This window comes from Pogona vitticeps, chromosome 1, assembly GCF_051106095.1.
Source record: "Pogona vitticeps strain Pit_001003342236 chromosome 1, PviZW2.1, whole genome shotgun sequence".
In the NCBI taxonomy this organism is placed as follows: Eukaryota; Metazoa; Chordata; class Lepidosauria; order Squamata; family Agamidae; genus Pogona; species Pogona vitticeps.
The window spans coordinates 161,175,982-161,248,070 of record NC_135783.1 but is presented as its reverse complement, the minus strand read 5'-3'; the positions used below and the strand labels follow the sequence as shown (position 1 = coordinate 161,248,070).

At 41.6% G+C, this 72,089-nt stretch overlaps 2 long non-coding RNA genes across 2 annotated transcripts in view; one reads left to right on the top strand and one right to left on the bottom strand.

Moving 5' to 3' along the window:
* Positions 1 to 13,741, top strand: part of LOC140708463 (uncharacterized) — a 26,279-nt gene extending 12,538 nt beyond the window's left edge. The window contains exons 1-2 of the long non-coding RNA XR_012088675.2: positions 1 to 10,335; positions 13,574 to 13,741. The exon at positions 1 to 10,335 is cut by the window's left edge and continues 12,538 nt beyond it. This is a non-coding gene — a long non-coding RNA (uncharacterized LOC140708463). The remainder of the gene's footprint in view (positions 10,336 to 13,573) is intronic.
* A 17,977-nt stretch (positions 13,742 to 31,718) lies between these two features.
* On the bottom strand, positions 31,719 to 39,298 carry LOC110077482 (uncharacterized). The gene is made up of 3 exons (XR_013537494.1): positions 39,192 to 39,298; positions 38,820 to 38,976; positions 31,719 to 36,537 (listed from the first exon to the last, which is right to left on the bottom strand). It is a non-coding gene; the product is annotated as an uncharacterized LOC110077482 (long non-coding RNA).
* Between the last annotated feature and the right edge of the window lie 32,791 nt (positions 39,299 to 72,089).

Genomic DNA, 72,089 nt, shown 5'->3' with positions numbered 1-72,089 from the left:
TCCCCTTCCTTGTCTAAAAGCACTGGGGTGTGTGCTTAGGAAGAGTTCTCTGACCCGGGCTGCAGCTGTGAGTCGGAGCGGGCGCAGGGACTGTAACCTCCTTTTTCTTTCTCATATCCTGTTGTCTACTTTTGGAGTAGCTTGATTCTTTGTTACCTTGCTGCTGCTTTTTTGTTGTTGTTGTTTTAGCCGCCTAGAGTGGTCTTAACTGACCAGATAGGCAGGATATAAATAAAATAAATAAATAAACCTTAGGGCTTTGGAAGTGCCGGTAAACATGAATGGAGAAACAGAAAACGAATGGCCCCAAGAAGTTTTTCTTTTCATGTGAAATGGCAGGACCGGTGCATGAAAAATACAGAAATGAAAGAGCATCCTCTCAAAGAACCTGAAATGAAAGAAGAGAATACCATGCACATTCTAAGTTGTTTTGGGTTTTTTAAATGTTGTTTTGAAGCTGTGTGTGAGGTGCAGAGGAACATTGTGAAAGATATGACTGCACCTAAGCTCCCTCACTGCATTTATAGGCTTGGTTTCTTTCATATCACATATGGCCCTACCATTCAGATGAGATCATATTCACTGTTTCAGTGTACAGTAAATGCCAAATAAAACAACCACAGATAACAGAGCTTTAAAAACATGTAGTGTATATTTTAAGGATTTATAGGGTCTTTTGTGGGGGGTTGTGGGGGTGGGGATGTTGGAAACATATTTATATTTTAATCACCCCAGCCCGTCTTTTTAGAACAAATAGGAAATATGAAATTAAAATCCAAGGAAGTTGTTTCTAAATAATAAATGTGTTCACATTTGGGGATAGTTCCAGGTTTATTATAGAACTCCACAAAACACTAAAAGTAAAACCAAAAGTTGGAATTACCTAGTTATAATTAGCCCCCCATAGCTTTTAACACAAACTTCCTGCTCCAGGGGGGTCAGCAAGAGAGAAGTGAACAGGGAGTATGAGGGGAAAATAGCTGAAAGATTTTATTTTATTTTATTTTTTCAAAGCAAGCTGGTTTATTAAAAAGCTTAGCAGGATTTGCTGAACTGCAGAGCTGGATGGTTAGCTTACTGTTTCCACTATGCAATCTCTGAACTATACTCCAGTGAGGAAACATGACATTCCTTTTGATTTATAGTAGCTCCAATAAAATGAAATGAAATAAAGAATAAAATACCATTCTTTAAAACACAGGGCATTGGATTGTTTTGTTTTGTGTATTAAAATAAATAAAATTATTTAATTTTTATTCATGCCCTTTTTTTTGTTCTTCACACTCATTTTTATTTTATGATATTTTGTGGAAAGCAAAATGATGCTCTGGAGAATGAAATGAAATGAAACTCATAGACTCCTGAACAGCTTCTATGAGCCACACCAAGTGCACACCTGGAAGTCTACATACCCAAGCCTCATTGGATATTGAGAGAGACTTCTGAGATGCTGATGTGTGTTTTTAAACTGTCCCATCGTTACCTCAGATAATGTCTTAAAGGGAATTTGATGCTTCAGCATACACACAAGAACATCCTTGGGAGATTCTAAGACTCATTGGTCAATGACTGAATTTCTCTGATGTAGTGGGAGTTCTTTAAATAGAGAAGACCTGGGACATGCTTCAGTACACCTCTGCAGCTTTCAGAGTAGAGAATGGGTGCCTTTTTAATTTAATTTTCCTTGTCCTCAGCAAAAAGCGTACAAGATGGAAGGCTACCGCAGCTCAGATATTTTCTGAGGTTTCATTTGACATCACTTTTCATGACCCAAGGCCAAGACAAGAAGAGAGAGGCCTATAAACTGAGCCCACTCTACAGATGATTCTGCTTGTACAAGTTCCAGACTAAATTCCAGCAGGGTGAGGCTTATTCCCCATATTTAATTTTGACAAGCTCTGTTCATGCAACCAAGGAGATGTCTCCAAATGTACTTCTAGCTTTATCCAAAGAACATCCCATAATAACAAAGAGCTCTGCAAGACCCTCTCTCTTTATCTTTTATAATCAAAATCCTGGAGATTGCCTCAGAGTTTGGAATGCATGTTTTAAAAGGCACTACAGTAATTCTGTCATTCATTACTTCTTATCAGACAGCCTGTAATTATTTAATCTGACTGCATATGTAATTCATTTGAGTAATGAATTGAGTGTACTACTCATTGCACTGTGGCTAATTGATGATATGTCAGGTTACATCTTGGTTGCACAAACACGCATGTGACATTATGCAACCAAGACATGCAGCAAATTCTCATAAATTAGCTGCAATTAGCCACAGCAATTTATGTAATCCTTACTTTGAGTGCTGTCATCCCCACCCAGGACAGGGGTGTCCAGGTGGGTCTCATCCATAGACTCCATAAACTCCAGACTCTCATTGCAGCTGGAACTTATCTTTGCCTGGCCAACTCAAATAAGGAGACAAGACACAGGTGATGGGTTAACTAGGGCCACACTTTATTAGCAGGTTAACAGTAACCTCCTTTCCCCTGCAGAGAGACCCACTGTACTGTGGATTCCTGGGGCAGGCATAGAAGTACTTGCCTACCTCTCTCCTATTTCCCCCTCAGGTGAGTCCCAGTTCCATTCTGTCCAATCAGCAGCCTGTTCCTGGTCAGGTAACAGCACCAGCTGCTCACGGCCAGATTGCTACCTGTGTATCCCACATCCTGGTAATGGAATCTCAGGATCCATGGTGCAGAGATGTTGACTGCAGTATTATCCCGGAATGATCCTTGGGAACTAATTGCTGATCTCCCCATCTACATTATTTGCCAGTGTGACCTATTTAAGCACAACACCTCCTTTGGTCTGCCTGTATCTCCCTCCCCACCCAGAGAAATCAGTGTGGGATAGGTGAAAATTATGTTTTGTTCAGTATGTCTATCAGGTGATGTGGGTCTAACATTTTTATCTGGCCCTGAAGTGACCAAATGCACTTGCACTGGACTCATAGGGCAGGCAGGTGGGTTGCTTTGTGCCAGAAAAGAGGCCTGTTGGAGGGCTGGTTTGCCCTTTTCATAGGCTGTCCAGTCCGCCCTCTTCAGGTGAGCTCCAGGCAGCCTCTTGATGCCCCAACAGTCTGTCCCCCCATTTGGAGGGATGGCGGGCCAAGATCTCCTGCTCACACAGGTGTTAGGTATGCATACGGAGTGGTGCCTTCTTACGTTCAATTGAGCATCTTGTACTTCCAACCCACTAGTCCACTGAGGGATGGAGCATAGTTATCTTCTGTTGCTCCCAGTCCTCAGCTGGGCCAGAGTTCCATTCACTGGGCCACCAGGATCTCCAGAGACTGGGATCAAGTTCACAATATGGACCCTTTTGTGGTTATTTTGTGTCTCTTTTTTGAGTCAGGTTGGGCCTGCCTGTGCCAGTGTTAAGGGGCCCCAGTGGGATGACCACTGGCACACTTCCCCCACCCCTTTACCCAGGGTGAAGTGGAGCCATTCACATGCCCATGGGACCTGAAGCAGTATGGACCAATCTTTGCCAAGGGAGCAGCAGATGATCTGTTGACTGACTTAAATACATTGCTCTAACTGTCCACAGACTGTCTGATTAAAAAGAGCAGGAAAAAAAAAACTTGAGGAGAGAGGAGAGACTTTCTTCAAAATTCAGAGGAAAAGAAGAAACAATTGATTGATAGCAAGCCCCGTCAAGAAAGATCCCTCCCAGACAAAACCTCTTAAAGGCATCATATGTAGGTTGTAATACTGCCAACAAATATAATATCACACCAAATAACTTTCCTTGACATCTTTGTTTCCTTTCTCACTATGCATACTGGGGAAAATCATCTTCATTTTATCTTGTTTCCCCCCCCCCAAAAAAAAAAAACACCTGGCACGAGTTTTTTTTTCCCTTCTGGACACAAAGAAATCTGGGAGGGGGTGGAATCAGTTGAACTTACCTCATGTTGTCTCTTTCAACCTCCCTCATAGCCACAGGTCTAACTGTGTGAATCATGACAATACACTGGCAATTACAAAAAAAAAAAAAACCTTCATCATCCCACTGAAAATCTTAAGTGACAGACAAGCATTTGGATGTTACTCATAACCACTTTCTGTCAGATGGCAGGGTGTTAAAACCCTTCCCATCCCCTGCCCCTGCCCACACCCTTTATTTGTTAGTATTACTTTCCTTCAGCACCATATATTATATTATTGCCTTATGACTTCAGGGAACCCATGCTCTGCAAAATGCCTTTCCCTGTGGCTTAACGTAAAGATTTTTAAAATAAATAAACACAGTTTAGTTTGGACATCCACCATTTGAAGGGCTAATGATTATTGACTACCCTCCAGGAGACATCAGGGAGCTTAGCCTGAGGCCCTTCCAACTCTCCCCCAAACATGCCGAATGTTAACACATGTTTCCAGATCCTGGTCGGGATTGGACGCAAAACCAGGCAGTCAGAATGGACCATTTAGTGTACAAGTCAAGATGACAGATCTCTGCTTAATATAAGGAAGACAAAATTTTTGTGTCTTATTGAAAAAGGCAGAAGAGCCCCGGGTGCTTTTGCTTTCTGATTCTGCAGCAAAAAGGGGCTGGTGTCAATATAAGTCTATGTCACCAGTTCACAGCTGCCACACTGAATTGACCTGTGTAGCTGCAGACAGAAACGCCTTCCATCTCCAAAACACTCTCTCCAGCTCATTTGAGAGGCAAGGCATGTGATAGGAATCAAGGACTCAGGAATGGGGAGTGGGTGGGTTGGATGGAAAATATAAGAAAATGGCCTTCACGTATTTGCATTTATCCACAACATTATGCCAGGCAAAAGGGCTTTTTCACTGTCTGAACTTACCAGAGCGGTTGCTTTCTACAGATCTGCTACAGTGCCTTCTTGTAATGCCATTGTAACATCTCCAGATCTGTCTAAGAGAGAGAGAGAGCTTCATGGCATTAAATATTCTCTCAGTTCTCACAAAAGTTAATTACTAGAAGCTGAACCATCTGAAAAAAAAATCACCCTCTATACTCTTCTTTTCTTTGGGGATACCCAGGAAAAAGAGGTGCAGGGAAAAGCTAAGATCATCTTCAGTAACTTTAGAACAAGACGAAATCCTCAACAGAGAGAAAGATAAACAATTCCAAGGCAAAGTGGGGGGGGGAATTTGTGGATGCATGGATTTCATTTTGTTTCTGATTAGCTTAGCACCAGTCTTCTAATGATACCCAGGCTGGGGTAGGTCAGAGTCTAGTATGCTGTTGTTTCCTTGGTTTCCATCCTGAGTCTTTGTGGACAGCTTCTCCACATTTAGCTTGCCTGGAGACCAGAAGGAACAATCCCATATACTTCAATATAAACTGTCTTGCCATTACTTCCACACATACTACAGTTATTATGGGTAGCTGTGCAGAGTAGGGTGTGGGACATTGCACAGAGCCACCTTACTTCAGGGAGTTTGTACAGGCTAAGCTTTGGTAGGGGTTAATTGAATCTCCTCACCTTCCTCCAGAGACTATATTTGGATTAGTGCATGCATGTACAACTCTCAAATCATTGTGATGATCCCAAAAGCTTAGCCAGGTAACCACCCGTTAAGTAAGAATTATCATGTCATAAAAGGGCAGGACATAAAAGGGGAGTCGTTGGGAAAATTCTTGGGTACAGGATAAAATGTGAATATAGTGAGGCAAAACTCTCCATTGTCATTCAAGAATTTCTTTAGAAAACTTCTATTTCCCAGGACTTTCTATCACTGATCTCAAAGCAGCTATTGTAGAAAAAAGGATTTCAGAGTGTCAAATATGTTGATTTCATACTCGCCTGTGAAGGATTGCTTGAATCAGGTGGAAAATCAAATCCCTTCAATGTTGTGAAGACAAAATTGCCCATTAAATTGATAATTTTTAAAAAATATATTTATTTATTTTTTTACTATTAATTGAGATGATAGCAGAAAGGTTACATCTTTCAGTTTTCAGTGCAGTCAATGTATCTTAAAATCTTAAATCTTAAAATTTCTACTCTTTGCCTATGTTGGATAAAACCAGAGCGATCTGGATGAAACAATGTTAGAGATTTTTGTTCCTAGATTTTTTAAAATCAAAGTTACTTAATGGCAGGGTCCTTCCCAACTTCTCTTGCTGAATCCCTTATTTCTGTCATTCTTAAACCACGTAAATAACATAGTAAGCATACATACTAAAAGATATTGGCATTGCATATTTCATGAGAGTATTAGCCATTATGATATCAATAAAGATCTCCAAATATTTTTGTACCATTTAGCAAGAAAGCAGGATGGGCACAGAGCCTCACCCTGGGATTTTTCCATCCCACCTCCCAGTTTCAATAGTTAGCACAACCTTTCATGAGAACAGAACTGAGCTGGACAGGGGACAGATTGGATTTGTCTTCAGTGTGGAAGAGATTGCCACTCTCGAATTGGCCTCTTCAGCCACACTAGATGCTGTTCCAAGTCCTCCATACAAAGCACAACACCATAGTCTTTCGAGACTGAAGGATGCCTAACTAACTGTACCACTTCAAAGCTAAAAGCCAAATTTTATCTGTTAGTCTATAGATGTTTAGCCTTAGCTTATTACTCTATTACCAGAATATTTGTGTAATTAACAGTTATGAAGCATCACTGATTAACAGCTGAGAAGTATGTGCTAATTTACATATCAAGGGAAATGCCTTTAAATGCCAGCACATTATTAATAGATACCAAGCCCCTATTATTAGCAATAAATTCTTAACAGAGCCCTAACTGTGGTATTCTTCTATGATTTGGAGTTCTGGCATTGCAACTCATTCCAGAAACATTCTTTCAGAGTGATCAGATAAAAAGTATCGTAGCAGACATTCCTTTTGTTGTTGTTGTTGTTGTTGTTGTTGTTGTTGTTTAGTCGTTAAGTCATGTCCAACTCTTCATGACCCCACGGACAAGAGCACATCAGGCCCTCCTGTTTGGCAGACTTTCCTACATAGGTATATATTCTGAACTAGATGTGGAGCTGTATGAGAAACTGCCTAATTAATTCACACATCACCTCATAAGGATAATATCCAGTGGAGACATTTGTAGTCGTTTTAGAAGCTAGACACCAGATTACTACATACCAAAACATCATGTAGATTCACCAACATGATGTGAATCACCAGGAAGAAGAATAGCATGGAGAAGCTGTAGAACCTACTAAGAAATCCACTGTAACTTTCAACCAAAGGCACAGTGAAATGGCTAACATGTACAGGATATGCATCCTTGTTGGCTTACCTGGGGCTTTGCAGAAAAGATCAGTCAGATGTTTCATGAGTCTTCTCCAAAATAATTTTAGCAATTGATTCATCACTGACATCACCTGCTGCTATTCCCCCACCTCAAATTGCTTGGCACTCATGGGGTATAAAACAGAAGTGGTACATTTATCTTGGGAAAATTCCAGGGTCTTTGCCACCAGACCAGTGGAGGAGGTGGGTGAGTTGCACAGATCATACCAGATCAGGACTGCTATTCATGAAGACTGCAGTATGAAACCGGAGAAAGTTATTATGGGACAGACCAGGCCTGTGCTTGTCAGGTCTTACCTGGAGTACAGTGACCCTTCTGAATAGTATATTTCAAGACAGACATTTGAATTGGATTGTGTCCAGAAAAAGGTAACTATTGTTAGTTATTTTGCATGCAAAGAGTGGAGTGGGGAGTCTATAAATCAAGTGTTATGAGAAACTTGTAATAGGATAATGGGAAAATATTTAAGTGTGACTGTCTTCAAGTATCTGTAGAACTGTTACAGAGAAGACAGGGTTAATTTGTCCCCTGCTGCTGCTTCAGATAAGAGGTCTGGATGGCAATTTGTCAAGGAAAATTACAGGCCTGAGCAGAATGGAGTGTATTAATGAGAATCCATAATGATCAGGTGTGTTAAAACTGAGTCAGGATGACTCAGCAGTGCTGATGCAACTCAGGGATGATGCAATGTGTGATCTGATTGGTTCTGTATATGTATATATGTGTTAGTTGTACACTCAATTGTATCTTCCTGCTTGAAGATCACTTCTACACGTTATGCTGCCAGACTGCTGTAAATACTGCTGTAAATACACGTTGCTGAAGGAAATGCTGCTAGACTGTGTGTGAGTTATTTCTGGACTGCCTGGACTGCGAACCACTCTGCTAAAACCGCGATTTGCACTAAGAAACGCTGACACAATTGCAAAAAAACTCATTTTGACCACATATCCAGAGAAACTTTGTAATTGCTTTTTTGATGCTTTGATGAGAAGTTTTTCCTTAGAAGGCAGTAGACTCTGTTTGTTGTAAGCATTTCAGCAGCTGCCAAATAGCCATTTGCTCGGGAATACTATAGTTGCATCCAGGGCTGCAGAAGCAGCACTGGTAAGGAGTGGGTTGGTGGTGTCTAACTTTCTTTGCAACTCACCATGTTGCTATTTCCCTCTGAGAAGATCTTGCCCACCTGAACTTCTTACTGGTCATCCCAAATATACCTAAACAATGATAACACCATTCTAACAAAAGACCTGCAGCTCAAGAAAAAGTAAAGGTCAGACTCTGCTTTGACATCCAGCACTTATTATGTGTCTTTTCGTTTAACATAAATCTACAGAAAGCGAGAAGGAATTACAGAAGCTCTTAAGGAGAGTAAAAGAGGAGAGCGCCAAAAATGGTGAACATTAAAAAAAAAAAAAAAAAAAAACAAGATCATGGCCACTGATCTCATCACCTCCTGGCAAATAGAAGGGGAAGATATGGAGTCAGTGACAGATTTTACTTTCTTGGGCTCCATGATCACTGCAGATGGAGACAGCAGCCACAAAATTAAAAGATGCCTGCTTCTTGGGAGGAAACCGATCACAAAACTAGACAACATCTTAAAAAGCAGAGACATCACCTTGCCGACAAAGGTCCACATAGTCAAAGCTATGGTTTTTCCAGTAGTGATGTATGGAAATGAGAGCTGGACCATAAAGAAGGCTGACCGCTGAAGAATTGATGCTTTTGAATTGTGGTGCTGGAAGTGACTCTTGAGAGTGCCCTGGACTGCAAGAAGAACAAACCTATCAATTCTAAAGGAAATCAAACCTGAATGCTCACTGGAAGGACAGATATTGAAGCTGAGGCTCCAATACTTTGGCCATCTCATGAGAAGACAAGACTCCCTGGAAAATTGTTGGGATAGTGTGAGGGCAAGAGGAGAAGGGGATGACAGAGGACGAGATGGTTGGACAGTGTCATCAAAGCTACCAACATGAATTTGACCCAATTTTGGTAGGCAGTGGAAGACAGGAGGGCCTGGCGTGCTCTGGTCCATGGGGTCACGAAGAGTCAGACACGACTTAATGACTAAACAACATCAACTACTACTAGGATGTCATCAAACCACATTTAGACATTTTTATTTCAATATTCACTGCCAACTTCATTATTGCACTCCAGGAATTTAAACTATTCTTGGTTATTTTGCATACAAAATTTTTAGAATTGTTTGTTATTTTGTTACTTATGTACAAGTGAAATCACCCTGTCTGCCCTTGTGAATTTGTGACAAATTTAACATGGATGCCACCATTCAGAAATAGAATTCCTGTGACAATCTCAAAAGCCAAAGTTAATTTTAAGGAAGTTGACTCAAAATATGCTATTTTGAATAATCAAAAGAAATAAACATTCCAGCTAGAGGCACAACAGTGCAGAGTGCAGTGCCTCACTGCTTAGATTTTAATTACAACAAATTATGTGGTTGAAGAATATTGCTCCTACTATTGATTAGAAAAGAAGAAAACTAAATGGATGCTGCATTTGGAGACTATTGGTTTCGCAATGGCTAAATGGTTTCATTTCTGCTGTGACTGCTGCTTTGAATAAACATAATATAAATATAGTATATGTCCCTTGGTTGACAGCATGTCCCATTGTAGAAATAAATTAGCTTCTGCTATGTGCAGTGGCTCGAACACAAAACCATTGGACTCCATCTTCTTGTTAATGTCTTTTCGGAGATGTAAATGGGTTTCTATACTGACTCCTTAAGTTAAAGCCAATGAGGTGTAGAAAAATATTGGTGCGGTCAAAATGAATCTAATATGAATAAAAAGTCATCTCAAGCTTTTCTATATTCTAAATGGTTTTAGAGCAATACCATTCATGAAACTGGGTTGCTTATGGTTTAATTTTATTTTAAATGTAGAACATAATGTCCCAAGTGAATATTATTCATATTATTCTTATTATTTGTAGTACTTTAGTGGTTTCTTCAATAAGATGCCGTGGCCTGAGGGATTGGGGTGGAGCTGCAGTGGGACCAGAGAAGGCCAGGCCGCCACTCTCACCACAATACAGGCCCCAGGTAAGTCTAGGTCATTCTATCTCATTGTTTTCTAGATATGTCTACAGTTCAATGCTGTATCAGGGATATATACCCCACACTTCTCAGAAGCCTAACAGCAGGATAATGTTGTTAACACTCAAGCAGTGTAAGATTTGCCATGACTTTCCAAGAATCCCTGTGTGCCACCAGCCTTTCAAAAATTCCACTTTCCTCTGGGCCTGTAGAAGAGTGTGTATTTGTGTGTTTGGCAGTTGTGGGGATGACAAAACCCCTCTCTTTGCATGTATTTTAGCAGCACTTGACACATACCTCCATAGTGCAATGTGAGGAAGCATGCCCATTCTCCTGTAGGCTTTGGAAAAGGATGGGGATTTTTACTGACCTCAAAATGAATTGTGGAGACATTCAGAAAGGAGTATCCCTTGTTTTCTTCCATGCGCCTTCAAAGAAATTGCAAAAACAGGCAGGCCATCTGCATTCAAGTTCTAGAGAACAGAGAAATTGAGTCACACTGTCATTAGGTTACAAGGCACTGTTGTGTAGATCCATGTTAAGGAAGAACAGAAATTGAGAGAGTAAAGACTTGTTTAGAGACATCTCACAAGCTCAAGACTGAGGTGAACAAGGGATTTCTAAGCTCAGAGTTCAAATTCTTGGCCACTATCTTGCCCTGGCTCTCAAGACCATTTTCATTTGTGGCATTTAGTGGGCTAGTTGTGGTTGTTGCTGTTTCTTGTTAAATAATGTCTCCCTTCCTATTTTTGTGTACAGTCGAGTCAAACAGGCTCAGAGGGAAAATGCAAATTGTCCAAACAAGACAGTGGTGATGATCCAGAGCAGATAGGGAGGCAGATGGCCAAGAAGCCAGAAAATCCAAAACTGATCCATAGTCTGTGACGAGTAGAGGGTGAAGTCTCTTTTGTGTTTGACCCTTGAACTCCTGTGTGGCCTAAACTGTAACATGTTCCTATGGGAGCCATGAACAAGAACACTTTTGTTGCAGCCTCCATTTGTCTCCAGAAAGAGTCACCATATCTTCGAATCAGTGTGATGGCATGTAATTACTATTACAAAAGAGGGACTTCCGGCTTGACGTCGCGACAAGACAGCAGCAGGAGGACAGAGCTCTGTCCCCTGGGCTGAATTCTGACCCATTTTGGGACACTGTAGGGTGTTGGAACCACCCTGGAGGGGTGGTGAACTGGGGGGGAAAGCCTGTTGATCACTGGGGGGCGGCGGCCACCCCAGTTCGATCCAGGAAACTCCCTAATCAGCCAATGGGCAGAAATAAGCAGCTTCGGCTAGCTTCCAAGTCACTGGCAGCCGTCTGAGAGAAGCAAGGAACAGCACCTGGCATCGCTGTTTTTCCATCGGGTGAGAATTCTTTTGCAACTAATTGCCTACGTACCCCTACATATGGAAAAAAAATTGCTATCTTATCTCAGTAACTTTCTAAAGTGGCAGAAAATCTGGTGAGAGGGATAGCTGAAGAAAGTAACTTTTTTAAACTATACTTTAAGAATATTTACAACCTGGCGTTATAAGCTTAAGAGACCTTCCTGCAAATTAAGTGTGGACATTGTTTTGTCTATCTAAAGTGTTTGGAATGATTCCCAGAAGAGGTGGCCTTGGACATTCTGTTGTTGCTTAAGGCTGAAAAACTGTTTATCTCCTCGTGAGCTTCTCTTTGCATTTGGCCGGAATTAACCCTAAAGTGGACTTTTCAAAAACTGTTCCTTGGGTCAAATTTGGTTTAACTCTACATAGCCAAAGCGGAACTCCTGAAATGATTCTGGAAATTTGGAATATCTGTTTATAAGCATCTAGGCAGCAGAAACAGAATGGCACAACAAGGACAATTTTTGAATGAAGTAAAATTTATGCTTCAACAAATATTAACGACCGTGACATCTCATTATGAAGAGGCAAAATTATCCAATCAACATCAGAAGGACTATAGTCCACAAGCAACTGAAAACAACAAGGAAGGAAATGGGAGTATCACAGATGATGTATGCCAAACCAAGCAGCAGCTTGAGAAAGTTAATCTAAGAGAAACATCAGTCTTGGACCAGAGGAGAGTACCAAGGGAAGACAAAGGGAAAAAAACAGCAAAATTAACCAAAAAAAGCCTGGAAGACTCATTGAAGATAGACCAAGTACAAAAAATGGACATACTGTAAATCAGATCTACAAAATGGTTTTAGAGGACATGAAAGATGACAGCATGTTTAGAGATATAGCAGGGAATGAAAGAAGAGGAATCAGAGAGGGAATTACCTAGAAAGATGAAAAAAGGGAAAACAAGGAAGGGCCCCTTAATATTGGAAACATGTTTATATTTATCATTTGGATCTGTAAAAGGGTATATTCTATATATTAAAAGGAGAACTAAATTGAAATAAGGGAACCCGAATCAGGTTAAAGATGTAATATGGTGACTTTTTATTTTAGGCAGACTAAACTAGATATAAAGCTGGGTCATGGATCTGGAACCACTTTCAATAAGAATGTTATTAGAAGATCTTGAGAACTTTATATAATATGAGAGTAATATTATGATAGTAGCTATAATATATACTAAAATCTGTATATGAATGGTTTGAAAGAAGGTCGGAATTTGGGGGGGATAATCGAGAAGACACTGAGATGTAAAAAACAAATAATTGTAAGCAAGTATGTAACACGAGGTCTGATAAGCACAAACAATGTAGATAGATTGGAAAATTAATTAAAAAATGTTAAAAAAATAAAAGAGAGAAAAAGCAAATTAAAACAAGGATCTATATCATCACTCACTCCAAAGGCAGTATGGCAGTAGATGCCAGGGGAGAGCGGCAAACATGGTGAATTGTGATAAGGCTCTTGCTTTCCTGCTCATATTTTTCTCTATTTTGCCACTGTAGAAACACAATATCTGCCAGCTGAAAAATCATGTCCATCTCATTTCCAGTCCCTTTTGCAAAGTCAGCATAAAACAAAAGAGGGGCAACAGTTCATGGTACTTGAGAAAAGGACATTTTTACATTGCCTGAGAGGTATTCTCGTGCTGCATTATTTATTCATTTGGATTCCTTTGCCTGTGCACTTATATTTAACAGATTGGAATGGAGGAAAATAGGTTTTGAAGATGCTGCTGCTGGGTCTACTCTTGCATAAATCGTGAAAGAAAATTTTGCTCAGGAGAGCAAATAAAGAGCGTATGCAAAACTCTTGTTGAGCACTTCCAAATACTTTCTCTCTTTTTTCGGTTTAGGGGCTGCTGCAAGCTAATGACCATGGAGAAAAGCACTGATACTGTAAAAACTAAGGAATAGAATTTATTGAAGCGTACCCCATTGTCACTGAAACAAATCTGCTTAAGTGACTTGCAGTCTACAAAAGTGTATATTAAATAAAACTTGTCACATTTTGGGTGTCACAAGACTCTTGTTTATTGAAACCAAAGAAACACAACAAATAAACTGACACATTTAAGACCACGTCTGTTATGTCCCTTAGGTCCTTTTCTAAATAAATGGTTTTTATTATTTTTAGAACAAAAACAAACACAAAAATGCAAATAATAGTGCTTACTATACACTAAATTTTACCGTGCACTCCATACCCAAGGGACCCAATTCATTTTGCTCAGTTTCAGATAAACTTAGGTCTCTGAGAGGGTTTCCCTCCATTTCTTGAGGTAAAAGCTCAGCCTCAGGATTCCCCCTTGTGGAACATTTGGGTGTCATATTTACTTCTGGGATGATTACTACAGAGTGTGTACCTATTTTTAAAGGACCTGTTTTTCTTCTCTTACTTCCAGTCACTAAAATATTTCTATTTCAAGCAAAGGCTTTCTCCTTCCTTCCCTCAGAATTGCTCTGACCCTTGGCTTCTGCTTTTCACAAGCGCTCTCTACCCTTAGAGCCTTGAGCCTTAAGCTAGCTTTCTGGTCTTCAGATCCTGAGGTAAAATACAAGAATTTCCTTACAGAATCGTTCCCTAACTTAGACCCCCCCAGATCTGGTTTCAGAAGCCCCCACCACTAAGCTTTTCCCAAAAGCTCTAGTGAGGTACCAAATTTCTTTGCCACAGACCTCTGTCTAAAAGGTACCCTTGACTCCAGAAAAGTTCTTTTTAAACTCAGGCTTGACTGGAATTCTTTGAGTTCAACTCAGGCCTAACTAGATTTCTTCGAATCCCGCCTCTGCAGACCAATTGTGGCATCCACCGTCATGCCCCCTTGCTTGACCTTCAAGCCCCAGAGCACACGAAGGCAAACACTCTCCTTTTACACTTGCTGCCACCAGGTGATCTCTGAATCACCATTTACTTCAGAAAGATTCAGGTCCACACTTCAAGCTCTTTCAAATAAAACTTTGGTTTATTGATTACAGAGATTCATATATATCTTCAATAGCTAATCACCTTACATTTCCCAAACTACACACTCTATTACACTGTATGGATTTTCTCTTCTGCCTGACTCTTACATTTCTCTAACTTACTCTATCTGACTTAATCTGCTCTCTGACCCCGCCTCCTATAGCATCTCTCTTGGCTCTGCCTCTCAGCAATATGAATATTCATTACCATTACATAATACAACAAGAACCATAGATCTAATAAATGGAGAACGCTACAGTCTCTTAGTTCTATTGATTTCAATAAAGCTCCAGGGTGCCCCACTTTTCATGATCTCCCATGTGTGGCAAGATTGACCAGCCCTAAATTAGGCAGAATGAGGTAGCCACTCCAAGCAGCAGATCTAGGAGATCATGAAAAAGGCAACACATTTTTAATAATCACTTTTATTTTCACAATCAGTGAGGTAGAGAGAAATCCTTGTGGGATTTTCTGATGAGTATCAACTAGAGGTGGTGACAAATTAAAAAATGGCAATTCATTTTGATCCATTATTCATCAAGGTTAATGGATCAACAAATATGATTATACGAATATTCTTTGTCTAATCGACAGATCGAGCCATCAATTCATTTGCAATTTAAATGGCTATAACACTGCCCCCCCCAACCACCTAGATATACCAAATATGCAGGGAAGCTTGCTCTGATGCTTTTCCACAATTCCTGAAAGTTTGGTGAACATTGGATCATGGATTCCAGAGTTATATAGTCACAAAGAGGACACCCCAGGAAAGCTCCCTCCAGGTACTTAGAGACTCCAGAATCACAATAGAGCTTCCTATGTCTTTCCCCAACATGCCTGCCAAATTTGGTGAAGATTGGATAGCAGAACTCCAAGTTATTCATCCACAAATTGGGTCCCCACAGGAGAGTTTACCACACGGCACAGAAGCCCATTCTGCCTACTGGCTGACAATCCGCTGATCAGAAGCCAATAGGCAACCGCCACCCCCCACATAGCCAGCCACCCCAACACCCTACCCCCACACCCCTTCCTTTCCCTACCTTAGCCCCCACCCCACTCCCACCAACATCCCCTTACCTTAATAGCTGCTGCCAAGGTCTCCATCAGGCCTTCACAGTGTAAAAAGGGAGACTGGCTGCCCTTTGCAAAGATGGTGGCTGTGGCTTCATTTAGGGTAAGGAAGCTGCAGCTGCCATCTTTGCAAAGGGCAGCCTGGATTCCCTTAAGGCAGGCTAAGGGAATCCAGGCTGCCCTTTGCAAAGATGGCAACTGCAGCTTCCCTACCCTAAATGAAGCCACAGCCGCCATCTTTGCAAAGGGCAGCCAGTCTCCATTTTTACATGCATGTCTCCAAGGCCAGAAGACCTTGGCAGCAACAATTAAGGTAAGAGGGTGTCGGTGGGCTTGGCGTGGCATGGTGTGGGGCGTAAGGTAGGGAAAGGAAGGGGTGGGGTAGGCTGTGGTATTGGGTGGCTGTGTTGGGTGGTGGCTGCCTTTCTGCAGCCGATCAGCTGACTGGCAGCCAGTAGGCAGAATGGTGTTTTGGTTTTTTGGTTTTTAATATGAAGGACGAATAAAAATGGCTAAATATTCATCCCTCCATATTCATGGGGGGCTATGGAACTCACAAATATGGATTTACGAATATTTAACAAATCGGCTATATTCGTCAGAAAAAGCGATTCATTTTTATATTTGTCCCCATCTCTAGTATCAACATAACTTGGCTAGCCTTGGGAATTATGAATAATTTGGAAGGGGAAGGAGACCCATTTGCTACTCACTCTCAGACAGTAAAGTATGGGTTGTCTCTGAAATCTGTACAATGCATGCTCATCTAATATGATGTATATCTAATATGACGTATATGCATATTTGTGGAATTATGAGAATATCAGATGCAATTATAGTTTGCAGTATTTTATAAGAAATGTGACTTTTACCTGTGAGCAAAAAGTTTTTAAAAAATAAAAGCCTTGTTCAAAATATTTGTTGAATCATATATCAAAATTATGATTTAAGGTTGTGAATATGCACTACTATTATTATTAAAATTAACTTAAAATGTGTTTAGAAGAACAGAGCATATACTGTAATTATTAATGTAATTGCACATTCATCTCTGGTGGAACTGCATTGATGAAGTCATTTTTTTCCATCAACTTGTGATCCCTATAAAGGCATATGTAGTAACCAATCACAAAACCTGCTGGAATACAAGACATAAAGTTGAAAGAGAGTACATGTTTTGATTAGCAGACATCTTCCACTATTTAATAAAGTTCTGGTTCTCACCATCTTTAAGATTGTTCTACTACTAAACTTGTGTTATTAATGTTTCAAGGTAAGTAATAGTTAATACAGCCAAGAAGAACTGGACAAAGCAACCTTCTGAGAAGTTCACCTAGAACAATCTAAGGAACAAATTCCTACCAGCTCATCTATGGTAGGCCCTTTGAACTGTAAGTGTCCATGACTGAACCTGGAGCCCTGCAGATGCCTGGAAATAAGAGTGAGCATGAGCTCATTCTCAATAGAGAAATGGCTATCTCAGTACAGTAGACAACCTGTCATGGATTCCCCAACTTTGTGCCTCCCACACAAGAATGGGACAAGTGCCGTTCTTTCATTGTGTTTTTCGTGTAAATTGTTTTGGCAAACAGCTGCTATCTTTTCCTTTGTGCAATAAAGCCTAGACACACAGACAAAGTGTAAAGGATGGGTTGCTTGATCAAGGAAACACAATCATCCCATTGAGTGTTGCTCTATTTGCTAGCTCACACTGGAAGGCAACTCTTATTGCTTTTTCACAGTAGTGTGCATTTTCTAACAGAAATGTGCAAATATCAATTATGCAAATGTGCAAAAGCTATTCAAGGTTAGTTAAAAACCACCTTTGCCATTTCACAGAGATAATTTCTGTTTGTTTGTTTGTATTTTCTCATTTGATGTACAAGGAGAAACCAAGCTAAGGTTTAAATTTCCATGTTTGCTTTCCATATTGTTAAGTTATGAAATATTGCAGCAAATATGTTGCAAATGGTACAAATGTAAGGGGAGTGGACAGAAAACTTGTGATTTTAATCCAGATTCTGCCATGTATTGATAAACGTATGTTAGCATTTAACTATTCATTCTTTTGGAGAAAACTGGTTAACCCCTTAAGTGTTTTGCCCTGAAGGCAGACATTAAAAGTTAATTATAACCACATGGGACAAGCCCCAGGAGAACCATGACAGCATTAAACTGCTACCAACGAAGCATGCAGGATGCGCAGCACTCCCAGTGAACACCATGTACAAAAAGGATGCTGTCTCCTTGAATGAGTTCTCAGAAGTTAAAAATATTCTACTTTTTGCATGCACAGTAAAAAAAGGCATCTTGCAAATGTTCCATCCAGAGTGGGAAAAGCTTCCAGCTGGAGGAAAATTAGAGCAAATGAAAGCTACTGAATGATGTGATTAAGCAATACGGCGCAGACAGAGAGGGCCACTATGAACATAGCTGAAGTTTGCAATTTCAAGGCATGTTTCAGGGAGGGCCAGATTCCCTTAAATTAGATTAATACACAAATCTTAACAGCAGTGGAAATATTTTAATTGCAATTGCCCTCAATTGCCAGGTGCAAATGTTTTCCCTGGGTTTTTTTATGGAAAATTTAGACAGACACTACCAGTGAAAAATCACAAGAAGCGAAGCTGTTCCATTTAAAGATGCAAAAGCAACAGTGGTGCAATGCCATCATTAGGATAATCAGAAGATTGTGAACAGTAGACACCCAGTCAAATATTTTTAAAATGAAAGCGGTGGAGAGATGGTTCAAACCATCCTAGAAAAATCTCAGGGATCACAGTTTTTTTTTGACACAGAGTACAAGTAATGTCTTATGGCTAAAGTTAGGTTATTTTTCTGCTAAAGTTATTTGATGCAATGTGTAACTAGTTTGCCTCTTGTTAAAACATAATGATACAAAAGCACAAATGGCTGCACAGACATTATGCATTTATATCAATAAAATAAGCTGCAATGGAATGTTCCACAGTATGATTTCTTAAATAATCTCCCTTCATCACTAACTATGAGGTGAGAGACTCAGTAAGAGTTCTGGGGTCCCAAAAACATTTCTGCCAAGTAATAAAGTATATATTCTATGGCAGCAGTCAAGATAGTTTACAGAACACCTTCTTCTGCTCACTGCCATTCACAAAGTAATAGCAAGCAAGGGAAAATCTTACAAGCTGCCTCCTTTTTTCTTCAGCTGACCACTTCTCAACTGAAGACAAAGCAGTTGTCATGGCTGATTTTCAACAACTGTGAATGGTAGTGAGCACAAGAGAGTACCCTGTAGACCATCTTGACTGCTCCATTGGTGTTGTCAACATTCAGGTTGCCTTTTGCTATGTAAAGCCTGGCATCCTTTTTCTTGCTGGAAATGTGAGCACAATATTGTGCAGCAATATTAGGCCATTTCCTAGTGAATCAAGATATGAACAGAGCTGTTAATGACAGAACATTTTGGAGGTCATTAACTCATGTAGTCATCCTAAAGATGGGCACAAACGAGGAATATGGTGGTTCATGATGGTTTGTGGTTTGTTATTATTCAGTAACCATGAACTTTCACAAATTTTCTGACAAAACTGTCAGGAGTATTAGAATGGCCCCTGCACAAGTTATAGATGCCAAACTCACTGTGAGTTTTCAACTGACTCTCCTCACCATCTCCTACAATTTTGGCAAAGATTGGCTTTGGGATGTCCATGCTATAGTTCACATACACACACAACAGGTCCAACCTGGAAAGTGCTCTTTAGCCTAATAAGCACTTTCCTCGGGGAACCTGTTTTGGGAGGCTATAACCTGGACACCCCAAATCCAAGCTTCACCAAACTTGACAGGGGTGGGGAAGAGAGTCAGCCCAAGATTCATCCAAAGTTTTGCAAATATTGGATTTGGGACATTTGACTTATAGCCCACATATGAATCACCAATGCTGACAATAGTTTGGCATGTCATTTCATTCTGGGCAGGCATGTCTCACTGAAGTGCCCTGAAACAAGCTACAAAATGGTGTGATATCTTAGGGGGTGGCTGCGTCATGGTTTATTTTGTGCCCATCTCTAGTCACAACACATCAGAAGTTGCTTAATGGTATATAACATGTTTTTCCCTTAATTACTAAGACAGATGGAATGGCTGAAACTATGACAGGATATAGATACCAAAGCTCTGTTAAGAATGAGTAAGACCATTCACAGTCACAAAACAAATAACAGTACTTTTACAGCTTCTACATTCTTTTAAAAATATATTTTAAAATATAGACAGAGAATCCTTTCCCAGCACCAATATCTGTTCAGTTATCCTCAGAATTTAGTCAGCTAATTGGATCCTTACTGAAATGGTCAAAAGTTCAGACTGCCACAGATCTGGAGCTGATTTTCCCTTTGAAGATTTGTGTCAGGAACTTTGTTTCAGAAATCGTGGGAAAATGTTTACTAAAGCACCTAGACCTGAAACAAGCACAACTGACCTGTGCCTTTGTAATACAGAAATACGTACTCTAAATGTACCTTCTAAAATTGTATGCTAATTCCCTAAACATTTCTCTTTCTGTACGGCTGTTACTCCATTAATTTCTTTAAAGCAAGACTGCTTTTTTTTAACTTTTTAAAGAAAACCTGTTTTTTAACTGTTCTGTGATCTTTTATTGCCCTCCAAACATGTCCCTTCCCTGGTTGCAACAATTATTTACTTCAGAAGGTTGTTGCTGGTAAGTCTGTTCCATGGATGCTCAGTCTTATAACAAAGTAATTGTTGTTCTGTTTTGAAAGGCCTTTTTTGAGGATCAGTATTTCAGGCCCTGTGGTATGGACTCCTTCCAAGTTAAGAAAAAAGTGGATGGGGCCAACCATTGTCTCGCAAGATAAGAAAAATTAATATTTTCAATTTCTTTGATCTGTTTCAAATCTGGTGACATTTAAATTGAAACTCTTTGTCCAAACTTCCCCACATTTGGCACAGAGCAAGATAAGACAGTCTGCTACATCTGTGCCAAAGTTGATGCTGATCCAAAATCTAATGTCTAAGTTATAATTTTTTGTTTGGGTTACCCCATTTTTAGAATTGCCTTGTAGAATGTTGATTTGCTCTGCTAGAACAATAACATTTCTGCATTCTAAGCCAATGCTAACTTAATTTCCATGGACCTTGAGAAGATGATAAAGCTATGGAATATTCTTAAATCCACTTGAGCTTGGAGAGCTTTCATCCTTCACTTACTAAAAGAGAGAAAGAGAGAAAAGATGTGTTAAAAGGTTTTGCCAGAAAGACAAAAATACAGGTAAAAGCAAAACAGGCTTTTTTTATCTTCTCCAGAACCAACATAGATTTGTCAAATACAATTCACACCAGAATAATTGTATCTCTCTTTTTTCAAAGCTTGGTGGATCAGGGAAGCACTGTGGATGCAGTATATCTTGATTTAATAAAGGCTTTGAACAAAATCTCTCATAATATTCTTGCAAATACCGTGTTTCCCCGAAAATAAGACATATTAATTTTTGCTCCAAAAATGCATTAGGGCTTATTTTCAGGGCATGTTTTATTTTCATGTACAACAATCTACATTTATTCAAATACAGTTGTTATTGATGTTGTTGTTGTTGTTGTTGTTGTTGTTGTTGTTGTTGTTAATTTATTTGATTTATATCCCACCTATCTGGACCACCAGACCACTCTAGGCGGCTTCCAATACAAGATAAAACAATAAACACAATAATGTACATAATCATTCAATAACAATTATAATAAAATAAAATAGAAAAGAAGAGAATTAGAAAGAAAAGTCAGGAATTAGCTGGAGGAAAGGCCTGGATGTGCAACCAAGTTTTTAATTGGGTTTTTAATATACCCAGCGTAGGGTCCGTGCGAATCTCCGAAGGGAGGTTATTCCAGAGGTGAGGAGCCACCACCGAGAAGGCCCGGTTTCCTGTCTTCTCCTTCCGGGCCTCTCTTGGTGTCAGGCTCCTCAGCCTCACCTCCAGACTCTCACGGGTGATCCGGTTAGACCTTGGTGGAAGCAGGTGTTCCGCCAAATATCGAGATCCTAAACTGTTTAGGGGCTTGTAAGTAAGGATTAAGACTTTGAAATCGACGCAGAAATGGATGGGCAGCCAATGCAGTGCGGCCAGCGTTGGAGAGATGTGTTGGTATTTTCTCACTCCGGTGAGGAGTCTGGCTGCCGCATTCTGCACCACATGAAGTTTCCGCATCAGCTTCAAAGGCAGCCCCACGTAGAGTGTGTTACAGTGGTTTAATCTTGAGATTACGAGCGCATGCACCAAGGTAGTGAGTGCCCCCGTGTCGAGGTAGGGTCGCAGCCGGGCAATCCGCCAGAGATGGAAAAAGGCGGTACGGACTACCAATGCCACCTGTGTTTCCATGGTGAGCGTCAGGTCCAAGTATATGCCCAAGCTGCGGACCCCACTCTTCGCAACCAGGGTCATCCCCCCAAACGTGAGGGAGTCACCCAAGCCACCAACCACGGGGCCACCCACCCTCAGAACTTCTATCTTGTCCAGGTTGAGCCTCAGCCCTTTCTCCTGCATCCATTGCAGTACGGCCCCCAGGGAGCGCTGGAGGGACAGGACAGCATCACCTGCAGTTGGTGAAAAGGAGATGTAGAGCTGGGTGTCACCAGCATATTGATGACACGATGCTCCACACCCCCTGATGACTCATATAGCTGTCTCATATAGATGTTAAACAGCATTGGGGAGATAATCTACCCCTGTGGGACCCCGCAATTGAGACTCCACGGGGCCGAGACACTCTCCCCAAGCTGCACTCTCTGGGGATGGTCCCCCAAGAAGGAACAGAGCCAGACAAGTGCCGAGCCATCAATTCCCAACTCAGAGAGCCTGCCCAGGAGGATACCGTGGTCGACGGTATCGAAGTCATGTCATATTCTTCTGGTTGCTGCACTATGGTGCACTATGGTGGAGGGCGGGGTTTCACTCAGCTGGGGCTTATTTTTGGGGTAGGGCTTATATTACTGTGAGAAAGCTTTGTGGTTCCTTCTCATCCTGCAAAGAAATGACATGTGGAGTGCCATGAGTTCTGTCCTGGGAATTGTGATATTTATCATTTTGATACATTACTTGGATGAAGGAGCAAGAATGCTCATCAGACTTGTGAAAGATACCAGACTGGAAAGGGTAGCTGCTACCTAACAAGACAGAATTAGAATTCAAAATGGCTTTGACAGACTGGAGATCTGAGCTAAAACAAACTTAATAAATTTCAGCAGCGATGAATGTAAAATTATACATATAGGCAGCAAAAGACAGCTACACAATTGTAGAGTGGGTGATGCCTGACAGTCATGCATGTTACAAATCTCTAAGGAGTTTAGGAGATCACAAACTAAATGTAAGACAAAAATGTATTGCAGTGGCAAAAGGACTTGTATCATCAACATAAATATAGTGTCCAGATCAAGGGGTTAATACTACTACTGTACTCTGTTCCATTCTGGTTATACATCCCTAAATTAATCTACTGCCTTTAAAGATATGGAGGACACTGTTGCATTGCCAAAGCTGAAGTAAAGCATAACTGTTAACCCAATTTGCTTCTGTATGAGGAATGGCTAACTGCTGTCTTGTCCTTTACCTAAGAGAGCAAAATGTCTTGACATACTTGTTAATAGGATTCTAATGGTATGCATCTTGGGATCATTCACTTTTATGGTGGGTTAATAAACTTGAGCTAATTAAAATCTTTGGTATTCAATATGATTTTCGATCACTAGGTAACAGGTTTATCTAACCCATAGAAAGAAAGCGTTAGGCCTGGGACGTGCACTTTTTCAGAAAGGTTCTCTGAAGCTGCACTTGATGCTTCCATATTCAGGGTCCTGAACTCTTTAAACAGTGTGAGGGGAACAGAGAAAGAACATATCTTGTTGTTCCATGGAGTCAAGGACCAGAGTGAACACAAGAAAGCCTAAATGAGCACTAGGAAAGAGGGAGAGAACCACTAAGAATGAAATGGATGGAGGCAGTGAAGGGAAAAGAAGACAATGTTAAGAAGGAAAGAGAGAAAATACCCAGGTAAGGGTGAAGCTGAGTACTTCTGCCAGTTACTTGTATATGTGTAGATGTACATATAAAATAGGTTCTGCAAATTTTTCACAGGCCTGCATTCTTCCCTGTTCTCCTTTGGGATGATATACTTCTTGCTCTTTTCTCTAGTAATGCATTACATTAAGGATCTCTTTAAAAAAACAGTAGAGAGGTGGGATGTAAGCCTCAGATACCAAATAGTGCAAGGCTTTGCTATATAGTGGATAAAGAACATCAAGTAGTCATAGGCATTAGTTCCATTAAGGTTTTGTGGCTTCCAGAGAATCTGCTCTTTAACCACTCTGGAAGCATTTGCTTGGGTGTTTCTGGAAATCTTTACAAACCAGAGCTTGTGGGGGTTTGGAGGGAATGTTTAGGCACGATTGAAGTATCTGAGGTATGTCATGTGAGGCTGAATGTTTTCAAAAATAACTGCAGAAAACAAGGGCAGGTCATCATTTTCATGACTGTTTTCACTCATTTGGGTCAAGCAGGGCTAGGTAGATTTGTTTGTTTTTAGAAAGCCTCAAATTCAGCAACATCTGGATGCAGATGTTCAGACGGTGACTCCCGCAGTGGGGTGAAGGTTTAGACTCAGGAAAACGTGAGTGACAGTGGCAGAGCAGTGCAGCCAGGTGAGTTGGCTGCCATATCAGACACCACCCCACCTACGAGCGCTTGGCCGTGGGGCACTGGCAGACAGACAGCGCCAGTCCTTTCACCCTCACATCAGCTAGCGGTTAACATAAGGGCAAACACTCACACCTAGCAGTGAATTCAGACCCAAGCCTGAAGCTGAGGATGGCCACAATGATCCGTGCAGAACCAGGTCCCTGGAACAAGTGCAGGGTTGGGAGGATGGATGCCCTCATCCACTCTGGACACAGGCTACAACCCCGTCCTGCACGGTGCTTTCCCTGTCAGAGATCAGTCCTTACAGCTGAGGGATCATATCCTGCCAGATGCAGTGGAAAAAAATTGGTGAGGGAAGTTTTGTAGATAGAGGGTGGAGTAGGGAATGGGGCTGGATGAAGGAGAGGCGTAACCCCATTTTCCTCACCCATCTTAATTCAGTTAGGAGCCATCTGGGCAGCAGTGTGTAGGGACACTTTCAAGATCTGCCTTTTAAAGTGCTGGCTCTCGTGGCAGTTGGGGGCTCTCTGAGTCAGTGAGCTAGTGGTATTATCAAGGGATGATACATCTCTATCATCTCTGAAGGGAAATAATGTGGTGGTCTTTGAAGACCAGGTTATTATTCACTGGCAAAAACCCTAAACTGAACATGTTGGAAAGGGTCCAATTATTGCATTTAGGAAGTGTTTCATTATGGACCTTTGGCCAGTGTGAGCGATTTTGGTTTGCTTATGTCTCAGGGATGATGAGGAAGGGGGGCTTTTGTGGCTCAGGGATGAGTCCCTGGTCACAAAATACCAATTTTAGAAGGTCACTTCCCAAGCCTTACAACAGGTTGTCATTCAAAGGTGGTAGTTTGGCAAACTTATTTTGTATGGGTGCTGTATCCATAGTGGCTGCACTTGGATACAGAGTGGAAGGTATAAAAAATGTTGGGCAGCGGTTGTCCCACAGGTACCGCACATATGTGTGTTCATTGCCACAGTGCTAGATTCTGGTGTTTGTATATTTTCTCTTTCTCACACCTGGTGATCCCGTTATCTTGGCATGTGGCCATGGTTACATATCTTGGTCTGCCAAGCATACCGGCTAGACCAGCTGGGGTCAGTATTTGGGCCTGGATGCTTGAGACACCTTGGAAGGAGGGAATGGAGTGGTATGCCTTGCGACAGGTTCCTCAAACTGGCATACCAGGGTATTCTGGATGTGCCCCCTGCCATTGAAGCAATTCATTTGGGTGGTAATGACATAGCTTGAAGGATGGACAAGGCATGTATTGTCATCACTGACCTGTGAGCCTTGGTAGGACATTGCCTTGGAACACAGATGGTGTGGTCAGCAATGTTGTCACAATTGGTCCGAAGGGCCTAGATATATTGATTGGGCCTGGTGGGAGTAAACTATGAGGATGGTAAGGCCATGGTAGCCAGCCTGTGATCTGATGATGATGCATCCAGATGCGTGAGTCAAGCATCCTGACTTGTACAGAGGCGATGGTGCCATTTGTTGGGCAAGCAAGTAGACATTTTTGTGCAATTTACAAAGGTGCCTTAAGGCTGAATTTTTTGGCTGTGTGGGGGGCATAGGTCATGCTAAGGAACCTCTATGCCATGGTGGCTAGTGCAAAAGGGAAGAAATATAGGTGAGTCCCATAGGGGCACCTGGGGATGGTGATGCAAGTCATCCCACCTCTCTGAATGGCAGAATCAGAGGTCTTGTTGAGAGGAGAGGTGAGGCAAGGCAATACCATGGGCCGCAGGGCACCTAGGGTCACAAGGCTCAGGTGGACTCCAGCCTTGGGGGTACTCTGACATTGTTTGAGGCGGTGCTGTACAGAGGGCAGTGCGGCTTCAGAGGTGGGAACTAGCCTGGGGAAGGACTGGGTCAGAGGTCAAAGTCGACCCTGGATCCAGACTCAGTTTTGCACTACGATAGGCCCCCTTGTGAAAGGGGAAGTTCAAGTTAAAAGGTTCAATAAAGGTATGACCCTAGTTTAACTCACATCCTGTGTCTTGCCTCGTTATTCTGGGTTGGGTGGGCAATGCAAATACATTCAAATGCATAGAGTAGAAAAACACTTCACAAAGAAGGCAAAACAGAAAGTACTAAGATATTGTTTAAAGTTGTATAGTTTGGGTGGAACTTTAATTTCACAGTAAAATTAGAGCCATTCCACATATTTACATGGTATTAGAAATGGGTATGTCACAGATGCTGCAGTCAATCTCTCATTTCATATCTGGCCAATTCCTCCTCAGAGGAAGAAGATAAGGACTGGCTGGCTTGGTAGAGGGAGACCAGGGCTGAGAAAGCTCTTAAGGCACCAGATACCATTTCTCCTTCCAAGAAACACAGGAGATTGAATAGAATCCAGTCCCATGAGTAGATGGTGACAGCTTCATAAATAAAGAACTTCCCAATCGTAGAGAAGAGCAGCAATAGCAGTTTTGTTGGGGTGTTTCAAAATATTGTGCCACCACAGTTGGCAAGTTCAAAATATTTTTGTTCGAACAGAGGAAACAATGGTGGTAGAGTGAAAGTTCTTAAGCTCAGACACCTGCAGTAAACAACTAAACAGAGCCAGACAAAGAAGATAGGGTTATGGGTTTTTCGGGCTCTTTGGCCGTGTTCTGAAGGTTGTTCTTCTTAACGTTTTGCCAGTCTCTGTGGCTGGCATCTTCAGAGGAATGCAATCTGTGCTCTGGTGTAGTTTGCTTGGGAGTTGAGAATTTATGGCTGTGAGATCAGCTTTTGTCCTATTCAGGAGATGGGTAATTAGTGTGTCTTGTTGTGGGTGTATTGTTGTGATAAGGAGGAGAGATTATCTGTCACTGTGATTGTTTGTTTGTTCAGTCATTTAGTCGTGTCCGACTCTTCGTGACCCCATGGACCAGAGCACGCCAGGCCCTCCTATCTTCCACCGCCTCCCGGAGTTGTGTCAAATTCATGTTGGTTGCTTCGATGACACTGTCCAACCATCTCATCCTCGGTCGTCCCCTTCTCCTCTTGCCTTCACACTTTCCCAACATCAAAGTCTTTTCCAAGGAGTCTTCTCTTCTCATGAGATGGCCAAAGTACTGGAGCCTCAGCTTCAGGATCTGTCCTTCCAATGAGCACTCGGGGTTGATTTCCTTTAGAATTGATAGGTTTGTTCTCTTTGCAGTCCAGGGAACTCTCAAGAGTCTCCTCCAGCACCACAATTCAAAGGCATCAATTCTTCGGCGGTCAGCTTTCTTTATGGTCCAGCTCTCACTTCCATACAACACTACAGGAAAAACCATAGCTTTGACTATTCGAACTTTTGTTGGCAAGGTGATGTCTCTGCTTTTTAAGATGCTGTCAAGGTTTGTCATTGCTTTCCTCCCAAGAAGCAGGCATCTTTTAATTTCGGGGCTGCTGTCTCCCTCTGCAGTGATCATGGACCCAAGAAAGTAAAATCTGTCACTGCCTCCATATCTTCCCCTTCTATTTGCCAGGAGGTGATGGGACCAGTGGCCATGATCTTAGTTTTTTTGATGTTGAGTTTCAGACCGTTTTTTGCACTCTCGTCTTTCACCCTCATTACGAGGTTCTTTAGTTCCTCCTCACTTTCCGCCATCAGAGTGGTATCATCTGCATATCGGAGGTTGTTGATATTTCTTCCTGCAATCTTAATTCCAGCTTGGGATTCCTCCAGTCCAGCCTTCCGCATGATGTATTCTGCATATAAGTTAAATAAGCAGGGTGACAATATACAGCCTTGTCGTACTCCTTTCCCAATTTTGAACCAATCCGTTGTTCCATATCCAGTTCTAACTGTTGCTTCCTGTCCCACATATAGGTTTCTCAGGAGATGGATAAGGTGGTGAGGCACGCCCATTTCTTTTAGGACTTGCCATAGTTTGCTGTGGTCCACACAGTCAAAGGCTTTTGCATAGTCATTGAAGCAGAAGTAGATGTTTTTCTGGAACTCTCTGGCTTTCTCCATAATCCAGCGCAAGTTAGCAATTTGGTCTGTGATTGATGGGTGTCATTAGCTGGTCTTTTGTGTGTAGTGATCCCGGGTCCTTCTGGCTGGGTAGAGTTCGTTGATATTTTGCACAATGTATTTTTCAGAGCTGGGAGCCACGTTTGTTGAGTTTCAAACTTTCCTCTTTTTTGTTGAATTTCTGCTGGTACTTGTGGCTTTCAATGGCTTCCCTGTGCAGTCTGACGTAATGATTGCTGGTGTTGTCCAGTATCTCAGTATTTTAAAATAGAATTTCATGTCCAGCTTGTTTTAGGGCATGTTCAGCTACTGCAGATTTTTCTTGTTGTTTTAGTCTGCAGTGTCTCTCATGTTCTTTGATTCTGGTGTGGATGTTTCATTTTGTGGTTCCAATATATACCTGGCCGCAACTGCAAGGTATCCAGTATACTCTTGCCGTGGTGAGGGGGTCCCTTCTGTCTTTTGCTGACCATAACATTTGTTGTATTTTTGCGGTGGGCTTGAATACTGTTTGTAGGTCGTGATTTTTCAAAAGTTTCCCCAAAGAAGAGAGGGATTCCCAGGACAAGGTGAATAAATGCCACCAGCCCACTCCAACTCAAACTTCTGGAAGCAATGTTTGTAATCTCATTCTGCTCTGTCTCTCCATGCACTGTGTCAACCAAAACTTCTACCTGCCAGTTTGGTAGACCTGCTGTAGACCTGCTTCTGTTTATTCCCGCTAGGTCCTGTCATATAGTTAAGTTCATAGTGCATGGCTTAACTACTAGCTTTTGCCTCTGATTAATCTCTTGCACACTCCTTGAATTTCAGCTCTGACTGCTTGGTGTTTGACCTGGATTAGCTGTTCATTCCCTTTCCCTTCTGTTTCAAGTCCCTTCCTATGTTAGAACATAAGACAATCCTAGGCTCATCACAAGCATGCCTCCATGATACAGACATTTGGAAACATCTTTGAGTCATTGTCACATTTGTGGTTTATATGATGTTTAGAAGCCCCAAACAATTTACAGTGGGCCCTCGATTTACTAACTTAATCCATTCCGGAAGGACGTTCGTACGTCAAAAAGTTTATAAGTCGAAGTACCATTTCCCCATTGAAATGCATGGGAATGGAATTAATCCATTCCAGCATTTTTTAAAAAAAACCAAAATAAAAAGAGCAAGTCCCACACTGGGACTGCAAAAAAACAACAACACAAAACACACAAAAAAAACCCCACAGAAACATAAACCCCCAGTCCAAACCCACCCTCCAAAACCCACACAGAAAAGTTTTTTAAAAAGGACTTGCCAGTCTGAAGCCTGCCCATGCTCCGCTTCATCCATGCGGCTGGGGGTGAGCAGCCAGGAGCCTGGCCAGCTCTAGCCTCCCAGTGCTGGGTGAGCACTGCCTCCAATCACGGTGGTTCCAAAGCCAAGAAGGCAGGGAGAAAGGGCGGGAAATTCGAATTTCCTGCCCTTCCTCCCTGTCTTTGGAGCTTTCAAAGGGCTTCCTCTGATGTCAGGGGAAAGCCCTTAGAGAGTTCCGAAGTCGCCGATTGCGGTGGCAGGGACCCCTAGAGAGGTCTCCCAGGGCTTGCCCGCCACCATGGGAGAACTCCCTAGAGGTCCCCGCCACCTCGATCGGTGCCTTCAGAAGTTTCAAAGGGCTTTCCCCCGACATCGGAGGAAGCCCTTTGGAAGCTCCAAAGGCAGGGAGGAAGGGCAAGAAATTCAAATTTCCTGCCCTTTCTCCCTGCCTTTGGAGCTTTGGCCAGTTCTAGGGGGTGGTTCCAAAGGGTTCGGACACCTCTGGTGGTGATATTCCCATTTGTCTCCCCAGGGAGACAAATAAGAAGAGACCATCTCTAGTCTGGTTATGATTCTTCTTTCTCGTGTACTATTATCTGCTTTTTGGAGCAGATTGATTTTCCATCACCTTTCCACTTTTTTAAAAAAAATTAAGGATTCCTTGGGGCTTCTGGGGTGTCAAGAAACATGAATATGGAAAAATGGACAGAAAACCCAAAATAGAATTTTCCTTTCATGTAAAGCAAAAGAACAGACACACAAAAAATATGAAAACGAAAGAGACATTCCATGGAAAAACCTGAGCAAAAGTTTTTGCCATGCATATCCCTACTGAGAACTGTCCATAAATGGCATATCTGCATGCGCAGATCATTGTGCTTCGTAAGAATTGTAGCCATGGTACTCTTGGACATGCGTTAGCATACCTTTTTTCTTTACCTCTATACTAGCCATGTTTAAATTTCTATTAGGTACACATCCATTTTGTTGGCAGCAACAGCTGTCAATAGTATATTAATTATAATTATACTGATAATTTTGCAACTAGTATGCTGTTGTAAGAATGACAATGTTCAGTTTTGAACCCAATACGCACCCTACCTAATTATCATTAGCAATATTTTTCAGAACGGCATGGTATCTAACAGCTGTTGTTTTGCTTCCTGCATCTGGCACAGAGTATGGCAAAATCTACTGCTTGCTTGAGCTACAGCTACTTTATTCTCACCAAATAACCCTCCTATTCATTACTCCAAAGTGACGTTTCACCCATGCCTACTCACAAAGGGAAGAAAATGACCCAACATTTCACATGCACAGTGAAAATAACCACAATTAAGATTCAAGACCCATTCAAGCTTTCTTGCTCCCTCATGAAGACAAAAGCAACTTAACATATGCCCCACGTCATGCATTAATCAGCAAGGATGACCTTTCTTAGGATAATGATTGTACTTCTTTTCCTTTACAATATCCTAATACAATCAGTGTAACTTCCCCTGTAGACTGGTACTAACATATTTTAGTCACGTAAATTATCAATTAGGGTTGGACATTTATTAACGTAGTGGAGATGTCTAATCATCATCATCTTACTGTAGAATTGCAGAGTTGGAAGGGACCCTATGGATCATTAAGTCGATGACCTATTGAGGGAGGCTGACAGGGGTAAAACATCTCTGTTGGTCCTCCTTGACATCTCGGCAGCCTTCGATACTGTCGACCACGGTATCCTCCTGGGCAGGCTCTCTGAGTTGGGAACTGGTGGCTTGGCATTTGCCTGGCTCCCTTCCTTCTTGGAGGACCGTCCCCAGAGAGTACAGCTTGGGGAGAGTGTCTCGGCCCCGTGGAGTCTCAATTGCGGGGTCCCACAGGGGTCAATTATCTCCCCAATGCTGTTTAACATCTATATGAGACAGCTGGGTGGGGTCATCAGGGGATGTGGAGCATTGTGTCATCAATATGCTGATGACACCTGTAAGCACACAGCTCTCCTAAGAGAATGCTGGGGCTTGGAACAGAGAGGTTCTAGAGTCCAGTGTACCCCTATTTAAGTTGAGATGAGTCCTTTTCTCAACCAGGCTGTCCCATCTAGCACTCTTTTCCCAAGTCTATTCCCATTTAACAGTTAACTGAGAAAACCAAAGATAAAACCATGAGTCTCAGAGTCTGCTAAGACCAGCAAAACTCAGATAATTAATTGGACTCAGTAGCATATTTGTGGCCTAAAAAGGAATTAAGTAATTAAGCAGGTTGTCTGCTCAAAAGACCAAACATAAGTTTTTGAATATTATTGTTTTATTAGAAAAATAAAGAATTTGAGATATTTAGTTTGTTGCAAAGCATAGCATTCCATATACATTTCCATAAACTAAAGTAGTTAGAAACACAGCAAATCTCAGCTATAAAAATAAAATAAGAAAACTCTACTAGCTAGAAAGGTGGGTAAGGCTGAGCCCCTCTTTCTCTCTCCTTGCTATGAACTACATCCTAGCAAATCAATGGGAACTCCAAAGTCCATTCAAAAATCCATAATCCAAGGTAAAATCCAAAAATCAAAAAAGGCTCAAAAAGGTTTTCTCTGTATCAGTCTCTCTCCATTTTCTTCTCATGCTGGAACACCCTCCTTCTTCACTCTCCACTGCCGTTAACCAATCAGGACGAAGGACTGCTCGTCTTTCTCCACCTCCTTTTCTCATGGGATTGCAGGTGTTATTGGCATTCCTCCTCGATGTTATGTCTTTGGTCCTTATCGTTTCTGGCCAAGGCTGCTACATGGAAAATTCCAACTAGCTCTCAGCGAAAACAGCTTCTCGAAGCATCTAGCTACATAACACACAGACTAGGATGGATTCCTTCTACACCATTCCATGACTACAAATCCCATTTAGAAATTACATTCTAGCTTCAATAACCTAAACCATGACAACACCCAGCTCTACATCTCCTTTTCACCAACTGCAGGTGATGCCATCCTGTCCCTTCAGCGCTGCCTGGGGACCATACTGTAATGGATGCAGGAAAATGAGCTGAGGTTGAACCCGGACAAGACGGAAGTTCTGAGGGTGGGCACCCTTGGGGTTGGTGGCCTGGGTGACTCTCTCTCATTTGGGGTGGTGACCTTGGCCACTAAGAGTGGGGTTCTCAGCTTGGGGATCCATCTGGACCCGGCACTCACAATGGAAACACAGGGGGCATTGGTAGTCCGTACTGGTTGCCCATCCATTTCCGCGTTGACTTCAAAGTGCTAATGATCACTTATAAAGCCCTAAACGGTTTGGGACCTCAATATTTGGCAGACCGTCTTCTCCCACCCAGATCTACCCGAATCACCCGACATAGCAGGCAGGGGCGGCTGAGGGGTCTGATGCCGAGAGAGGCCCGGAAGGAAAAAACAAGAAACCGGGCCTTCTCGGCGGTGGCTCCTCGGCTGTGGAACAGCCTTCCAACAGAAATTCGGCTGGCACCCTCGCTGGGTGTTTTTAAAAGCCAGTTAAAAACTTGGTTATTCAAGCAGGCCTTCCCTCCAGTCAATTAAGTCTTTCTCCTTTTTTCTTTTCTTTGCTATTCCATCTTGGTAATCCTCTCTTTAAATTAATTGTTTTAAATTGAAATTGTAATTGTAATTTTATGATTTTATATATTTTTATACTATTCTGTTTTATTCTGTGAGCCGCCCCAAGTAGACATGGTCTAGAGGGGCGGGGTAAAAATCAAATAAATAAATAAATAAAAATACCGCCTTTTTCCATCTCTGGCAGATTGCTCGGCTGTGGACCTATCTCGACACGGGGGCACTCACCACCTTGGTGCATGCGCTCGTAATCTCAAGATTAAACCACTGTAACACACTCTACGTGGGGCTGCCTTTGAAGCTGATGCAGAAACTTCATGTGGTGCAGAATGCGGCAGCCAGACTCCTTAGTGGAGTGAGAAAATACCAACATATTTCTCCTACTCTGGCCACATTGCACTGGCTGCCCATCCGTTTCCACATCGACTTCAAAGTTTTAATGCTTACTTATAAGGCCCTAAATGGTTTAGGACCTCGATATTTGGCGGAACGCCTACTCCCACCAAGCTCTACCCAGATCACACATGCAAGTCAGGAGGTGAGGCTGAGGGGCCTGACACCCAGAGAGGCCCAGAAGGAAAAGACATGAAATATAAACAACTGAAGATAAAATGGGAAAGATTATAAGGAGATGAGATGATCAGGGAAGAGGAAGTGAAAAAGAAAAAGAAAAAGGGAGTGCTGCTATGGTGGGTGAGAATGAGATTTTCAAATATTTGTGCAGCCATTGCCTTTTCTCAAATCAGTGACAAGCTAGAGAGGGGGATTAAAATCCCAGTCATGATTTTTTTGCTTTCATTCTGGGAAGGTTTCTAGTGTACTGACACAAATTTAAATGCTGGTTAAAAACATACCCCGTTCAAGGAATGCATAATTTGAATAGATTTTTTTAAGCTTATTAATGATGAATATGTCACTGTTCATCACTAAAATCTCAGTCTCTGATTCCTCTTCCTTGGCCATTACTCAGTGAATATCTTTATGATTTTCCAAAGGTAGCAGAAATAAAGAGAGAAAATCAGTGATGGAATGAAAAATCGGTGATCCACAGGGTCCCTTCCAGTTCTGCAGTTCTAAGATGATGATGATGATGATGATGATGATGATCATCATCATCATCATCATCATCATCAATAGAAAATGTAGAAGATGACAAAATGGAAAATAAAAGGGCATCATCTTCCACAGTGCTGCCATGTATACACCACTGACACTCATAGGGGGTTCTTAAGCTACATGATGCATGTTTAATTTACTGTATAATTTAACCCTCAAAGTTTTGTCTTAGACACAGAATCAGTTCCCTTTCTCTTGCAACAAAATATTAGCTGGCTACTTATTTAGTTTCACAAAAATAGGATTCAGCCATTCCCTTTTTGTTACAGAATTCTAAATATGAGCTAATACTTGTGACACTTAACAGACACTCCAATTCTTCCATTCTGCCACCATTAGCTTGAAGATGAGCCTAATGCAAAGCTTACAACATAGCCTAAATTGTTTCATTTGTTTTGTTCTAACATCCAGCCTGGTGGAGAGCTCTGGAGAGCTGGAAAGCTTGCGCACTTTCATGATATGCTGCTCAGTGCAACAAAGTTATTGCCCAGCAGTGGATTTTAGATACAGTACTGTTTTTAAGTTAAAGGAAAGAACTGCATTTGGAGCCTGGGAGTGAGGACTACTGACAGACATGTAGATTTAAATTAATTAATTAACGTCCTGTCTTTCCACCTCAAAACATGCTCAAGGCAAATTATGACAGACAAGCTGCAGTGACAGAACTTAACTGCATAAATTCTAGGATCAAAATCGCTTCAATTTACCACAAGAGTGAAAGCACTCATCAATTTACTCATCTGCCAGAGTTTGCCAGGTTTCAGGGTGTTTGCCTTCTGGAGACTCAGGGAATTGTTGTACTTTTTCGGACAAGGAGACAAATCTTAGTGGAAGTAGAACTACAGGAGGAGAAACTGTGGTTCCCATGTAAGCAATTGTTTTAAAACCCATGCGCTCACCTCCATTTACTCCTAGCTGGCACCAATGCTTGCTGGCTCACTATGCAAGTGTTTCCACATGAAGTATATTTGTAAAACAATATCACACTAAAAAGCCGGGAGTGAAAAGAGGGGACTTGAGAGAAAAGCAGTACGGAGCCTTTCTGCCCATCATGCCATATTGAGCAAGATGGGGGAATGTACATACCAGTGGAAATGTGTGCCCAGCCTCGGTATTTCTCGGGTTGGGGATTTGTTTATAAGGCTGGAGATGTATTCTGTGTCTGAATGTATTCTGTGTTTTTTCTGGTTGTACCAATGGAGACTCATTCAACTTCACTGCACACATATTGTGCCTTGACAATAAAGGTTGTTGTTGTTGTTGTTGTTGTTGTTGTTGTTGTTGTTGTTGTTGTTGTTGTTGTTGTTGTTGTTGTGCGCTACTAAGTCATAAAGCATCCAGGTTGCTTAGCAAGAGATCACTCTAACGAGGGGTGAAAAAGTATTGAAAAGTTGAAAACCAGCACAAGGAGTAGGTCAGGTACAGACATTGCCCTCAGCAGTTTGATCTGGATGAGACAGTTTTATTAATTTGTCTCTGGCTTGGGTACCTGTATTCCTCAGCTGCATCTACTTAATAATTTCACATGAGTGGTTTGAACTTAGAAACATTGGCTTCACTTTTCTTGTGCTCTGTGATATCCTGATGGTTGCCATTCTCTCAGGTTCGGGGGTTATTTGTCTACCAAACCTCTATTGTTACCTGGAGGAGGGGCTCCTTGGCAAGCCCATGTTCTGCCTCAGTCTCCCATGTCAAGGAATATACTGCCAGTAGTAGCAATAACTAGCATTCATCACAATCACTTTTGACAGGTGCACCACCTCTGCAATGAGGCTGTATGATAGATATTGTGTAGTATTTTCCCCTGTGCAGCCATCTCAGCCATTAGCACAAATATGAACAAGGCATGGTACAATAACGGCTCTTTATTAAAAGACAGTATATTACAAGGGTATTGTAAAGCAAGCATCTAAGCCTCAGGGATAGTAGAAGTATGTGACATCTATATGTAGAAACATGCAATACAGACTAGATTTACAGGCTGTATATTCATGCAGGGTATTTTCTTGTCCTTAGCAGCCCGATCCTTCACCGGTGCGTGAGAATGAAACAATATTGTCTGCTGATTTCAGGTCAGTTCTGTTTGGCCCATGTTCACAATCGCACTCAAGCCCATCATCCTCATCAGCCTTCTCCTGTGGGTGAGAATGAAACAACCCTTTAGTAAGGTTTTTTAAAGAGCTTAAAACTTCTAACATACCCCATAGCTTTTAGAAAATGCTCTTACCTGGCTGACTTGATGGTCCTCAGCACTCTCAAAGCCTTCATCTGAAACCTCTTCCACCATCTGATCCTCAGGGCTGTTGGCATCCCCCGCAAAGCCGGGTTTTGCCAGCACACAGCCATCCACATCCTCTGCTAGTTTTAGGGCATCGCCCGTTGGCTTCTGTAAAGCTCATTTTGACTATGGCCCACAATCACACTCAAGCCCATCATCCTTCTCATCACCCCACATCAGGGTGCAGGCCAGCTTTCTTGTGCTTTTCAGCTTCTGCTTTGGCGTTACAGTAAATACAAACATGTCTTCTGCAGAACTGCATTTTCTTCTTAGATTTTCTGGGTCTTCAGGCAGCCTCCCGCTGAGCCTTGTAGGGGGTCCTAAGGGGCACAGGGGCTTGGAAAAACCCACAAGCCCCTGGTAGTATCCTTGGGGGTGCAAGCTCCTTTTGGCTTTCACCAGGGCCTTTTACCTTGTCCTGGGAATCAGGTTTTCCTTGTCCTCCATCTTCTCCAAGCCTCACCAGACTCTGCAAAGAGTGGCAAGCACATGCAGAAGGACCCCAAAATCACCACTGTGGTGTTTCAGCAACCACTGTTGAGTTTCAGCCCCAGGGTGGCCATCCCTTTTCTAGCCAACCCCCTCCAATCTCTTCCCATTGGCCTACAGGGCCGCGGGGGGGGCAACACGTCACTTTGGGGGCAATCCTGAGGCCGCACTCTGGTCACGGGGGATCTCCGCATCTATGAACCCCTCCTACAGGCCCACGGTGGCCTCACCCACCCCCTACGTCACCCTAAAGCCCTGCCCACCCAGGAGGAGGGCCCTGGGTGGATTCTTGATCCTTTATCCCACCTTGCTATGTGGGACAATGCTAGGTATTACTACTACTCCCATCCTGGTGCTCTTCTCTCAATTTGTGATAATACTGAGGTGAGACTACATGTTGCTTCATATGTTCACACTCCCTCTTCTCCTGTAGCTTTCACATTCATTCTCTCCTCAGATAGACCACAGTTCTATGCCAGTTCAGTCCGTGTAATGAAGAGTGGTAATGCATTGTTTTTGCTCTCAGGATAATGGTAACTGTAACACAACCCATGTTCTCTCTAAGGTGCATGGGTGTGCAGAGCTCCATTGGCACCACACAGCAGGAGCCAGTGTCAATAACTGGATGAAACCCTGCCCCCCCCGCATGCAGATAGGTGAGGTTCCCACACAGCAGAGATGACAATTAGAGGGAATATTGGTAACAATCATCTTCTGGCCCACAGAACTGAGTAACAGAATGAGTTACATTTGAAAAACAATGCTCAATGAGCTGTTTCTATGGAATTATTTGACCAGTGCCAATTGAAAGGAATATTGTTTTAGAATAGAATTTATCAAAAAATGTATGTGAGAAGGAAGAAAATGATGTGTTATTTTGTTTTTTGTTTTTGTTTTTTAAATGAAGGGAGGATAAAGTGAAAATGAAATCAGAAAGAAGTGAAATGTAGGCAGGAGAAAATAAAATTGACACATGCTCTCATATCTGTAAATATATGCAAAACATTGAAAATTACAAATAATTAAGTTACCAGAAGGGATAGGCACAGAACAGGAGTTAGTTGCTTGCATTGTGCTCAACTCATGAGCTTCCCAAACCACACAGCTGAGTAGTTGGACGCAAAGGCTTGACTGACTCTTGGTGTGATCCAGCATAGGGAGTTATTTTATTCTTAAGGATTCTCATTCATTTTGCTGCTACTATGGCAATTCAGCCATTCCATTATTGTATTACTCCTCCTCATGAGAAACAATCTGGCCAAGCTAAAATAATCAATACAAAATATTCTCCTTATCTCTCATACCAACCAGATGTGACCCAAGGCATTTTACTTCCTGAGTTGGGGAAGAAAACTCAGTCCCCATCAGTCATGTACCCAATATCCAGTAACCAATTTATCTTGGCATCTAAGTCAGAAGGTTCTACACACACTTCTCCTGCTCCCTGGCAGTAAAAAAACTACAGCAAAAATCTTCAGCCTGGGACATCTATTTGTGAGTGTTAGGGCTGGCTCTATTACTAAACCAGCTCATAATTTAAGGGAACAAAAAAAAAAAATCTGGCAGCAGTTACATCCTTGTATTTAGTTCCACTTCCCTACAGTGCTTCACTCTTCTGTCAAAAAGCATTCTTAAAGACCTAATACTCACCACAGATCCTGTTTTGGTTCACCTGGCCTTCAAAGAGATGTGCCAGCATTCCTCTGGTTTAAAACAACATTGGCACTAAAACAATTGGCATGGAATAGCCACATAATCTTCTTAACGTTTCTTCAGTCTTATAGCAGTACAGTTTCTGACCAAGTTCCTGTCATATAAAAGTAGAGGAGCACATTCACAGATCAGACCCTGAGGTAAACAGCTGCCATTTGCAGGCAGCACACTACCGGGGCTTGACCTCCCAGCTATTAAAGTCAATTATAACATTCTCATTAAGTTAAACAGGAAAAGGCCTGGAATGCAGCCTACTGCCAAGTAGCCCCAAGACACCAGAAAGTAAGTGCTGTCGGCAAGCTAATCAACCTGAAAATGTGGATGCACAGGAGTGAACATATATGTCACAAGGACATTACAACAGGAGTCAGTGTTGCTCTGTGGTATGCCCAGGTGATTCTCTCTAAAATGGCTCCTGTGATAAAATCCTGACTGATTACCCTGACAGCTGGTTGCCTTGTCTTAATCTTGAGAGCACCTGTAAGTTCCAAGTAACAGTACTTGGAACTTAGAGGATATAATTAAAATAAATCTGGATAAATTAAAAAAGAGAGATAACTGGAAGGATAAAAGATTATCAGAAGTTAAAGATTTCTTGGTTTGGTAGAGTGGTATTATGCAAACTGAAAAATATTTCTAAATTAAATTTTATATTTTGGATGCTTCCTATAAAGATTACAGAAAAACAATTGAAAGAATAGCAGCTAATGATAAATTGTTATTGCAATAGAAATAAACAAGTGAGGCTTAATAAGAAATTATGATATGTAACACAAAAAAGGGAGGTCTTGGATCATCCAATTTAAAATTATTGTTGTTGTTTAGTCGTTTAGTCATACCCGACTCTTCGTGACCCCATGGACCAGAGCACACCCGGCCCTCCTGTCTTCCACACCCTCCCAGAGTTGGGTCAAATTCATGTTGGTAGCTTCGGTGACACTGTCCAACCATCTCATCCTCTGTCGTCTCCTTCTCCTCTTGCCTTCACACTTTCCTAACATCAGGGGCTTTTCCAGGGAGTCTTCTCTTCTCATGAGATGGCCAAAGTATTGGAGCCTCAGCTTCAGGATCTGTCCTTCCAGTGAGCACTCAGGGTTGATTTCCTTCTAAATGGATAGGTTTGTTCTCCTTGCAGTCCAGGGGACTCTCAAGAGCCTCCTCCAACAGCACAATTCAAAAGCATCAATTCTTCAGCAGTCAGTCTTCTTTATGGTCCAGCTCTCACTTCTGTACATCACTACAGGAAAAAACATAGTTTTGACTATGCAGATCTTTGTTGGCAAGGTGATGTCTCTGCTTTTTAAGATGTTGTCTAGGTTTGTCATCACTTTCCTCCCAAGAAGCAGGCATCTTTTAATTTTGTGGCTGCTGTCGCCATCTGCAGTGATCATGGAGCCCAAGAAAGTGAAATCTGTCACTGCCTCCATATCTTCCCCTTCTATTTGCCAGGAGGTGATGGGACCAGTGGCCATTATCTTAGTTTTTTGATGTTGATCTTCAGACCATTTTTTGCACTCTCCTCTTTCACCCTCATTAAGAGGTTCCTTAATTCCTCCTCACTTTCTGCCATCAGAATGGTATCATCTGCATATTGGAGGTTGTTGATATTTCTTCCAGCAATCTTAATTCCAGTTTGGGATTCCTCCAGTCCAGCCTTTCACATGATAAGGGAAATAACTAGATTAAATATTCAAATGTCCCTTTCAATGGCTTTATTGAATTTGGTCAAGAATGATCAATTGTTGAAAGATAGTAAGGACTTAATAGTAATAATGATTACGGGCGCAAGGTTAATTTTTGCAAGAAACTGGAAAAATGATAACCAGCTCAGTTTATAGGAATGGTATAGACAACTATGGGATATGGCAATTAATGACAAACTGACGTGCTATGAAAATAAGAAGAGGCCTATCAAAAATAGTGATTTTAAGAAAATATGGAGTGTATTCTTGGAATATGCATTTCTGAGAGGGAGGGGGTATACACTGAGGGAAGTTTTGGAGAGAAAATGGACTGAATGAAATTAAAATTATTAAACTTCCAGTCTTATCGTGGCTTCTGCCAACCTTTTCCTTGCACTTCGTCTTTGTTGGTTCCCTCACCTAAAAATCACATTAGCAACAATGCCGAAACTTTTTAATTTTATTTTTTTTTCCTCTCAAATACCACACAAGAGAGACAGGGAACAGCGTAACCTCTTGTGTGCAGGATATTTACTGCTTTAGGGCACAATCTGTTGCTGCAGAGTTCTAACTGTTGCTGAAGCACTTAGTGTCATTATATGCGCCTTGGCAACAAGGCGTTCTGTCTTGTTTTTCATCTGTGAAGGTGGTGATTTATTGATAATACTAATCTTGTTGGAGAGTTACAGAGCTAGCATGTCAAATGTGTTTAAAGACAGAGGGGAAAAAAAACCTTGCATACCCAACTTTTTTTTCATAGTTTTCTATAGGGAGGAAAACGTAACTCCTCTATCCCTTTGGTAATTCCTACCTCCTGTCTACAGATGTATGAGCCAGTTTATTCCTAATCTGCGCCATTTATTTATTTTATTTATTTACAAGAATTTTAGCCACGCCATTACCAGTGCTCTCTGAGCGGCTTTGGAATGTGTTCATTTATAAATCCATTCTGTCCTGACCCCCAATTATTCTTCAATTTATAAAGAAACTGCACAAAATCATATATAACAAAGTACTTTATCCTAAATTATGTATTCTTATGTTGCTGTGCAAACTCTTTGAGCAGATAAGAGTGATATTTCTAAGAGACCACTCTTCCAGTCCTCAAATCTCCCTGAGAAGTGGAGGTCAAGTCAATTCTTATTAGAATTCCCACGGAATAAATTAGATAAGCATCCCATGCTTTTGCACCATCCCGTACTGTTCCTGTACATTGAGACACCACATTGGACTGGTATATGGTAAAGGAAGTTGTAATGAGAAAGAGGTAAAAACAGAATATATCACCCTCCTCCCCAATAAAGGCTGTGAATTGTACAGCTTCCTGAAGATACCTAAGTCAATTTCATCATAGCAAAACAATCACAAGTCAGGAAACAGAATATGATTTGGAATGCATGCTCTTAGCAGTTCAGCTGTCTGACAGGGCTTGGTTGGAAACATAGCTGTACAGGGCGGGGTTATGAAAGGAGCTGGACACAGCTAGATTAACAATGAAATCAAAGAGTGCTGAATGTGAAATATATTCAATTCATTAAAACACCTCTGGTTTATTAATGTGGGAGACTGTTCTTCTGTACCCTTGATTCAAAATGCCAGAAAATGGCCCTTTGCAAGCAGGGAAGGATAGCAGGCTTTACCTAGCAAATGGCAGCCTGAATATTGATGACACCAATGTCAGCAGTCAAGATGGTCTACAGCAGAGGGTCCCCAACCCCTGATCTATGGCCCCATGCTGGTCTGTGGGCTTCCTGGAACCGGGCCGCAGAGACGGATCTCCATCCCACCTGCATGCACGGTGGGCATGTCCCCCACAGAGCCCACACCCCCAACCGGTCTACGGACCCAAAAAGGTTGGGGACCACTAGTCTACAGGATTCCCTCTTCTACTCACTATCATTAACAAAGATGCACCAAGCAAGAGAAAATCCAAGAACATGATTCCTCTCTGCATCAGTTAACCACTCCTCATCCAAATACAAAGGAATTGTCAAAACTGCTCTTTAGCAAGTTTTCTAGGTATCTGTTGCTTTGAAAATACAGATGATCATCTCATGTTCTGGTGAAACCTTTGCTTTTGGGGGGCAATTGATAGGGACTTATAAGTCCAGATGATCAGTCACACTTACAAGTGAACTCATTGTTGATTGATTGCAGAAGTGTATGGATAGAGGTAGCTTTGATTTTATATTCAAATCTTGGATTTTGCATATTAAAGTATGGAGGTCTTTCTTCCTATCTACATCAAGAACCTTCCTTCTCTTTGGCGAAGGATGGAATTCAGCTGAAAATCTTTGCTGCTGCTCTAGTTTTTGAATATGAGATACTGCCAATATTTGAAACACAAGATAAGGATTCATGAATTCTGATATTAAGAAGGAGGTTTAGAGAATAAGTGGCAATATTTGCTGGTCCATTCAATTTGATGTAAAGCAGCAAATCAATCAAACCTGTGTTCCCACCAAGGGCTGAAGAGGAGGAGGAGAGGAGCACACTTTGACTGGTGCGTGGGCCATTGGCCAGGGAGGTGGGGGAAGGGAACATGCAGCACCTGTGGTGCTGTGCATACAAACCAAGATGACCCTCAAACCAAGGTTTCTGCTCATCTCTAATTTGAACCATTCTGCCTGAAGTTGGATCTCTTGCCAGTTTGAAGGAACTGTTTTCTCTCCCTTTAAAGCTCAGGAGAATATGAGCTAAATAGGAAGCTTTTAGATTGGAAGAATACTGGCCGGTATGTCTAGTTTGTTAGCTTACTGGTTTGCCTCCTTTGCCTTATAGCCTGTGTCGCACATTTTTGTTGTAGTTGGAGTTACAAACAGTTCCAACAACAATAAAAATCAAAGTCACCCTGAACACACCCAGTCTTGTCTGATCTCAGAAACTAAGCATGGTCAGGCCTTGGTAGTATTGACTGAGAAATTACTAGAAAACAGGAAGAGCCTCCAGGTACATCTAGGAAAAGAACTCTTCCTCCAGCTCTAGTGAAGATGCAGCAGCTAGTCCAAATCAACATTCCTGAGCTAGATGGACCAATGGCGTGAATCCGGTCAAGTTGACTCTTTCCCTGATATTATTCTTGCAGTAGCAAAATATCTCCCTTCTTGGACTGTCTTTTAACAACTGAAGACAGCTGAATTCTATCTATGGATCTTCTACATCTTTTGCTTTTCCTGGAGTCTTTGTTTTTCCAAGTGGTTTTTAAATCATTGTTTTGCAGGTTTTGAAGATTGTTAAATGTTTTTTAAAGAACATATTACAATGTATTATATTTTTGTTGTTTTTAACTATTTGTGGGCTACTTATAGGGAGAAAGAAAGGAAGTCATTAAAAGATCTAAGTTCCTTAATTGTTCCCACCGTCTGCAAATTAGCTAGGTAAAAGGTAAAGGTTCCCCTTGACAATTTTTGTCCAGTCGTGTCCGACTCTAGGGGGCGGCGCTCATCCCGCTCTTCAAGCCATAGAGCCAGCGTTTGTCCAAAGACAATCTTTCTGTGGTCACATGGCCAGTGTGATTTAGACACGGAACGCTGTTTACCTTCCCACCGAGGTGGTCCCTATTTATCTACTCGCATTTGCATGCTTTCGAGCCGCTAGGTTGGCGGGAGCTGGGACAGGCGACGGGTGCTCATTCCGTTGCGTGGATTCGAACTTACGACTGCTGGTCTTCTGACCCTGCAGCACAGGCTTCTGTGGTTTAGCCCACAGCGCCACCACGTCCCTTGTTGCAAATTAGCTACTGAAGCTCTATTTTCTGATTAGTCTTGGGGCCAAAAGCATGTTCTTCCTTTATAAGGCTAATTTTATCAGATGTGAAAGACTGTCTGTGTCTGGTAATCTTGAAGACTAACATGCTTGCACCTGCAATAGCATGCAATCTGTAACGTATAGGTTGACCCACAATTTCAATGTGTCATAAAGCAACTAACAAAACTAGGAATCCAGGGAAAAGGGAGCAAAACAATGTCATATTTATAGAAAGCACCTATTTTCCTGTAGTTGTGCTCAATGAGCTTTTAGCATCCTCTGTGCAAGATTGTGTCTCATGCACTCACTGCAGGGGAACTTGTTGTTTCCTCACATTCTTAACTCATTGATGTTGGCTGTGGCTTATGTCATGCCACCTCTCTTAAGCCCACTCTCTTCTGGTATCCGGAGCAAATTGTTTTTGATTTTTGTTCCTTGTGAATTATTTATTAGATTCAGTTTAATGCGATTGCTAATTTCAAAAACCATGGTGTCTAAATAAGCATCTCGTTGCCTAATATTAGCTCCTGACTGTGTTTTCTTTGAAACTAATGATCTGTCATAGATATCTGGGCTCCACTGTCACTGGAAAGAAGTGAGAATTCTTAATTGCCAGTAATTTTCCGAAATGATGACTGAACTAATTGTGAAAAGCTGTCAATGCTTCAGTGTCAATTAATTGCACACTAAATCATCACTAAATTTATAGCAACAGAGGTTCATCCCAAGAATCATAGCATTCTGCTGTGTGGAGGTAGTTCTGATTTTGAAAGTAAAAGAAGTACTGAAGTCTTACCGACAGTCAACAGGATTTTATCTAATCATATCTGTCATTTTTAAGCTTTTGGTTTATTCAGGCCAGCAGTTATATGGTGTCATATTTTCTGCAGGCATATTGCAAATTTGAATTTACTCTGGGTGTGCAATGGAATGTCCCTGGAACAAAAGTGCTTACACAATCAGAAGGTTTGCAATAGGGCTGAAAATCACTTAGGATTCATTGTTGGGCCCACTGACTCAAGAGTAAAACCTGTGAAACTCAGTAGCTGAAATCTTGTTGCTTAGCATAGTAAATCATAACTAGAGTAGGCCCTTTGCCCAACCAGCCAAAATGATGAGGTGAGACACAAGGAGTGCTAAACTACAGCCACAACTTTATTCAAGCTTTTAATGTTAATTTCCCCTTTCACAAGGGGCCCTATTACAGTGTGAAACCTGATCTGGATCCAGTGTGACCCAGGCACTTAGGCCCAAATTCTGGCCTCAGCTGGTCCAGCTAGCGTATTTATCTGCACAAAATTTCAAACTATGTCCACATAACAGAACTCACATCCATGCCGATGAGAACTCCAGATCTGCAAGGAGAAAAAAACAATATGCCAGAAACCTACTGTGTTAAAGGCCAAACATAAGACCGCTATATGTGATAGGACCACCTTCTTTATCTGCTCCACTCCATAACCCAAGGCCTCTGCTGTAGATGTGGCACCAATGTGGAATGAGTGGGTACTACATGGCCAGTCCCAGATGCCAGCTTGCTATAAGGCATGGAGAGTGACCTTCCAAAAGTGGCATTTCATCAGAGGGGATACATCCTTGTGGCAGAATATCTCTCCTGAAACTTCCCCTTGTGCCCACATGTAATCTTGCATAGCACAATATGGGGCACAGGTCCAGAATTGGACATTGCCCTAACAAAATAACACAGCCTTTTCCTACTTGGTCGGTCTTAGATTTGCACAAATGAATGACTACCAGTCTTCACAGACCACTACATCACCTATCTGCAAGTCTTTCTTGGATAGATCATCCTTAGATGATCTTACTGACACGTAGCATCCTCAAAAATGCAAGAAGCGTAGCAACTTTGAAAAGACAAACTTCATAGGGATCCCTGCACATCTTTTCCCATGTCTTTCCCAACTAGATCAAAATGCCCAGGGAAATTGGGGTATGCTTATCTATCTGCCAACCCTGCTCTTTGCTCCACTCCCTATCATTTTCTATATGCGGAAACTATTAATCGGGTCCAAGCATCTCTGCACTTTAGCATAGAATACTATAGAATCACAGATATTCTTCCCTGAATAGACAATGCAACTAATCTCTTGTGGTGCAACTGTACCCTAAATTGTAGAAGGTGATCCACTGTGGCAGGACATGCCCAACCCAAATCTTCTCTATTACAAAATTTGAAAAAAATCCTTGCAGGCTACTGAATAATGATGTTACGTACTGGGTGCCACTGTTAAACTAATAGTCCTGTTGATTTCAGCCCTCCAAGGTTCCATACCTTCTCTGGTAAGATGTCTGGCTGAACACATGTCCCCAGCAGCACTGCTGTGAACTGGTTGTTCAGTTCACAGGACAAGGCGTCAGCCAGAACATTGTTTATACCTGGCATATGGTATGCTTGAAAAACTATATTTTAACATAAACAGTAAAAACCCACACTAACTTCATGATCCTCATGGATCCAGATAAGAGAGTAATAACCACATGTACAACTGAAGTCACACCGAAAGGTAACAATGAAATTGGCCCAGATATCTGCCCACAGTCACAATGCCCCCTACTATGGGAAGAAACTCTAAAAAGGTAAGATTGCAAGTTCTTTTAGAGCCTTGCCACTAAGCTTGCTAAACTCCAATACACATTCTGCCCCTAAAATAAATCCCATAACGCAAAGACAGATTAGGCATCCTTCAGTCTCGAGAGACTATGGTAACATGCTCTAAATAGAGGTCTTGGAACAGCATCTAGTGTGCCTGAGGAGGCCAATTCAAGAGTGACAATCCCTTCCACACTGAAAACAAACACAATCTGTCTCCTGTCCAGCTCCCTGATTTTGCTGCTTTCGGGACTTCCTCTTTGCCTCGGCCTGCTAGACAAGGGTCTCTTCAAATTGGGAGAGGTCGTGATGTACCGCCTGCCTCCAGGCTGAATGCTCAGATGTCAAGGTTTCCTATCTGTTGAGGTCCATTCTTAAGACCTTCACATTCCGCTTGCAGCTGTCCTTGTATCACAGCTGTGGTCTCCCTCTGAGGTGATTTCCCTGCACTAGTTCTCCATACAGGAGATATTTTGGAATCCCACCATCTGCCTTTCTCACAACATGCCCGAGCCAACGTAGACATCGCTGTTTTAGTAATGCATACATGCTAAAATTCCAGCACGTTCTAGGACTACTTTACAGTGGTGCCTTGATTTATGAACTTAATCCGTATTGGAACAGTGGCCATAAGTCAAAACCTTCATAAGTCAAAGCACCATTTCCGATAGGAATGCATTGAAAACTGATTAATCCATTCTGGCTGTTTTTATCCTTATGTCAAGGCACAGTTCATAAGTCAGAGCAGTATTTCCCATAGGAACTAATGCAAAGCTGGCTAATCCATACTCTATCACTAGGGGGGGGGGGATTTTTTCTTCTTTTGACCTAAGATGAACTTAGGTCAAAAAAGGGCAGGGAATTTTTTTTTCATTCGTATGTCAAAGCTCCGTTCATAACTCAAAGCAATATTTAGTGTCCAGAGCTGTTCGTAACTCAAAACGTTTGTAGGTCAGGGTGTTCGTAAGTCAAGGCACCACTGTATTTGGAACTTTGTCCTGCCAGGTGATACCAAAAATGCGTCAGAGACAATGCATATGGAATGTGTTCAGCTTCCTCTCCTGCCATGCATAGAGGGTCCAGGACTCACTGCAGTACAGGAGTGTACTCAAGACACAGGCTCTATAGACCTGGATCTTCATATATGCTGTCAGCTTCTTATTAAGCCATACTCTCTTTGTGAGTCTAGGGAACATGGTAGCTGCTTTGCCAATGCGTTTATCCAGCTCGACATTTAGGAAGAGAGTGTCAGAGATCATTGAACCAAGGTACACAAAGTCATGAACAACCTCAGTTCTTATGTGGAGATGATAATAGAGGAGGTGAGTCCACGCCCTGGCTCATGACTTGTGTTTTCTTCAGGCTGATTGTTAATCCAAAGTCTTGGGAGGCCTTGCCAAAGACATGGCTGCATTCAAATGAACCTGAAACTCTGTCCCCAAGTAAACTTCATCCCTCCAAAATGATACTCCACTGAAGCCATCAAGGAACTGCAACCAGACCCTTAGGTCCTCCTTGAGCCCAGCGGAGAGTCTCTGCCAGTTATGAGGTTTTATCAGGCTTCATGGCTTCACAAAGATGCCTAAGGAAAGCTCTACCTGACACAACCATTTTGTATGCAAATTTGAGGTGTCCAACTACCTCTTGAAGTTGCCTCATGGATACCTTGGCATGGAGTAACATGCTCCTAATTCACAGCATAAGGTCTACTAATTTATCTTCAGGCAACCTACTGGATTGCTGTACAGCATCCAACTCAGTACCAAGATAAGTCAGGACTCTGCATTGTCCCTAGTTTTTTTTTCCTCTGCCAAAGGTATGCCAAGCTCTTGAGTTAGCTCCTAAAAGATATTCATGATGCATTTACATGGGAGGTTCCCTGCTTTCCACAAAAGAGAAAGAAAATTATTCAAATAATGCACCACATGGAGGAGCCCCACTCTGAATTTAAGTGTCCTTTCCAAAAAGGAACTGAAGTGCTCAAAAGCAGCACAAGAGATGGAGCATTCCATTAGCAAGGCTCTGTCCATGTAATATAAACCATCAAATAGCTCAAAATCCCCAAGGTGTACCAGTAATAGGCAAAATGCTGACTTGATGTCACATTTTGCCAACTCCATGCTCTGCCCACAGGCTCTGATCATGTGCACCAACACATTAATAGATGTACACTCACACAGTGAAGAGCTCTTGATGAATCCTATTGTTAACTGAATCCCCTGCTAGATAGGACAAATGGTGAATCAATCTAAATTCACCTGGAGCTTTTTTTTCAGCTACAGCCACAATGGCGAAACTCTCAGGTGAGACACTAGTGGCCTGATAAAGGGGTCAATCAGCATTTTGACTAATACTGCCTTCCTAATCTTTTCCCTTACCATTTCTTCCTAACCTAAAACCAATTTCAAATTTATTGTCATAGAATACCCTATCCCACTGTTCCGGAATGGAAAAACCAAACTTAAACCTCTTCAATAAACACCTGGCAGCTTCCGTGACCTGGATAGAGCCACAACACCTCCAAAATGAAAACCTACTTGAGCCTTTTTGAAGAATTAGAGGTCCCAGAATGTAGCTTCCTGAATCCTCCAGACTCCTTGGCTCCCCTCTGGTCCTGCCTGCCCTCTGAGGGAGGTGGCAGAATCATACAGTGCTCTGCCACTTACCTCAGAGGGCAGCCAGGACCAGAGGGGAGCACTGGTTCTTGAAGCTGGAAAGTTTGAAGCTACATGACCTACACACATTAAATTCCCAGCAAACTGGGTGGATTTGGACCACCTGGCCTGCCAATACACTGAGAGTGTTGGACATGGCTGCCCTTTGAACCAAATGGCCACTATCAAATTGATCCCCCAAATTTGAGTGAGAAGGTGTCATTACCTGGAGCAACAGTCTGTTATGATGCATATCCCGACACAAGTTGGGATTAATCACAGTCCTCATATGAAATCCCACATATAACAGACAGGCATGACCAGGTAACTATACATATACACTATGGATTAAATCCATGTCTTTTATAAATGAAAAGGCTCATGGAGGCCTATGTCTTCATGATGGTCCCTGCATAAATGAAAAAAACCTGGCAGCCAATTCACTCAGCACTGCTCCAGCATATCCCATCTAAATCTCTCTCTTCTCTTCCTTGTCCCCTTTCTTCTTCCTCCAGAAAATTTATACATTTATACTTTTAAAATGTATTTAACAGCTCAAATACACCCACAAACTCTTCCCTTCAAATCTTTTCCACTATAGCCAGCAGGAGGTGATCCCCAGGCAGCAAGGAATGATCTCCATAAGAAAGAGCTCTTTGTGGGACACCCCATATCCAGAATGGAGGGAAGTGGCAATCATCTTGTCCCCCCAGTGAAACCCAGGGCTTGACTAGGAAAGGACCACTGTGGCTAAGGTGCCATCCAAGGCTTAGGAACTGTCCAAGTGACAAAACAGGGAGTGTGCCCATCCCCTTATCTGCTAGGGTATGTAAACTGGTTGGTAGATCATATGCCACCAGGCTCCCAGACCCCTGTAACCAAATGCCAGTTGCATGTGTAGTGCCTGATGTCAATGCTGGCTCACTTGATAAAGACACTGTAGCCACAACTAAGGCTCCTCCACTATCTCCAGCCTCCACCTGTGCACCATCACCTGCACATATGCCATGCCCATCACTCAGGATTGTCACCATTACCTTGAGGAGAGCCACCACCTGTCCTTCTGTGCTAGCTGACTCTGTCTGAGTACCTGCTGCAGATTGCAGAGGTCTTAACCATGCTGCAGACCTGGGCTTGGGATTTAGCAGGCTGCCGTTAGGCGCAGCCACTACTGAAGATGCACCAGAAGGGCCTGGGTGTTTGCTTTCTAAACAGTAATTCAAGATAACATCACATCAGTTAACTGCCTCAGCTCAGTCATTCTGCATGCCTTAGATTCCCCATGTGATCTCCATGATGTACACACAGCGTCTTTTGCAAGTGCCCTTTCATGCTCAAGAGCACTCAGTTTTGCTATTCCATGACAAAATTCAGCCACTCCTCTTCATCTGAAGAAGAAATGGCTGGAGGCGATTGTGCTGGGGCCTTGCATTTAGCAGGCTGCTTGCCTCCCCCCTCCCCACCAGCCACGACCCAAACTGGGTGCCCTTATCCTTCTCTACCTTTCGTTCCCCTGCTTTCTGAATTCAATTTTTAAAAAACTCTTTGATCTTCCCCTTCATATTCCCTAGACCACAAATGCCCACTAGGCTCTCCAAACCATGGGGGATGCTGCTGCACAACCCCTCTTCCAGGTCCCAACTGCTGGTGAGCATGTGGCAAAAGTAAAACTGCTACTGTTGCTTGCAGTCTCTATTCCCTGCTTGATTGTGTGAAGCAAACAGGCCAAGGCCAGGGCAGACAGCCATATAAAGGCTTGCATTGCTTCCACTCCTCTTGGCCAAAATGCCACTCTCCTGAACTCAACCTTGTCGAGGTGGCCAAAGGACCCCTGCTGCTGCAGCTCCATGCCTTGTGAAGGGGCAGTTAAATCAATGGAATTCATGGAGGACTCAGCAAATTCCATAGATTCAGTAGCTGTACTCTAATTTCAATTTACTACACTAAGGAACAAAATTTCAGCTGGTGACAGTTAATATCTGAATAGTCATGTATAGCAGTGGTCCCCAACCTTGGGCCTCCAGATGTTCTTGGACTTCAACTCCCAGAAATCCTGGCCAGCAGAAGTGGTGGTGAAAGCCTCTGGGAGTTGTAATCCAAGAACATCTTGAGGCCCAAGGTTGAGGAACAGTGATGTATAGGATTACATTTTGCAATGCCTATGGAAGCAATTAAATAGAAATAAAATGTATTCGCGAAGGCTTTCACGGCGGGGATCTAATGGTTGTTGTGGGCTTTTTGGGTTCTTTGGCCAAAGAGCCCAAAAAACCCACAACAACCAGAAATAAAATGCTTCACTCATCTTCTTCCTCTGAGAAAATCTGCACATCCCAAACTAGTGTGTGAATAGGAATGTAAGTATAAACACACAATGGATAATAGTGTTTCCCTTCTCAGGATTTTGTAATGCAGTTCGTACATTTTTTAAAAATGCACACAAATGTGCGTAGAGTTGATGAAAGCATGGGAAGTGTTTGTGTAACTTTTTTTAAAAAAATTCACCAATTGATATAAAAACAGAATGAGAAAAACCCATAATACTGGAGAAATGAGAAACTAAAATAGACAGGTTTTCCTGTTCTTCATTTTCTTTCATTTTTTTAAAAAAATAAATATGTAGCTGTCTTGACTATAAAGAAAGGTTCTAAAACATAGAGATGATATTCTCCTGAAAGCAGACTATGAATGTGCCTTGCTGCCTTACCAAAGTAGGGTTTCTTGTTATGGTCTGTCCCCAATTTCTCCCGTGCTCTCCTCTGGTTCATGCTTTCTTCATCCTTCACCAACTCTGGTACTTCTCAAGATGCTGAATGCCTTGACAGGGGAGCCGACAGCCTCTCAGCCCATGGTGCAGAAACTGTGGATTTGCACTAGATTCAGCATCTATCTTCTTTTCATAATGCAAATTCCAAAGCATATTAATTTGCTATAACAAACATGTTCATAATAACACTTGTGGCACCTTGAAGATTAATAGGTTTCTGTGATAAAATTTTGCATAGATCAGAGTCCATTTCATCAGATGCTGAAAAACTGAGACAACATTGTGCAAAAGCTATTTTTTTAAGTAAGCTATTTTTTTTCAAACAAGCAACCAATTATCTGAGCAGGGATACACCAGTGTCCTAGGTGGACCAGTTGAGGCTATAGCTTCCAGGCCCCTAAAAGGCATGGGAGAAGGGGTGACAGGTGCCAATGAGGGGACTAGCTGATAAGGCCCATCTGGGAGGGTAAAGATGAGGTGGAGGCCGGTATAAAGGATGAAGACTGGAGGACTTGGGTGAGGGACTTCCTTCAGGGAAACAGAGAGAGAGGCATGGGAAGAGGCCATCAAGGATTGGGATCTCCAGTTCTTTGCCTCCAGAGCCATGGACTGAAGGCCCAATCCCACCAATTGGGTAGAGGAAGGAGCTGTGGACAAGGGACACTGGGACCAGGAGCTTACCACACCACTGGCATGGCCTTGAGACCCACTTGGTACAATGGCAGCAGCAATGCCCACTTCAACCCAGCTGTTTCACTGGCGATGAAAGCACCAACACAAGAGATATAGGAGGCTCCATGAGGAGCAGAAGAGATGTCAGCAATACCCCCTGCCTGGCTCTACTGGCTGTCCTTGAAAAGTCTCCAGTAGGGCTAGGACTCATGCTCCCATCCTGCTTTCAGAGACCAAGACTCTCAGAGCACCCTGTGGCTTCAAACGGGGAACTTCTTGAAAGGACTTTCCCTTGGGGATTAGTGTAGGGAATTCAATCCACCATGAGAGAGTTAAGGACAGTGCTCCTGTTCCTGTTGGTTCATTGGTTGCAATAAAGTCTCTTCTGGGTCATTCTCACAATCTGGAGCCCATGAAATTTTTGCTGGGAAACTCAGGCACCATCATTGGAAGTGGGTCTAGTGATGCTCCCAAAAGTAGTTGAATGTTTGTTTATCTACAACAAGACAGTTTTATTACTGTTGAGTTCAAATGGAACTACTCCCATGTCACATTTCTCCCCAGATGACCACCTTCCCCTGCCACACCTTTTTCTTTCCCCTCCTCTTCTTCCCTCCATTCTTTTCCTCCATCCACTCTGGGATTAGTTGGTGCCATCTGGGTTTTTTTTAAAAGAGTTTTTGCTTTGGTTTTAATATCTCTATTTTTATTTTTGTTTTCTATTTTACGAGTTGTACCCCACCTAGAGTAGTGCTGTGACACTAATGGGAGTTGATACAAATTAAGACAGACAGACAGACAGACAGACAGACAGACAGACAGACAGACAGACAGATAGATAGATAGCTGCCTAGAGTGGTCGAAATGACTAGATAGGCGGGGTATAAATACAATAAATAAATAAATAAATAAATAAAATAAGTAAAATAGATAATTTTTGCTGTACAGTAAGTACATTTCTATGTGGTTACCAGCAATTGGTTTTATGCTACAGTTTCCATATTGGAAGGGACTGCTTGGAAAATGTACATTTTGGATTACAAAAATCCAAAAATGTAACTTTTTCAAGCTTTAGAATAGGGTCAGTTAGGAAACATCCAGGATATATTAAGGCATGTAAATATGCAATCCCATGAAATGAGTGGTTATTGATAAATAGCTTCCTTCAAATTTAGCATAGTCCGTTCACAGGTAACAATTCATTTGTAAACCATCGAAATTTTTTACCAGTGCAACTCCTGTTTCTTTCCATTGATCCTAATAATAACAATTGTGCAACATCAAGTCAATTCAGACTTACAGCAATCCCTTTTCAGGATTTTCCAGGTAGAGAATACTGAGAAGTGGTTCACCCATTTTTCTAGGGGTGCCCTGGAACTGTGCAGTTTATCCAAGGCCACACAGGATAACCAGATACCTAACCCTATGCAAGGGACGCAACAACTGATGAACTGTGCCATCTATCTGTCACAGTCTTCACCTAGTCAAAAAGGAGGCAAATAATCCCTTCTCTGCATTCACATGCACACACACATACACACAATCATAAAGGCAAAGGAGCAGTGAGGAAATTTATTACGGGGTCAGGAAACTGCCCCAAACGTACCAACTGAACCATTCTTGGTTGTATGACATTGATGTTTTCCCATAATCAACTGGCATTGTACTCTCTCTTGCTTGGCACTACTCACCTTTGCATTTCTTCTCTGAAAGACATCCTGAATTTGAGTGACTTAATCCAGTTTTTAAAATATTAAAATTCTAATGTAACACAGATGTCATTTTATATTAACAGTATCCACCACAGATATGCAAAATCTGTAATTTTGGCTACCTTCATCTGTGCTTTTGCCCTGGAACTGTCTTTCTAGTTCTATGTTCTACCAGTGTTTTAAAGTATATACTAAACTAAAACATACAGTCAATATAGCGCAGACAATCCAACGTTAATAATTATATTGCTTCTTTTCTAAAGCAAATCAAAACAAAACAACAACAGAAACCAGATATTTAAATACTGGGTAATCTTACAATACTTTCACTCATGATATATGTATACTGTTGTGTGTTTTTGCATATGTAATATCATAAATTACATCTATAAATACAGCTGAACTGTGGAGCTTCAGTCAGCTTTTCCTTTGATGTCATACTTTATTGCTTGGGTACTATGATTTTATGACTTTGATTGCTATAATAACATCAAAACACAGTGCAGCTTTTAAATATATTCACTTCAGCCTTTGTTCTTAAAAGAGACCAGTTATTTATTCCTGTCCTCTGAAGAATCTCATAATCCAAGCAGTGAGTCAAATGTCAGGAATGCTGGTAAAAATGACAAAGGATTTCTGCCCAAGCAATAGAGATGAAACCAGCATGTGCATGACTGTGGTATGAACATAACTAAATTTTATATGTGCTATTATGCACAGACTAGCACATAACATTGTACAGTGGTGCCTCGCTCAGCGCTCGCTCCATTGAGCGACAAAATCGCTTAGCCACAGAGTTTTTGTGATCACAAAAGCGCTTGCTTTGCGATGGTCCCTATGCGGTTTTTTCGCTTTGCGATGATCGTGGGGAAGCGATCATGGTAAAGCAACCCTTTTTTAACAGCTGATCAGTGGTTTCAAAATGGCCGCTGGGAAAACAAAATGGCCACCCGCTGTGTTTCCTCGCTTTAGAGGCACCGAAAATGGCCGCCCCATGGAGGATCTTCGCTTAAAGGTTAGTTTTTAGCCCATAGGAACACATTAATCGCATTTTAATGCGTTTCTATGGGCTTTTTAATATCGCTTAGCGATGAAATCGCTTAGCAACATTTTTTCCAGAACAGATTAACATCGCTAAGTGAGGCACCACTGTAACTCACATTCCTTTGGACTGCAGCTCAGGGCTGTTGCTGAACTGACATCTCACAACCATATGTCAGAACTATATGTTGTAAATTAATATCCCATAGTTGAACCACTTCATAGTTTATGAAGATCCTTGTATAATCACCTTGGGAAGGCATGAAAGCATGACACATCCATGTGCAAGGGCACCATTTAATGAAAGCCCTTTTTTTCTGTGACATTCTATCTGGTTGTACACAATACCACTATAGCAACATTACAGGCTGAACAGATTAAGGTTTTATTTTTTAAATAAACAATTAAAATAATTACATGCCATCAAGTCAACTTGTACTTAGGGAGACATTTTCAAAGGTTTTCTAGGTACTGAATACACTGAAGTGCTTAATTATTCCCTTCTTCTGGGGGTGCTGTTGCCCAAGGCTTCATACATTGGCTCTTCTACAATGCTTAGTGAGGAATCAAATCCCAGCATCTGTCTCCAGAACCAGATACCTAACTCACTGAGCAATCCAACCAGTCCTCCAGAAATTATACATACCGTATATTAAAACATCACAAATCTGCCTTTATGTAGTAATGATGACAAAAATAATAAAACTTCAAAACATGATCCTATAAATGACTTGAAAATTACAATTGAAGGCACATACCATTCGATTGCTTAATATTTTTAAAACATATATAGTTCTAAGAAAGTATATTAAAATCACTTTATGACAAACGCAAGTTTTTAAAAATGGCATTAAGAATAATAATAATTTTAGAATGGTGGAGCTAGAAGGAACCCTGTGGATCATCAAGTTTAGCCGCTATCAAGGAGGCACTGTGGGGAATCAAACTCTCAACCATACTGAACAACCGAGCTATCCAGCACAAGACAAAAAATTTGAAATCTTTGTAATTGTGCAGAAAAACACTCTGAAAGACTCCAATTCTTTTTAAAGGATGCAGGCCTACAATTCCTGGGAGGTGCAACTGGACACTTTATGCCTCCCCTTCAGGGGAAGAAAAGTAAGCTCCTGGCAGAAAATGAAGTCTATCCATATAAGCCACCCTAGATGGGAGTACGTTCTGTCACCATGCCTTCCTGACCAGAAGGATGCTACTGGCAGTAAAAGCAAACATGGGAGTGTCCCAGTATTGTGCTGAGGGAAATTGGTGTGACATAGCCCCAAGACAGGGAAAATAAGAATACCTTGGAACGATCATTGCTGTTTCAATGGAAGAGTATAAATAAAATGAACAAAAGTCAAATCACAGGAAATGCTCTGCTCACAATTAGAAGCACATTAGAAGCACATTCATTCACCAGTGATGGGACTTCATGCCTGAACAGATTTGCAAATGAAGCCCATGTTCATTTCCCATGCTTACATTTCAAGGACCAAACACACAGCAAAGCAAGCTAATATGCAAGATGCAATGGTGAACAATTGTCAGGTGGGGACAAACAAATGCTCTTGTCATCTTGAGGGAGCACGGCTTCTAAATGTGAAACTGAATGTCTCATATACAGTAGTTTTTAAAGCCAAAAAGGCTTAGAAAATGGTACTTTCTCCATGATAATGGCTTCTTGCTTATTATAACATATGCTCACACAGGCTGGACAGAGTTTTACACCTACTGGTTGCCAATACTGTTGCACTAGTAGTGTCCTTTCACTGTGTGAAGCTGCCATATGAGGCTATCTTTAAAGGTGGCTCAAAATGCAGCTACGTCAGTATTGGAGGGGCTAGGAGGTTGGACCATATGCTAGCTATTGAACCCTTTTTTCTGATTGTTATTGCATTTCTCTGCTCAGTTGCTAGTACTGACTTTTAAAGCTTTAAATACGTTGGGACCAAGTTACTTAGAGGATGTCCTTCACCCATATCACCTTGCCTCTGAGGACCACCTTTGTCCATATGGCAACACTTAGGCTGGTAGACATAAAAGGAAAGAGCCTCTTTTGCAGAGACTCCATGTCTTGGGAATATAATGCTAGGCAAGATTCAGAGCAGACAAAGTTTTGACTCCTGGCCCCTGAAGATGCCAGCCTCAGAGACTGGTGAAATGTTAGGAAGAACAACCTTCAGAATGCAGCCAAAGTGCCCGGAAAACCCACAACAACCATCAGATCCCGGCTGTGAAAGCCTTCGGGAATACACTAGGCAAGATTCCTTTATTTATTGTTCTTACTATACTCCTTTACTTACTAAATTCCTTGGTTTACTCTTACCATCTCTCAAATGGTGGTTCTATTAGACAGCAATACAGATGTGACCACATTTTTACAAAGTGCTTTTCCTATTTATATTTATATTTTCTTTAATATTGTTGTTAATAGATTATGCATGTTAGTGTGCTTGATAACTCTAATTCCTAATTTGTCTTATTCTATGGTCTCAACATTTAAGGTTATTTCTAGATTGTATAATTGTACCCTGAGTCCCACTAGAGATTCACACTGGCATAAGTGTAACTGTAAGAACTGTGGCATTGAGTAGCTACTAATTATCAGGTTGCCTTTTTTACACCTAGTTGTATGCCAGTTGCATGACTTGGGGCATGACCCAAGCTGCAAGCAAAAGCATATTAATTGGTGGCTAGTTTCTTCCACAGTTAATGAAATTACAGGAAGAAGAAGAAGAAGAAGAAGAAGAAGAAGAAGAAGAAGAAGAAGAAGAAGAAGAAGAAGAAGAAAGAAGAAGAAGAAGAAGAAGAAGAAGAAGAAGAAGAAGAAGAAGAAGAAGAAGAAGAAGAAGAAGGCTTGATTTTTGCTGCATGAGTACAAGCACTCCAAACCAACATGATGAAAGCTAAGATCCAAGGAGTTAGTGCTAACAGCAAATGTTGACTCTGCCAAGAAAAAGATGAAACTATGACACACCTCATCTGTGAATGTCCGAAGGTTGCAGAAACAGATTACAAAGTTACACACGATACAGTGGGGTCTTGACTTGAGAACTTAATCCGTATTGGAAGGCAGTTCTCAAGTCAAAAAGTTCTCAGGTCAAATCTGCATTTCCCATAGGAATGCATTGAAAACCATTTGATCCGTATCTGCTCTTTTCCGTCCATAGAAACTAATGGGAAGCTGCTATTCTGCCTTCGACCACTAGAGGGGGATATTTTGATTCTTTTTTCCTTAGGTCACGAAAGGTTCAGGGAAGGCAGGGAAAATACAGTCCAGGCAGTACAGTACCAGGCAGTCTGAAGACTGTCTCCCAATCCACTCTCTAAACGCTGGGAGGAGTGAGGAAGCAGACAGGCACCCTTTTCACTGGCCAACAGTTAACTGAAAGTTCAAATTTTGCACTTTCCCTGCCTTCCACGTGGTTTTTTTCAGTTCTTAACTCAAATCTAAGTACTTAAGTCAAGTCAATGTTTTCCTTTGAGAGCGGTTCTTAAGTCAAAATGTTCTTAACTCAAGCCGTTCTTAAGTCAAGACCCCACTGTACAGTGGCAAAGTTAGTGCCCTGGTCATTATGCAAAAAATATAACCTGCCAGTCTCCAAAGCCCCATGGGAACATCATGTAGAGAAGGTGTCAGAAAATGAGGAAGTCAATATCTTGTGGGATTTCTGGATCCAAATGGAAAGACACCTTGAACATAACACACTAGACACAGTAGTAATACTACAAAGAGGAACAGGAAATCAGGATCGCACAGGAGCGAATGGGCAAATCGGGATGTTGCGACATGATGGCGACCACAGCAGACGCCCACGCTATCAGCTCCGGCTTTTAAACCTCTATTTTCCATCTACTGGCTTCAAATTATGTTTTTTTTTAACTGCTTCTTGGGTTGAGCTGAGCTGCGGCGATGTTTCTCTGCAAGCTTTGCTAAAAAGACACTTCACCGGACATTTACACGTACAAAGCAAAGGAAAGTTCGTCTGATACTGTGCTTCCTTATCTGGCTGGCCTGACTCCAACCTCCCTGCCTTCCTCCAACGCAAACATGCATTCAGCTAAAGCGAAGAAAAGACAGCGATCCAGCCCCAACAAGGGGGAGGCCAGTGTTGTGAAGAAGAAAAAGAAAGGAGGAAAAAAACAACAGCCTTCTCACCCACAGATAACCCCCTACCTTTCTACGGCCTTGCCGAATGCCAAAGATGTCAAGGATGTAAGTACCAAGCTTCCCCCTTCTCCACCATCCCATGCCGCAGCTGAACCTGGCCGCTTCCCCCCGAACTCTGAAACCCGGGAGGAACTGGGAAGGGAAGGGGGACCTACCGACTCTATTTTGGAATCTGACCCAGAGCGGGAGCAGCCCTGGTTGGAAGCAGGAAGACTCTTGCTCAGCAGATGAGAGACACCTGTATGATATCTACTCGCACCCTGCTCCTGATCCTTGAAAGGCTGGGTGAGATCGGAAGTCAGGTACAAGCAGTTTCTCAAAACATCTCCCAACTTGCTAATTGGTGTAAAAAGCAAGCTGCTACTGAGAAGTTCGCCACCCCCCCTCATGCTGTGGACAACAAAGTGGGTAATAATTTACTCTCAGCAGACAAACCTGAGAAATTCCAGCTGTCATTATCTCCTTCAAATATTGTGCTTCACTTCCCTTGCCGGGATGCCTCATTATGGTCCAGCAAGCGAAGAGTTAATAACTCACTTGAACAGCTGCTGGGCCTTGTCTTAAGCCCCAAGGCCCTAAAAAAAATTTTTTTTCTTCCAACTTGGGCCCAACGTAAAAGAATTTTTCTGTCATTTAGCTCTGACCAAATACCCAATAGCTTACTAAAACTCAGAGCTCATCTAGGACTTTACGATATTTCCATTCAAAGAGTGTTCAAGCAAGCAGCCCCTATAAGGATATTTAAAACAAAATCTTCCAGAGCCAATAACAAGGGCCCACAGCCACTCACTTGCTCCCCCTTTTCCTTGGGTCATCAACCTAACAACCAATCAATCAAAGCGAAGCCCACCCCGTTCTGCAGTGAAACTAGTGCTCTGGATAAAGTGGGAGAACACTTAGAACCTAACCAGAGACCTTCCAACGATTCACTTACTAACCTTGATATGGACTGTTCTTACCCAGGTCTAGAAGGTTCTTCACCCCCTCCAAAGTGCTTCTCACTTGTGAAAACACTGAACTCTCCATCAGCATCACATAAGACCCCTTGCCCTAAGGCCAGTGCCACAGCTACTGCCGAAACATCCCCGCCTGCCCTTAACAGCAAGCTACTGGAAGCAAACCTGTTACACAATTCTGAGGAAAATTCAGTGAGACCGCTGTCTCCTAGGCTGCTCCAACAGACAGATACGTACCATCGGATCTCTGACTCTGGCCTCTGGCCTGATTCTCCTGCACCCAACCCAAAAGTTCTAAGACCAGGGTCTATTTTTTGCCATGACCCACATTTTGATAGTCTTACCAACTTGTTATTCCCGACTACTCTGGCCAAGAACGAACTAGAGGCAGGGTCCTCGACAGTAAATGCCAACCCGGACACTAAGGCGACCCATCCACTCCGTGATCCGGCGTATAACTTAAACCCAGAAATAGTCCTTTCCCCCCCATCCCCAACAGAATCTATCTCCACCCTACCTCCAACAGTATCGGTCCTTTTATGACCCCCTATGGAAGTATTAAATACATTCCTTAACAACCCAACTTTTCCCCTTAGCCCTGAAGAAATATTAACCATCCCCGTTTCCTGTACCAAGCCAAATCTGTCTGACTTTACTAGCTTCCCGTATGAGCAAACTTTCCTCTCCAATTTGGATTCTTCTCACATCAAGACCAATTTAACCCTCAACTCGGCTCTACAAACTCTTAACAAATCTCTGACTACTGACATTGAACCACCTGTTTCTAAACTTACTCTCTCTTCCTTTCAAACCTCTCGAGAGGTGATTTCTATCGTCTCCTGGAATATAGCAGGATGGACCTCAAAACCTTTGGATTCTGACTTCATCAAATTTTGCTCTAGTTTTGATGTCATCTTCTTCCAAGAGACATGGTCAATCAAACCCACACTCCCTTCTCTCCCTGGCTACACCTCTTTCACTAACCCAGCTACTAAAGTCTCAGCAAATGGTCGCGCCAGAGGGGGCCTGGCTACTTTGATCTCTAACAATAAATTCCACAAATACGAGGTCTTAGATATCTCCAACAGTTCAAATCTTATGGTTTCATGTGTAACACACACATCTTCCTTTAAATTTCTCCTCCTTAATATATACTGCCCTCCTTCGGATCCTCTTCGTCTAGGATCGCCAATGTTCCTGGAATTAAATCAAGCCCTGTCAATTTTGTATGAGAAATATCCGGACACTAGAATACTGATTGCCGGCGATATGAATGCCAGATTGGGACCAAACAACACCAATATCGGAAACTCTCTGGGCCTATCCTCTGAAGATCTTCTATTTCTCCCTAATAGAGTCTCTCCTGATTTGGTTGTGAATTCTGCGGGTAGAGCCCTTTTCAGCCTGATTTTTAAATTTCATTTATTTATTTGTAATGGATCAACCACTGACTTGGATGCCTCCTCATTTACATTTTATGGTCCAAGGGGCAACAGTGTGATAGATTTCATGCTTCTTTCTTTCCCCCTCTCGACCTATTTTCGATCTTTTAAAGTCCTATGCAGACCCGAAAGCGACCACATGCCAATTTCTTTGACTCTTTGCTTACTTCCAGGCCACAACCCTATACCTAATAAACAATGTGCTCCCACCCCACCCTACTGCCTAAGAAGGCTTCCATGGAATGAGAAAATTCAAAACCAGGTTCTACTTCTACTTGACACTCCTAATATGCTCGTCTTAAGAGATTCTGTTTCCGATACTTTAAACCCCCTGGATACCTTTAATGAAATCACAGCAGCAATTAAGCCTCTCCTTGTCTCTTCTAAACCCCCTAAATATGACTCTTCTACAGCAGGCGGCTGGTTTGACAAAGACTGTCTAATCCAGAAGCGCGTACTTTTAACAGCTCTCAGAAGACTCCGCAAGTGGGGTTCTACTGCCAACTATTATGCCTTCACTCGATTGAGGAGGGACTACAAAAACCTGCTCAGAAGGAAGAAAGACGAACACACTAAAAAGTCATGGCAGGCCCTATCCTCGGCCGCCTTACACAAGGAACCTGCCAAATTCTGGGCCCTGGTCAACAGAGGTATGAAGTCTTCATTTGAGCCCTTGGACCATCAGATTTCTTCTTCCCAATGGCACCAGCACTTTTCCGCCATCTACCGGGAAAAGGATTATACCAATTCGCTCACTCACTTACTCGAGCTGAATGTTCCCTCACTTCACTTGCTACCTGAATGGGACCCAGTTTCTTAGCAAGAATTAAACGAACTTATTACCGCCTTTGCTAACAACAAAGCCCCTGGACCTGACATGCTGCCAGGTGAACTTTTCAAATGTAACCCAGACTGGTGGTCTGATGTTTTATTCAAAGTGTTCTCCTTTATTAACCACTCAGGTGAATTTCCCCCGGTGTGGTTAGACAGTATCGTCTCCCCGATTCACAAAAAAGGATCCAAATTGGACCCAAAAAACTACCGTCCCATAAGTCTTCTTTGTGTGGTCTCCAAACTATACACGAAGTTCCTGCTCCTTAAGCTGGAGAAATGGGCATCAGAGAACTCTATTATCGCTAAAGAACAGGCTGGCTTTCAAAAAGGGAAATCAACGCTGGATCATTCTTTTGTTATCCACCATTTGGTCCGTAAATACACCCAGGTGGGGAGGAAAAAATTGTACGCTGCTTTTGTCGACCTGTCCTTGGCCTTTGATACAATAAATAGATCCCGTCTATGGCGGAAACTTGCAGAAACCAACATTGACAAAAGACTCCTCCTTCTTCTTATAAAGCTCCACACAAACACCAATCTCAGAGTCAGACTCGGCCCACATGGTATGCTTTCAGAGGAAATTACTACCGAAAAGGGGGTCCGCCAAGGTTGCTTACTGGCTCCGTTTCTTTTCAACTTTTACATAAACAACATTGTACCTGAGCTCCAAGGCCTTGATTTCTTTCCGCCGACAATTGGGGACATAAAACTTCCAATATTATTATATGCCGACGACATTGCCCTTTTTTCACTCACCCCGGTTGGGCTACGTAGACTACTGGCCAAATTAAGTACCTACTGCAGCCATGAAAAACTAACAATAAATCATGCAAAAACCAAAGTGATGACCTTTGGGAACCACCGCAGAAAACATACCTGGAGGCTTGGGGTAAGTGTCAGCCTTTCGTTACCTGGGCATTATTTTTGGCCCTCATCTTTCCTGGTCAAAACACCTGGACTCAGCAAGGCTTAAAGCCGCCCATGCCACCCAAGCCCTCCTACACTTTACAAGGTCTAAAGGAGGCAACTTGGTTCCCCCCGCTACTGAAATTTTTGCCAAGAAACTGATTCCCCAAATGACCTTTGGGGCTGAAATCTGGGGATACACAAACATTTCGACCCTAGACGCTGCACAGAACACCTTCATTCGCTCCATCTTGTGTGTCCCGCGGAGTACTCCAGCCTCCTTACTTAGGGCAGAAGTAGGCCTTATCTCTGTAGCTGCCACCTGCCATTCAGCACTAGTCCGGTACTGGCACAAACTGTCCCAAATGAATGATACCAGTTTACCTAAGATCTGCCTTAGAGAACAACTGGCCAACCCCTCTCTTAAATCCTGGGTGAGTGCTGTGAAACAAATAACTGACTCCTATGGCATCGACTTAGATTCTTTAACCGCTCTTCCGCCCAAATGTGTGAAAGCTAGTCTCAAGGATACAATTCGCCTTTTTCATATCAGAAGTGACCTTTGCATCATCTCCAGCTCGCCCTATTCCTCTTCACTCCCACTCTATAAGTCAACTTTTGTCATGGAAAACTATTTGACCTGGATAACTACATTTGTCCTTCGCAAGGCCTTTACCGCTCTACGTTTTCAATGTATGCCTTCAAGAGTGGTCGAGGGCAGACACGAGAATCTGCCCTATCACCTAAGAATTTGTCCTTGCCACCTCGGAGAAGTCGAAGACATCACTCACTACCTTCTGAGATGTCCATATTACCACTCCCCTAGATTAAGGTTTTTGGCAAGTTCTCTGACTTCCATCCAAGACAGACCTAATCTCGCCCAGGTCTGTTGGCTCCTGGCTGACATTAACGCCAATACCACCTTAAACGTGGCAAACTTTGCCTTGGCTGCAATTAACATTCGAGCTCGCTTGTTCCCTGTACATTTGTCTTTTTGATTCCTGCTTACGCCTTATTGTATTTTCTTTTTTAATTAACTATCTCACCTGCTGCTTATTATTTTATTTTAACATATTTTAATGACTTATAGTTGATAAATAAACACGTTTTAAGTAAGTCCGTCTACTACAAAGAAATGTCTGGATTATTGACATTGCAATTCCAGTGGATGCCAGAACTGAAAATAAATAATTGGAAAAACTAACAAAGTAGAGAGACCTGGCAATAAAAATAACCCACTTGTGGGTCGAATACACTTCAGCAGTCCCTGAGGCATTAGGAACAATACTGAGGCATTAGGAACAATGCTGCAGAATTTTATAGAATATTCTTGCCATTTTCTAAGACCATCAGAGGTGCACAAAATGCAATATTAGAAAAAGCATACATATTTCACCAATATTTTATTGATAGGTTTGGGATTATAACTTATATCTGTTATATAATAGCAGTCAAAGACTGTGCTTTGATTTTTCAAATAAGGATCATAATGTGCTGTCAAGTCAGTTCCAATTTATGGCAACTCTTTTTAGGGTTTTCTGTTGGAGCTTTTTGCAACCTTCCCTGCTGTCTCTAGTAGGAGTGGCTCAGAGGGATCTTTTTCAGTTGGGATGACTATCCAGCACTAACCAGTTATTTCTTCCCTGCCTCTGAATTCAAAGAGAGCCACATCTCTCTGCTAAGAGCCTTCCTCACTCTTTATAATCTGTTGGTAGACTATCTGCTGAGGCCTGTTGCTGAGGCAGCCATGTTTTGCCAGTTTGCTGTTTGAGCTGTTCAACTTTAAGTAAATGAAACTTTTTAAATTCTTTTTATGAATGTCTCACCACAAGATAGTGAGATTGTAAGTGCCTTTAAAAAAGGTGGGATCTGGAGAACCTGAAGCTAATTCTGCTCTGTGAATCCTTGCACTTCTGCTGCGCAGCTAGAGGAAATTAATAAAAATTCAAAACTCTGCAACATTTTCCAGGTAGAGAATACTCAGAAATATTCTGGGAGCATGCTAGGACTTAACACACGAGACATAGTAGTAATATAACGAAGAAGAGTCCAAATCATTCACATTGTAATTCCAGGGGATGTCAGAGTTGAAAATAAAGAATTGGAAAAACTAACAAAGTACAGAGACCTGGCAATTAAAACATCTTGCTTGTGGATGAAACACACTTCAGTGGTCCCTGTAGCCATCGGGCCTTTGGGAACAATATCAAGAAACTTCACACAGTACTATAAGCAGTTACATATCTCTGAAATCACACTATCATAGCTACAAAAAACAGCAATATTAGGAACAGCATACATACTGCGTCAATATTTAACAGATACTTAGGTTAAAACTTGTATCTGTTATATAATACCAGTCAATGTTTTTATAATTTTGACTGTGCCTGGAGTTTCTAATAAGAATAAGAATAAGAATAAGAATAAGAATAAGAATAAGAATAAGAAGAAGAAGAAGAAGAAGAAGAAGAAGAAGAAGAAGAAGAAGAAGAAGAAGAAGAAGAAGAAGAAGAAGAAGAAGAAGAAATGTGCTGTCAAGTCAGTTCTGACTTATGGCAAGCATGAGTATAATTCACAATTGGCATGGCTAAAACTGGGGACCCTTAAGAAAGAAATTGAAGGCTTGATTTTTGCTGCACAAGAATAAGCACGCCAAAGCAATGTAATGATCAAAGCTGAGATCAAAGGAATTAGTGCTAACAGCAAATGTCTACTCTGCCAAGAAAAAAATGAAGCTGTGTCACACCTCATCTGTGAATGTCCAATGATTGCACAAGCAGATTACAAAATTAGTGCACTGGTCATTATGCAAAAAATACAATTTACCAACCTCCAAAAATCCATGGGAACATCAGGTAGAGAAGGTGTCAGAAAATGACAATGTTGGGAGCCTGTAGTGTTTCTGGATCCAAACAGAAAGAAACATTGAACATAACACACCAGACACAGTTGGGATAAAATGAAGAAATGTCTGGATCATCGACACTGGAAGTCCAGGAGATGCCAGACTTGAAAATAAAGAATTGGAAAAACTAACAAAACACAGAGAGCTGGCAATCAAAACATCTCCCTTCTGGAAGAAACACATTTCAGTGGTCCTTGTAGTCATTGGGGCCTTGGGAACAATATCAAGAAATTTCACACAGTATTATTGTAAGCAGTTGCAGATCTCAGAAATAACACCACCAGAGTTACAAAAAATGGCAATATTAGTAACAGCATATATACTGGGCCGATATTTAACAGATACTTAGTTTTTTTTGGTTAAAACTTGTATCTGTTGTATAATACCATTCAATGTTTTCATGATTTTCATTGAGTGTGCCTGGTGTTTTTGAATAATTATAATCATGTGCTGTCAAGTCAATTCTGACTTATGGCAATTCTCTTCAGGGTTTTTCTGGTATAAAGTATTCAGAAGTGGTTTACCCTTCCGTTCTTCTGAAGGCACCCTGGGATTGTGCAGCTTGCCCAAGGCCACACAGGCTGGCTCTTTTCCCAGGAGGCCCTGTGGGCGATCAAAATCACAACCTCTGTTTCCACAGCTGATTAGTTACACCAGGATAAATCCCCCAAAGGGTTCAAACTTGTATGCTGAAATGTGCTTCGAAAAGGTGTCATCATAATCCTAAATGGTAGCCTAAAAATTCTAAATAAATGAATACATTTGCCTTTAATACACAACCAAGTCTTTTGGACATGGCGGTAAGGTGTTCTGAAGGTTGTTGTTCCTGACCTTTTGCCAGTCTCTGTGGCCGGCATCTTCAGAGGACTGGAGTAGGAAGAGTGTGGACAGAGTTCCTAGTCCAGTCTTCTGAAGATGCCGGCCACAGAGACTGGCGAAACGTCAGGAAGAACAACCTTAAGAACACGGCCAAAGAGCCTGAAAAAACCACAACAACCACAAAATATAGTTAGTTTATCGATGTATATATGAGAAACAGGCCATTTAGAAACCTCTACTTTAGAAAGAAACCTCTACTTTCTGAGAAGTGATAACAGAGACTATTTTTTACACGCACACAAAGAAATGCCGGCAGAAATATATGGTTGCCATTTCCACAAGAAAGGGTTTTAACTAACAACTGTCATTTCTGGAGAACATAAAGAAGGAGGGGAAAAGGAAAAAGAAGAAAACACATGGACAACAACAGGAGTGTGGCATAAAAATAAACAGCCTGCCTCTTCTGCAGTGGGTGCAGTCACAAATTTTGAAGCTGGTTGCCCAGATATAAGTACAACCATCACATTAAATACTAGGTTAGAGTTATATTCTGAAAAATGTGTTTTCTTTAACCCATTAAAAATGCCTTTTTATGCAAAAGTGGCAAAGGGATCACAGGTTACTTGGCTATTATAAAAGGTGATTGTTACTCAAAAATAAGTTGGAAACCACTGGTTTAGCTATTGAAATAGGAGGTCCAAAGTTTAAACATGTCTTTTGCTTTGCTTTAATAACAAAACAAGATCAATAATAAAACAAATTTCAATTTTAATTGAAGGTTGACATAGCACTGTTTCAAATAAAATGTAATGAATAGGTGGACAATTCACTTTAAATCAGGAAAAATAATAATAAATTTTAATAAAGTAACAGTTTGAAAGCTGGAAAAAGTCAAACCAATGGAATGTGCCTGAATAAGTATGGTTTTATTTTATCATTTTCTATGAACACAGTATTGGTTTCATGTTACTCATCTTTGTGTTGTGACACTCCTGACCAATGATTTCATTCCTATAAGGCCTCTCCTATAGATTTTCATACATGATGGTTTCAGAATGAAATATATTCTTTAGTATTCCCAGGATGACCCAGACTATGGAAGCAATTACATATCTAATCTATTCTACATCTCACCAGGTCAGCTAGTGTCTGTATAGAGTGATCATCATTTTTTTTAAGAAAAATGATTGCATTTTACAAAAATATTGTCCAAGTATAAAGAGAACTGACATTTATTTTGTTTTAATGTAAAATTATGAAGTCAGGATACCAATTACCAAAGGATGAAAACAATGCTGATCTGCTGATCTGGGTCACTGTATGAATACTAATATGACTCTCCTCACACACACACTTCATTCCATTCTTACCAACAAACTTAGGTCAGTGGTCTTGAAGCAATACATATGAACGCTAACTACTTTAGTCTGCATGGTTTTGCATAAAATCCATATCTCCCTCCTGTGAGACCCCCTCAAATAAATTGCATTAATTCTTATATTTGCTGAAACAGTCCTCCTTCTTGCTATGCCACTTGCATCCAATTATGGGAAATGGGAAATGCTTTAGAATACCATATTCTGGCATGACATGCTTGAAAATCTTTGGGGGATGTTAGTTTGTCTTTAATAACTAGTCCCAAATTGTGCCTTGTGGGGCTCTTCTGTGGAAAACAGAGCTTTCCTAACAGCTGTGGAAAAAAATGGTATTATCATATGGCTATTATCTGTCAGGCAGAGAGTAAGACTGAAACTGGGAAGAAAGGAAGGCAAGCATGGGAAGGAAGGAAGGAATCTACAAAAGGAAAAAGAAAAACCAAACACCTGCATTTTCACAGCCTTTTCCTTAAGCAATTTAAAATACATATACTTTTATTTACAGATCTCCTCTCCTCAGGCTTCACAATCTGTGGTAACAAATTTCTAAAAATCAGAACTATGATTATTCAGGACAGTAAAAATGTGACTTGCCAGAAATTTCTGCTGGGCAAATGAAATGTCTCTTTGTTTTGCTATGAATTCTGCCATATTTGAAGCTAAAGTATTAGAGAACTCCTCAAGCAGGAGTGACGGGTTCTTTTGTGTTACAGGGGTGTGGAGGGTTTTTTTTAAGTTCCCCATCCCCACCCCACAACTCAGGTTGCTCTACTGTTTTATTTCATTTTTCACAAGATAGATGCTTGCTTCTGGGTACATTGAAAGAGTGAATTATCTTCTAAACATTGTTGGAAATGGTTTTTCGGGCTCTTTGGCCATGTTCTGAAGGTTGTTCTTCCTAACCTTTCATCAGTCTCTGTGGCCGGCATCTTCAGAGGTCAGCACTCTGCTCTGGTGTAGTTTGCTTAGGAGTTGAGTATTTATGGCTGTGAGATAGACTTTTGTCCTTTTCAGGAGGTGGGTGATTAGTGTGTCTTGTTGTGGGTGTATTGTTGTGATAATGAGGAGAGATTATCTGTCACTGTGATTGATGGGTATCATTAGCTGGTCTTTTGTGTGTAGTGATCCCGGGTCCTTGTGGCTGGGTAGAGTTCGTTGACCTTTTGAATGCTGTATTTTTCAGAGTTGGGAGCCAAGTTTTGTTGAGTTTCAAACTTTCCTCTTTTTTGTTGAAGTTCTGCTGGTGCTTGTGGATTTCAATGGCTCCCCTGTGTAGTCTCATGTAATGATTGCTGGTGTTGTCCAGTATTTCAGTACAATGGTGACTCGCTAGACGATGACAATCCGTTCCACTGAAATCACTGTTTAGCAAAAACATTGTCTAGTGAAAAGCATTTCCCCATTGGAATGCATTGAAACCTGGGGGGGAGTTAAATTTTTTATGGTACTAGCCTTTTTTCCTTAAGACCTTGGAATTTTTTAAAGTGATAACAATGATGTGAAGGTAGAAGTGGCAGCTTGCCAGTTTTTCAGTTCTAAACCATTAGAATTATAACATGTGCTAGAATAATTGGTTTTCCTATTGAAGCTTTTTTTTTTTTTTTTTTTTTTTTAGTTCTCCAGGCTTTTGGACCTCCAAGTTTAGCAGAAGAGATTATTTATAACCGGTAAAGGGACAATAAGTGTATAAATAACAGGCAGAAATGATGGCCAGAGAAAAGAGTAAAGGATGCCAGGAGTACACCGTTTGAGGGGAGAAAAATATGGTGGAAGAAAGGGGGAGATTTTTTTTTCATATCTGCTGATGTGATTTTATAATTGCTTATGCTCTAGTCTAGTGTTTTAATTACCTAGTTTGTTAAGATATTTTTGTAGATGTAACTCAAATGAGAGTTTAACTTTTATAGCTTAGAAAATATGCATTTGCATCACTTTTTAATTAAGTATTTTCTAGTACTTTAGATTCAGTCTTATTATTTCATTCTTAAGCACCCTATTAAATTTTGTTAGTTTAGTCAGAGCATTATTAAGTTTGATTCAAGGAGTTACTTATATTTTTCATTTATACTCCTATAACATTTCATTAGATTTTGATAGTTAAACTTATGGGATGTTCACTAGTATAACACGTTTACATGTGCTGATATATACCTACTCAATAAAAGAAAGAAGGTAGAGATTTTTGGGGGTACATTTAGTTTGTCTATCTTGCATGGGCTAAATAAGCCAAAAGATTCTCAGAAGAAGGGAGAATTGTACAGGGTGAAAAATATTCTTCTGGGTCACACTGGGATTAACCCTTCTGAGATAAATGCCAGCTGCAATGAACACGGGCTTCTGATTTGTGTATATGTTGGAATTCTGTAGCAATTACTCTGGGTTGAAAAAGCTCTCTTTCCATGGCTTACTAGTAGCAGTTCACATTTTGATAACTGACTTCCAGGGTAATAATGGGGTTTTGCCTCAGAGCACCATGATTTGGAGGGCATTCAAATCTAGAGGTGGAATGAAAAATTAATGTTAGGAAAATAAATGGGAACACCTCCTGGCTGCATTGAGTTTGTTTAAAATTATAAACTTTTCATTTTGGAGGAGCATCGCATTTTCATTTCCTTGTTTCCGGGGGAACTCATGTACATGCAGCAGGACGACATAGGTAGGTGTTAATTGTCCCCTGAACCTAAATGCCTAGTTGCAGTTCTTCTGACTGGTGCAGAACAGATTCTAAGTCCTGTTTGACAGCAGTAGATTGTAAGAATTTATAGATCAAATCCTGCTATTTTTGAAAAGAAAAAAAATCAAAGCAAGTTCTGAAAGCATGAAACGTGCAACAAATTATTTTTAAAGTACTTTTCGAATCTACTATATTCCAAAGTTATTGTCACACCACTGATGAGGACTTTCAGTCAGCATCA